The 72,089-nt window shown below is 35.8% G+C and overlaps 4 protein-coding genes and 1 long non-coding RNA gene across 7 annotated transcripts; 2 read left to right on the forward strand and 3 right to left on the reverse strand.

Moving 5' to 3' along the window:
• Positions 1–1,315: 1,315 nt before the first annotated feature.
• On the forward strand, positions 1,316–3,863 carry LOC120079110 (pollen receptor-like kinase 3). Its single transcript, XM_039033294.2, has 2 exons — positions 1,316–2,744; positions 2,827–3,863. The coding sequence occupies exons 1-2, from the start codon at positions 1,451–1,453 to the stop codon at positions 3,387–3,389; spliced, it is 1,857 nt and encodes a 618-aa protein (XP_038889222.1). The 5' UTR covers positions 1,316–1,450; the 3' UTR covers positions 3,390–3,863.
• A 16,777-nt stretch (positions 3,864–20,640) lies between these two features.
• Positions 20,641–23,498, reverse strand: LOC120079358 (uncharacterized). Of its 2 annotated transcripts, XR_016530358.1 has the most exons (6): positions 22,913–23,054; positions 22,746–22,789; positions 22,558–22,635; positions 22,197–22,248; positions 21,452–21,585; positions 20,641–20,866 (listed from the first exon to the last, which is right to left on the reverse strand). It is a non-coding gene; the product is annotated as an uncharacterized LOC120079358 (long non-coding RNA). The 2 variants fall into 2 exon arrangements; XR_016530357.1 differs by lacking the exons at positions 20,641–20,866; positions 21,452–21,585 and having other exon boundaries at positions 21,896–22,248; positions 22,913–23,498.
• A 12,300-nt stretch (positions 23,499–35,798) lies between these two features.
• LOC150035726 (uncharacterized) lies at positions 35,799–36,903 on the reverse strand. The gene is made up of 4 exons (XM_090314409.1): positions 36,603–36,903; positions 36,368–36,396; positions 36,117–36,287; positions 35,799–35,885 (listed from the first exon to the last, which is right to left on the reverse strand). Exons 1-4 carry the CDS (start codon positions 36,901–36,903, stop codon positions 35,799–35,801), a joined length of 588 nt encoding a protein of 195 aa, XP_090170535.1.
• Positions 36,904–54,663: 17,760 nt separating this feature from the next.
• LOC120079937 (organic solute transporter ostalpha protein (DUF300)) lies at positions 54,664–59,964 on the forward strand. The gene is made up of 8 exons (XM_039034402.2): positions 54,664–55,129; positions 55,249–55,305; positions 55,558–55,666; positions 57,675–57,856; positions 57,955–58,043; positions 58,403–58,652; positions 58,967–59,200; positions 59,275–59,964. Exons 1-8 carry the CDS (start codon positions 54,977–54,979, stop codon positions 59,446–59,448), a joined length of 1,248 nt encoding a protein of 415 aa, XP_038890330.2. The 5' UTR covers positions 54,664–54,976; the 3' UTR covers positions 59,449–59,964.
• Positions 59,595–69,320, reverse strand: LOC120079936 (protein trichome birefringence-like 16). Of its 2 annotated transcripts, XM_039034399.2 has the most exons (6): positions 68,859–69,320; positions 68,068–68,219; positions 67,411–67,575; positions 66,604–66,906; positions 61,097–61,292; positions 59,595–60,607 (listed from the first exon to the last, which is right to left on the reverse strand). In XM_039034399.2, the coding sequence occupies exons 2-6, from the start codon at positions 68,216–68,218 to the stop codon at positions 59,779–59,781; spliced, it is 1,644 nt and encodes a 547-aa protein (XP_038890327.2). In that variant the 5' UTR covers position 68,219; positions 68,859–69,320; the 3' UTR covers positions 59,595–59,778. The 2 variants fall into 2 exon arrangements, with proteins under 2 accessions (XP_038890327.2, XP_038890329.2); XM_039034401.2 differs by lacking the exon at positions 66,604–66,906 and having other exon boundaries at positions 68,859–69,192.
• Between the last annotated feature and the right edge of the window lie 2,769 nt (positions 69,321–72,089).

Genomic DNA, 72,089 nt, shown 5'->3' on the forward strand with positions numbered 1-72,089 from the left:
TTTAACAGTAAATGGTTCTCATAAAGAAAAGTGACTATTTCATGGTCCGGTCTTATGCAAACGTTTTTTGCATAGGATGCCCCCAGTCGCATGTCTCCACATGAACAATTTCGAGACCACATAATTTGTATCAGTATACAAAGTGAGCTGCATCCATAGTGTCCCCAGGATGAGATACTCAATCTCATCCATATACTTATAGATTTTTTAGACTATATACTATAATTTGATCATTTTTTATGTCTCTACATAAAATTAAAGTATTCATACTATAGTCATGGGTTCATTATTGAATTTTATAACAAAATGCAATTTCAATAATACTTTTATTGAAAAATAAAATATGTTTCATATATTACGAACTACGAGTTTTAGGACAATCCCAACTACGTGTGGGCTTTTTAGTCATTTACCTATATAACTATCATCGTTAGCTGCTATCAGTGATATTTGACACTAATTTTGTACCATATTCCTAATATATTTATCCTTGTTATATATTTTTTTAAATTATTTTGGTTCTGATTGTTATTTGTGCAACTAACCCAAAAATCAATTAAAAAAAAGGGCACGCTAATACAATGGGCCCTTGGGCCAATACAAAACACAAAGAATGGGCTGACTAATGAATACCACTGGTGGGCTGCCTTAACACTCAACCACATTTATTGCATTCCAACTTGAGATTAACGACTATGAAAATATATTTTTTTTTCCTCAAAAAACTTTAAAAGGGAGAAGGTTACTATCCTCAAATTGGCTCAATCTCTTTTCTCGTTGCTTTTGATGGTTCTCAAGTAGATTGTCTTTTTATTGTTTAGATATTTCTAGTGAAAGAAGAGAGAGCCATTGCTCTCAATCTTCTTTAACATACTTGTCACAATTTCTAATTTAACTAGAAATTTTGACACTTTTTCATTCGATTTCTTTCCTTTTTTAAGCATTAATTATATTTGAATCTGTATCTTTGTATGTGTTTTTTTTTTTTTTTTTTGGATTAATAAATTGTATTGAATACTTAATTTAACATTGATTTAGGATAGCTTGGAGTTATCTTTTCAAAAGAAATTTCGACAATATATCCTATATAGTTTTAGATGGATTTTAGATTTGTGCTTAAGATATCACATATTCACATCTAGATAAAAAAAGAATGATTGATTTTTAAATAATTGGAGAGAAATTAGAGGGATTGATTATTAATAAATAAAATTGTGGGAGGTGTATGGTTGGTGGGTGCACCCAAATGTGGCTGAAAATTTCAGGACAACTGTGGATCACTCCTATTGTTAGAATGTGGTGCAATTATGGAGAAGGATGCATTTTGGAATGCCAAGAATGAGACGAAAAAAAAGGTTGGCCCAACAGAGTCGCAGACAACCACACAATTCTTCGAACAGCGGCTGGTTTGTATCCAGAGGTATTTTCCATTTTCCCTTTTGGCTCTGCAATGGCCGCTGTTGGAATTGTGTTCTTGATCGTCCTTGTAGGGGTTGGTCTACCCGTGTGTTGTCCTTTGTCCGAGAACGAGGCTCTGCTGAAGCTGAAGCAATCCTTCACCCATTCTGAATCCTTGAATTCGTGGAACCCAGACTCAGTGCCCTGCTCGGCTCGATGGACTGGCATCATCTGTAACAGGGGCGTCATCACAGGCCTACATCTCTCCGGCCTCCAACTGTCGGGCAAGATCGACGTGGAAGCTCTCCTCCAGCTTCGGAGCCTTCGAACCATTAGCTTCGTGAACAACAAATTCTCAGGCCCCATTCCGGAATTCAACAAAATCGGGGTTCTCAAGGCCCTCCTCCTCACTGGGAACCACTTCTCCGGGGCTATCCCAAACGATTTCTTTTCGTCCCTGACCTCCCTAAAAAAGGTGTGGCTCTCCTCCAACAACTTCTCCGGAAACATTCCACACTCCCTGTCACAACTCTCCCATTTGATCGAACTCCACCTGGAGAGCAACCAATTCTCGGGGCCTATCCCACAGCTCAAATACGCCTCCATCATAACCTCCCTCGATCTCTCCAACAACAAGCTCGAGGGCCAAATACCCGACACTCTCTCCAAATTCGACGCAAAGGCATTCGCTGGAAACGAAGGCCTCTGCGGGAACCCACTCCCCAAATCTTGCGGCGAGAATGCAGCGCGGATTTCTGAAGAGAAGCCACCTTCTCCTCCTGGGGAATCCCAGGGCAACATTTCCAAGTTGGTAGTGGCATCCTTGATAGCCGTGGCTGTATTTCTCATGGTCTTCTTATTCCTTAGCGCGTCCAAGCGTAGAGATGATGAGTTCAGCGTGCTGGGGAGGGAACAGATGGAGGAGGTGGTGGAGGTGCACGTCCCCAGTTCTGGCCACGACAAGCAGTCCAGTAGAAGAGGAGGCGGGGACTCCAAGAGAGGCTCACAACAGGGGAAGGCCGGGATGAGCGATCTCGTGGTGGTCAATGAAGACAAGGGTACATTTGGGTTGGCGGATTTGATGAAGGCTGCGGCGGAGGTTCTAGGGAATGGTGGCTTGGGTTCCGCCTACAAGGCAGTCATGTCCAATGGGCTATCAGTGGTGGTAAAGAGAATGCGAGAGATGAACAAGCTAGGGAAGGATGGGTTCGATGCGGAGATGAGGCGCCTCGGAAGACTGAGCCATCGGAACATACTAACGCCTTTGGCCTATCATTACAGGAGAGAGGAGAAACTACTGGTGTCAGAGTACATTCCAAAGGGCAGTCTTTTGTATGTGTTGCATGGTATGTAATTAAGATAACAACTGTATAACTAAGTGGCAAGTATGTATTAAAATTAATATATATAATTAATAAATATGAACAGGTGACCGTGGAGCCTGCCATGCGGACCTTAACTGGGCCACCCGGTTAAGGATCGTGCAGGGGATCGCAAGGGGACTGGGGTTCCTCCATTCGGAATTCGCAACCTATGATCTGCCGCATGGGAATCTCAAATCCAGCAACGTTCTTCTAAGCGACAACTATGAACCACTTCTGAGCGACTACGCGTTCCATCCCCTTATCAATCCCAACAATGCGATCCAGGCAATGTTCGCCTATAGATCTCCCGAGTATGCCCAGAGCCAGGAAGTCTCTCCCAAGTCTGATGTTTATTGTCTTGGCATTATCATTCTCGAAATCATGACCAGCAAATTTCCTTCTCAATATCTTACCAATGGCAAGGGTGGCACCGATGTGGTGCAGTGGGTCTCCTCCGCCGTTTCTGAGAAGAGGGAGGCTGAACTCATCGACCCTGAGATTGCAAACGACGCCGATGCACTCGATCGCATGGTCAACCTCCTCACAATCGGCGCGGATTGCACCCACAACAATCCTCAGCAACGGCCCGAAATGAGGGAAGCCATTAGGAGAATAGAAGAGATATGAGTCAGATACAGGAATATTCATTAATTTTAAGCTGCAAATACCTCTTCTTTTTTTTTCTTCTCCTCTTTTTTTTTTCAAGTCCAAACAAAAAAAAAAAAAAAACAAAAAAAAAACAAAAAAAAAACCAACAACAACAAAACACTAAAGAAGCAAAGGAAAAAAACAAAACAAAAAAAACTAATGTGGTAGTAGATACTGGACAGTTTGATTGAAATTTGTGTGTAAGTAAAAATTAATTAAAGTAGAGAAGCGATGGAGCAGGAGGGTAGGAAGAGAGGTTTGTGAGCGTCTCAATCCCCTGCCGGCCGCCGAAAACACGCCACCAGATCATATCTCGGATCGGATCCGCCAGAGACTGCACTGCATGGCTCCGCCTGTTACTGTGAAGATCATTAATGTAAATGCATCACTTCACTTCTGTATTTTTTCGCATGTAAATGAATTTACAACACCTGGGGGGTTGGGATTTGTTAATTAGTTTTTTTTAATCTCTCTCTTTATTCGTTTCTTCAACCGTCATAGAAATCATTCACCGTGTGATTTTGCAGTTCCTCACAATTTCATCATTTTTTTTCTTGAAGTTTCCCCCATAATCATCACCTTCTTATTAAATTAAAGAAAACAATTTAGGTGTTCTAGAAAAAAAAATATTAAAGTAATTTTGAAAGAATCTTAATCATTTTTTTGGTAAAATAGGTTAGAATTGTATCCATCTATATATATATATATACGGTCTAAATCTAATCTAAAATTTAAAATTTAAAAGGTTATGAAAATAAATAAAATAATTTTCTCCCTATTACTCTCACGAGTTTATTAGAATAATAGGGTAGTTTAAAAACGAGAAAATTAAAAGGATATTGTTCTTTTTAGAAACTATTTAGGAAAATATTGTTGTTTTCAAACTATTTGTAAAAATATTGTTTTTTTTTTTTAAAAAATAAGTCGAGGGTTGAAAATTCGACCTATCGACCTTTCTTTCATTTGTATGTCGAACTTTGAACCATCGACCTTGCTGTTCCTAACATTTAATTATCATTCCGGAGACCTTCCTCTATCAAAACATCGTATTTCTAAATTTTCATAAGGTCTCTTGGAATTCCTTCCAAAACTTGTAGAATAATTTTTACGGATTTTATCATCTCAGTAAGTCTGACTAAATAACGAGCTAATGAATCTCCTTCTTTTTGCCATTGAACTTCCCAATCAAATTCGAAAGTGAGATTATGAGAGAGAGCGAGATTTTGAGCAAGAGCGAGAGCGAAATAGCTAGATTTTGATAGGGAGAGAATACCGTACAAATTTCTCTCTTTTTTTTTTTTTTCCTTTTTAATTATTACACATTCCACCTTCTTCTTTCTAATCTTTTTTTTTTCTTTTTTTCTTTTTTCTTTTTCATTTTATAAAAACAAAATTTAAAAATATTTTATTATTATTGAAACACTAAAAAGAATAAATTAAAAAAATAATAACTCATAAAAATAAAAAAATGTTAATTAAATATCTCATTTATATAAAAATAATTACAAAAATCAATGTGTCCCACAAGGTGGACGTCGTCGATTTCGAGCTGGTTGTCGTCGTCAACTTCGAACTTGAGGTTGCTCGGGTTCTTCTTGATGTTGCTCTGGTACCTCTGCAAGCGCTTCATAATATAAATATTCATTATGCTCTCCACGGCCCCGACCATGTCCATGCACGTATGAAGACGAAGGATTAGTCTTTGAGTTATAATGTCCTGAACCAAATGCTAGCATCATCATCATCAGACTAATATAATCAGTTTGACTCTACGTCTGCGTCATAGGGGGCAACTCTTCCACATTATGTGCAACCTCATCAAACTCATTCTCTTCCCGAACAGGTCCTCTACGTCTAAGAGCTGGTGGAGGAACAATAGGTATATCGTACATATAATGAATTTCCTCCATATAGCTTTGGTTGTCATTACATATAGCAAGAACCTGGTTCGGATTATTCGCAACTTCACAGAGTCTACTGTTGTTCGATCTCTGTGAATTATAAAACAATTAGACAATATTCATTCATTTACCAGATGACCCACAGCTGCTCCTGGACGAGTGACGTAGCGCCTTGGGATAATATTATACCAATGAATATATTCTGAAGTGACATCTATGTCAAACGGTTCAAGAGAAACCCCCACTGCAATAAACCTTGCACGTAGTGCCATCGTACTATCAAATGTGCAACTTTTTCGGACCAATCTCCAGTCCTTAGGTCAATATCATGTAGTACGGGTTCAGTACTACAAGGCGATGGGACATCCTGCTAAAAATCGAATTGTCTCATCACTCAGGAAGATGCCACTCACCAATGTGAAAACATATGAGAGGACTCATCGTCCGCCATATGTTTTGACCATTTGTACAAAAATTAGGCAAAGTATGCACAATAATTTTATACGGCTCCCAAATAACTTGAAACACAAAATATTATATTAGAGAATATTAAAGACAAATACAATAAAAATGTGGATCAAATAATTAATTAGGTTTAGTGTAATGTACTTGTTCAGGTTGAAGCAGATCAAACATGTATCTATATTGGTTGACTACATGTGTGGCTATCTTAGTCACACAAAATTTGTCTCTCCACCTAAAATTTTAAATTGATAATTTAGAATTTAAATTAACTAGATCAGTGATATAAAAATTAAATTGAATTAAAACAACATACCGAGAACCGTAGGCTCGTCCAACTAACTGAGCTCTGATAGATTTGTCGTCATCCACCTATATCTGAATCCTCCATCACGTGCTTGAGTCCATTGCTCTAAACTAACGTTGTCAAAAAAACTTAGACAACTCCGATTTATTCCTTTAATATCTTTAATTGCTTTGTTGAACTTTTGAATTTGAAACTGACACCCGATACGATAAACATAATTTTTCAATGAATTAAATTTATACTTTTTATTGAAGTTGCTGATGATATGTCATAAGCAGAAACGATGGTGACATTTCGATCCCGTCCAACCATTTGCTGGATTGTTCACTACTGCAATTATATCAGCATGTCGATCTGAAATTAAACACACCTCTTCGTGTGTTACAATATCTCTCAGGTGTTTCATACTTAGTGATCTCGAACAAGCCATCATACCGAGCGGTACTGTTCATGTAACAAGTGGCAAGCATTCGCATTACATGCTTTCATTTTATGACCGTTTGCTCATATTTTAACATGAACTACGAAGATTTTATTAAGGACTACTACAAATTGTCAACGTATGCTGAATGTTACTCTCCTCAATTTCAACCTATACTGCATGAAGATTACTGGATCACGTACCCTAATATGCCCGTCTTACATCCTGATCCATCGTTATTGAGAAGACTTGGTAGACCGAAAAGTTCACGTTATCACAACGAGATGGATTGGACTAAACCAGCCACTCGATAACGATGTGGATTTTGTAACTAGTTAGGACATAATCGAAGGAAGTGTCCTTGGTTACTAAGATAGGCTCCAGATAGTTAGGGATTGAATAATAAATAATTTTTTTTATTATATATTCATTTTATTGTATATTCAATTTTTTTTATAATAATCTACTATATATATATATATATATATATTTGTAATCCATAAAGTTTTACATTATAATAATCTAATATATTCAATTTTTTGTCTAATGATTATTCAATTATAATATAATAATCTAATATATTCAATTTGTTATCTAATGATTATTTAATTAAAGTATAATAATCTAATATATTCAATTTATTGTTTAATGATTATTCAATTATAGTATAATAACTAATATATTCAATTATAGTCTATTGATTATTCAATTATAGTATGATTATTAGCTTTTTTTTTTCTTTTTTAAATATATTTCTATGGAAAGTTCAAATAAAGTGAAGAGTCTCGCTCTCTCCTAAGATCTCGCTCTCTCCTAAAATCTCACTCTCTCATTCTCGCTCTCACTCAATATCTCGCTCTCTCTGTTATTGTTGTTATTTTTCCATTAATGATTACTAGCTTTCATTTTTTCTGAAGCAATCACAAACACTTTTTTTATTATGGATCTACTACCAGAAACTCAATGCGTAATCTTAGCATTCAATGTGTTTCCTGAATAATCTCATTTTCAATTATTCAACCATTTCATTTTACCAAGTTCAATGTTAGTCAAATTAACCAATATAAACTAAATCTCGCTCTCTCCAACATTCTCGCTTTGAATCTCGCTCTCTCCTAAAATCTCGCTTTGAATCTCGCTCTCTCCTTAATCTGCTTCAACCAACTTATCTCCTTAATCGCTTTGAAGTTTCGACATGTGTGTAACCTTCGACAACCTAATATACAAAATTTTGTTTGTAGACAAAGCTAATTCGGAATTGTCTTTCATTCCAAGGCATAACTTGTATCCATGCGCTTCATATTTGCTTGGAGTTCGCTCTTAGAAATATAGCCATCCCCACCCTCTCACGTCAATCCCACAAGCCTCCGTCTAATTCGAAATGATAAAAAATGCATAGGTTGTTAGAAGCAGCTCGAGTACACAGATACATATAGTATACCATGTCCTTACTTTATTTCCTCTATGAGGGAAAAAAAATAATAAACCTGTAATCTCGAGGGTGGATGTGTGTCGAAACTTCAACCTTCGACAACCTAAGCGAGATTCGCGAGATTTTCGAGGGTTGAAGTTTCAGCCTATGTATTGTTTCCAAGTTTTTCTTTGTTCATCGAGTTCTCAACGTTCGACCTCCACATTAGTTGAGTTCTCAACGTTCGACCTCTAGCTTTGAATTTCCAAAACAACAATATTTCTTTAATAAGTTTCAAAACAACAATATTTCTTTAATAAGTTTTGAAAACAACAATATTAATATTAAAGGTCTATTTAAAAACTATTTAGAAAAAATAAGTATTTTTGAAATAAATTAGGAAAAATGTGTAGTTTTTTTTAATCTCTTATGAGACGCATTCCCTTCAAAATTTGTGCCCATTAAGAAAAACTACGGAAGTTTGCGTAGAAGTGAACTTAATCATTTTATATATTTTTTGCATATATAAATAACTGTAGCTGATTCAAAACACTAGTATCTTAGCTTGGAATGGTGGTAGCATCACGTTTTTCTTCCTACCCTACCTGAGTACAAGACCAACACCTTGTGGTTCTTTTTTTTTTTCCAATTCTTTTTAAATGATCAATCTTATATATATGAATTTTTTATTTAATTTTATACTAATTCAATTATAATAATTTAGTAGGATAGGTAGTTAAATTATAATAAGAAGTTATAATTAATACTACTAAAAAAAAGTTATAATTAATGTATCAAGTTTTAGAATTTTTATTAAAAAAAACAATGGTTAAAGTGAATTTACTCAACAATAATTGATAGATCTTTTATCCTAAGAGATTCAGTTGTCCATCATCTTTTTTTAGTATGTCCGATAACTATCTTTATACATTGAATAACTATATCTTAATATGTTAGAGTGATTGCATTTTCAATATTCACTAGATTAAAACTACAATGTTCTTACTCATAACTTGAAGATTAAAAACTATTCAAATTCAAAATGTTTTCTTTTTTTTTTTTTAAAAAAAAAACATTAATTCCAAATCCAATTTTAAAATTTTAACAGAAATAAATTTAGTTTGAACATAAAAAACAAATAAAGAAACATAAATAAATAAATAAAAAGAGAAGAAATAAAGATAGGTTGGGAATTATTTTTAAGAAAAAGATAGGTTGGGAATTATTTTTAAGAAAAAGATAGGTTGGGAATTAATTTATAGAAAGATAAGTTGGGAATTAAAAATAATAATAAATAATAAATAATAAATTAAAAAAAAAAAAGTGCCGACCCTTAACCGCAGCACTTATAAGTTGAAAAAAAAAAAAAAAAAAAAATCCTATTCACCTACAATTTTTTAAAATGAGCTGTTTTTTTTTTCCTCTCTCTCTCGAAAACGCTATTTATCCTATTAACCCCTAAATCATGTTTAAAAGAAAAAAAATCATATCTAAAATCTAAAACGACTATGAAAATAAATAAATAAAACTTCTCTATTACTCTAAATCATGTAAAAAAAATCGCATAAATCACATTAAAAAAATAGAAAAATCTATTAACTATATAAATCTAATCTAAAATCTAAAGAAAAATATTTAGATGTATTTCGTACTGGACTCATATTTGTACATTCCACTAAATTGTCCAATCATTATTTGTCACATAACAAAAATTTTTAAAATTTTTTTAATTCCTTTTATTTGTGTGTGATGAGAGTGGGATGTATGACCAAGTATATTGTTCTAAAATCTAAATCGGGTTGCTGAAATAAAATATAATCATGATTTAAATTCTAATTTTTTCTATAAATGGTTAAATTAACCCTATTTTCAAGTAACTCTTCTCACTCTCTTTTTTCTTTTCTTTTCAATTTTAATTAAATTTTATTAATTTGCACTCTCTAATATTTTTCTTTTCATTTTTTTTAGAAATTTTGTTTGTAATATATATATATATATATTGTTGGGAATGTCCTAAAACTCACGGTTCGTAATCATGGAAACATATTCTATTTATCAATAAAAGTATTATTGAAATTGCATTTTGTTATAAAATCCAATAAACGAATCCATGACTATAGTATGAATACTTTAACTTTATGTAGAGACAAAAAAGAAGATCAAGTTATAGTACATAGCCAAAAAAGTCTATAAGTATATGGATGAGATTGGGTACATCATCTTGGGGATATATGGATGCGACTTCCTTTGTATATTGATACAAACGACGTGATCCCGAAATTATTCATGTGGAGCCATGCGTGTGGGGGCATCCTATGCAAAAGATGTTTGCATAAAATCGAACCACGAAATAGTCACTTTTCTTCACAACGACCGTTTACTGTTAAAACTAACGGTTTTAATTCGATGATTTAGGGTAACTCGATCTCAATATTGAGCTAACTATGAACTCCTGCTTATTCAGAATTATCCTTTGATCTATATAGGTGAGAGTAGTTCAACAACACATCTCAACAAGCCTCCCATTTGGGGATAAGACCGGATAAATAGCTGAAGACATAGTCCTGCAAGATGAAATTCTCTCCTACCCGTTTTAGGGTTAGCATATAGGTTGTTCCTTGATTCCTAGTCTTGAACAAATGGGTCACTCCCTCTCATGATCGAGAGGGACATGGTTTATTAGTTGGACTAGAAACCAATTGTTCAATAAAGGATCAATGGTTATTTAAGAGCAAAATGTATTTACAGGGGTAAAACGATAATTTTGATCTAAATGTAAATACAAACGATCTGTGAAGGATCAACTTACTGATCATGGTTAAATCAAGTTGACAGAAATATATCTACAGAGAGAAGAGTACAACCATCGAGCTGTAGTGATATGTCTCGGTGGTTAATGAATATTGATTAATTCGGGTTAAAGAGTTTAACTGATTAATCTCAAATCATTGGAGCTTGTGATCTATAGGTCTGTGAAATTCCTCTACTAGCTCGTAAAAGATTAAACATTAGATTAGAAAATTGAATGAATTTGAAATGTTCCAATTCGAAATTAGGGTTTGAATTTGAAATATTCAAGTTCAATTTAGAGTTTGGATAATTATATTCGATATAATTAAATGTTTAAATTTATCGAAATTAAACGTAATTAGAGATTTTAAAATATTTAAATATTGATTACATAAATAAGATTCATGTTTGAATTAGGTGTTTTATTAATTTAATATATGATATTAAATTATTATTTAATTAAATAATTAAATTTATTTAATTAACTAATTAAAATTAAATCAAATTTTTTATATTCAATTTATAGAAATTAAATTAAGATTAAATTTTTTCTTAAATTAAATCATTTTAAATTGAAAAATGGACATATTAGTGGAATTGTCCAAGATTTCAATTTAATAGTGGATTAATCTATATTTCAACACCTAGGTCACTCACTTAGTGCTAATTGAAGTGTCAATTAGCTTAATGAATGAATGTTTGCATGCTTGAGCTTATTATACTTCATTTTTCAGAAATTTGAAGTTTATGTATTCTGAATTTTTGAGATTTTTTCAGCCAAACTATTTTACTCCCAAGCTCTCCAAAATCCACCTAAATTCCTCTCAATTCTGAGTTTCCACCACTCAATCCAATGCCGAGAATAGTAGAGAAGATTTTCTTGGTGGTCTACTGAAGAAATTGAAGGTTAATTTTGTGGATTAAGCAAGGGGCAAGTGGAAATATTCAAAGGTATACACAATGAAACCCTCTTTCTGTTAAAAAAAAAAATTGTTTCAGCATGCTTTTGACTCAAATTAAGTGTAATTAGAGTTTAATGATTCTGTTAACTTCTATTTTATGCATCTTTACTTATATATCTATATATATAGGATTTTTTGTCCTAAAACTCGTGGTTTGTAAAGAATAAACTCATTCTGTAAATCAATAAAGTTGTTATTAAAGTTTGATTCAATAAAGTTGTATTGAATATATGAATTGCTTATTTCGTTTTAGAAATAAATCCAATAAACTAAAAGATCCATGACTATTACATGAGTACTTGAACTTTATGTGGATACATAAGAGTGGATAAGGTTCGAGTAAATAGTCTAAATGATCTACAGTATATGAATAAGGTTGGGTGCTTATTCTGGTAACACTATCGAATGCGGCCCACTCTGTAGTTGTTACAATTTGTTGTAAGGTGCTATAAACGAAGTGATCCTGGTTTGTTCATGTATTGACATGAGGAGTGAGGGCGTCTTATGTAATGAGTTTGCATAAGATTGGATCAAAAAATAGGTCACTCTTACTTTATAACGTTGTTTACGGTTTAAGATTGACTATTTCGTTTAGATGACCTAGGTAACTCGATCGTAATCCTGAGCTAACTATGAACTCCTATTTATTTGGGATTATCCTTAGATTTACATAGGTGAGAGTTGACTCAACAACGCCGACTCAATAAGCCTCCTATTTAAGGGGTAAGACTGGCTAGATAGCTGGGGACATAGGGTGTAAGACGGAATTCACGCCTACCCAGTTGAGGGGTAGAAGAAAGGTTGTTCTCTTAAGTGCTGAATCCAAGTCTTGAACAATGGGCCCCACATTCTCATTGGCTCGAGAGGGATCCGGTTTAGTGATTGGATCACAAACCAATTGTTCATTAGAGGATCAATGGAACTTAAGGAGCAAAACATAATTTCGGGGGTAAAATAGCATTTAACCCAACCGTTATTACGAACAACCTGTGAATGGTTGACTTACTGATTATGGTTAAATCAAGTGGACATAAATATATCTACAAAGAGTGCAACTATCAAGCTAAAGTGGTTTGACTCGATAGTTAACGAATATTGGTGAATTCGGTCTAAAGAGTTTTGGCCAATTAATCTCAAATCGGTGGAGCTCATGATTTGTAGGTTTATAAGGTCCCTCTACTAACTCATAAAACATGAACATATTGAATTAGTAAATTGAATGAATTTGGAATGATATCAATTTGAAGTGTTCAAATTGAATTTCAATATGAAATGTTCAAATTAAATTTAGGGTTTGACTTTGAATAGTTCATATTCAAATTAGGATTTGTATAATTATATTCGATATAATTAATTAACGTTTAATTTATCGAAATTGAATGAAATTGGAGAGTTTATAATATTTTAAATATTGATTTAAATATCAATTACATGTATAGGATTCATGTTTAAAATTAGGTGTGTGATTAATTTAATATTTGATATTAAATTGTTATTTAATTAATTAAATATGTTTAATTAATTAAAATCAAATTAATTTTCAATTTAATTCAATTTGAAAAATTGGATTTTTGAATTTGATTAATTTAGAATTAATTAAATCATATTTTAGTCTGCTCGCCCGTGCACCCGCCCCATGCCCACCAAGCCATGCAACACCCCAGCCAAGCCATGCGGCACCCCAGCAAGCCACCGCGTTTTTTCGTGACGGAATGCTCGCGCACGAAAAATAATTAAAATTAGAAATTGAAAATGAAAATGAAAATTAATTTAACTTAATTGAGTTAGTGGAATTATCCACAATTTGGTGAATTAATTCATAATTCAACACCTAGCCATAACTTGCAAGTGAAAATTGAAGTGACATTGATCAATGCCTCAGTACTTCCATGAAGATGATACATAAAACTCTCAAAATTGCTGTTGAAGAAAATGAGGGTTTGCTGAAAAATCAGTTTTTTTAAGCAAAGAATGTTCTTCACCTGAAACCGGTTCTCTTCAATCTTGAGTTCCAACACTCAAATTCAAGGCTGAGAATAGTAGAGAAGATCTCTTGGTGTTCACAGAAGATTTAGAATTGAGAATCGTGAGAAGCAGCTTAGATCGGAGAGGAATTCTTCAAAGGTATGTGTTTCTTGAAACCATCTTATTACCTTATGAATATGCTTATTTTGATGTCAAAATTAAGAAATTAGAATGTTTAATGATCCTATTTTCTTCTGCTGCGTGTTTCTGTATTCCAACAAAATTTCACATTATTATTTTTCTTCTTTAAGCTTTATTTTAGTAGTAGGCATTACCACACAAAAGTTTTATTAAAGTATCTCTCATCTAGGTCTTGAAGGATATATCACATTTGTCTCTATTTTTTGTTTAACATATGTTTTTTTTAAACATATGTCCTCTTTTTATATATATATATATATATATATATATATTAATTTCACATTATTATTTTTCTTCTTTAAGCTTTATTTTAGTAGTAGGCATTACCTCACAAAATTTTTATTAAAGTATCTCTCATCTAGGTCTTGAAGGATATATCACATTTGTCTCTATTTTTTGTTTAACATATGTTTTTTTTTAAACATATGTCCTCTTTTTCAAAAAAAAGTATACGCTTTTGTACTTTTTTTCTATACAGACAAACTCACTTATTGATCCTCATTTGAAAAGGTGGAGAAAAAGATCTTGTTTGTTAGGTTCAAGAAATTTGTCAAGGTTCAAAGATTGACAGAGTGACACATTTGTCTCTATTTTTTGTTTAACATATGCTTTTTTTTAAACATATGTCCTCTTTTTTTAAAAAAAGTATATGCTTTTGTACCTTTTTTCTATACAGACAAACTCACTTATTGATCCTCACTTGAAGAGGTGGAGAAGATCTTATTTTTTAGGTTCAAGAAATTTGTCAAGGTTCAAAGATTGACAGAGTGACAAAGAAGAAAATGATTGAATTTTTTATGATTTTTTTTTTCGTTTTATAATTTTTGTAAATGTTCACTAATGGGTGAGTTTATGATACTCTACTATTTTTTACATGCTTTTGTTATTTTTTCTCTTTTCAAATTTATTGTAATATACATCAATTCATCTATGTATAATTTTGAAATAATTTATAAAATCAAAATTAAGTTTAAAATCAAGAGCAAGATTGTAAATCTACAAAAAAAAAAAAAAAAAGTTTAAGGGTTATGGATGCATAAATAATAATAATAATTTTTGGTTTAAATTAAATTTAAAAAATAAAAGGAAAAATTGCACAAAATAAAACTATGGAGTTTGTTACCATCACAAACACAAACTTTGAAATTGATCAATTAACCCCCAAAGTTTATTAAGTGTTGTAGTCATGTCCTTGTGTTGGTTGATCTTCAATTAGAAAAGGGCAAAATTGCCATTCACCAAATTTCCCCCCCTTCCTAAAAACCTTCTCCAACACTATGCCCTAAAAAACCTTTCCATATTCGCTGCAAATCAAGTCGTCTAAGCTTCCGTCACTCCCTCTGTCGCACCTATATAGTGAATCCTCCCTTTGTTCAGTTAAAGAAGAAGACGGGAGGACTACTCGATGAATTCTTCACACACTAACACTATTACCAATTATCCAAAGAATATTTACAGGAAAATCCCTAATTTGAAATGAGCAAGAAAAACTAAAAACAATGATTAGACATATACAAATGACATACAGAGAGTGGAGCATTTCTAACCATCAGGATTCCTTCTTAACAAAATTTGTTGCGCCAATTATTTGAGTATCAACTAACATGGACTTAGTGATTGTATTAGATTTTTCTGACTTGGCAGTCTTGCCATTGTTGACTGAGCAGTCTTCATTGCTATCCTTAATATCCCCCCTCAAACGAGAGAGGAGAGCAACAACCTGGAGTTTGGTCCGAAGATTGAAGAATTGTGAATGTGTGAGAGTTTTGGTGAGGTAATCGGCAATCTGATCTGAAGAGGGGACATACCTCACATCTAAGCTGCCTTTGAGGACTTGATCTTGTATAAAGTGAACATTGATTTTGATATACTTCGTACGAGCGTGAAAGATGGGGTTGACAACAAAAGCACCAGTATTTAAGTTGTCACAACATAGGATTGACTTAGTTTTCCTCATAATGCCTATTTCGTTCAAAAGTTGTTGGAGCTAGATTATTTCAATTGAAGCATGAGCCAAGGCTCGATATTCAAACTCGGTGCTCAATTGAGCGACCACAAATTGCTTTTTGGAGGACCAGGACACAAGGCTACTGCTAAGGAACACATAGTAGGCAACTATGGACTTTCGGTCATCTATGTTGGTGGCCCAATCAACATCTAAAAATGTTGAGATTGAGAGATTAGAGCTGGACGAAGTGTACAAACCAAATTGTTTTGTGTCGTTGAGATAATGAAGTACTTTTTTTACAGCTTGCCAGTAGACATCAGTGTGACATTTGAGGAATCGACTTAACTAATTTATAATATACATAATATTAGGTCTTGTGTTTGTCAAGTATTGGAGTGCCTCAACTGTACTTCGATATATAAACATATAAGTGAGTGGAGGTGCCATAAGTCAAAGATAAGTGTTTGTTCATAACACTTGGTGAGGGAGCAGCCTTGTGTTGGGATTGGTGTCCTTAATCTCTTGTATTCTCGTAGTGTGTAAACATTGTATAAATAAATTGTTATTAACAAAATAATTTTTATTTTATGAGCATACACTCAATCCAATAAACTAAGATCTTAGGTTATTTTATATAATTTAAACAAGTATGTAGATATGTATGGATGAATCTTGTTTAAATAATAACTTAAACAGTCTGTAGTAGATAGATAAGGCTGGATACCTTATCTTGGTGACACTACGAATACGACCCGTTTTGTAGATGTTACAAGTATTGTAAAGTGCTACAAATGATCTGATCCTGATCATTCATATGGAGAAATGTGAGTGGGGGTATCCTATACAAAGAGTTTGTATAAGACCGGACAATGAAATAGTTAGTCTCATTATATAACACCGTTATGTAGAGACTTATATTTCACCAGGATGATCATGGGTAACATGACCTGAATCCTGAGTAGTTGTGAACTCTTGCTCAAAGACAGTCCTTTGATTTATATGGGTGAGGGTGGCCAGATTGCTAACTCAATAAGCTTACAATTTTGGAGATTCGTCTAATTGAGGAGCTGGGAACACAGCTACATAAACTCCTTCCCTGATGTCGGAATAAATAGATAAAATCTCCCTTAAGGACTGATTCCGGGGCTTGAACAATGTGGCCACACCCTCTTCTAGCATGAGAGAGACTTGATCATAGTTGGACTATGATTTATTGTCCATTAGAGGAATCAATGGTACTTAAGGAGTTAGATGTAACTATTGGGGAAAAACGGTAATTTTGGCCTAGTTGTACTTACGAGCAATTTGTGAAGGGTCATCCCGCTGTTAGTTGGTTATATCCAATGGACACAGAAATATATTTGTAGTGCAAAGAGTGTAACTGTCGGTCTTTAGTGGAATGACCAATAATTAATGGAAGTTTGGTAATTTAATTAGACAGTTTAATTAAATATCTAAGTACCATTGGAGCTTCAATCTACAGGTCTATAAGGTTTCCTCTGTAGCTCAACATGGATTTATTTAAGAATTAATTTTGAATTAATTTGAATTGTTCAAATTAATTGAGAGAATTAATTATATGTGATATAATTAATATAATGTATTTGCTACATTATATTATAAAGTATTTTGAGAGGCATTTGAATATGATTCAAATACTAATTATATGAATGAGATTCATATAATTAAATTTAATGTAAATATGATTTATATTCAATACCATAATCAGTTTAGAGGAATTAAATATTTGAATATGATTTGAATATTAATTATATGAATGAGATTCACATAATTGAATTTAATATAAATATGATTTATATTAAATATCATGTAATGTTGAGAGAAAATAAACTATAGGACATATTGTATTTGATACAATATAAAACTATAGGTTATATGTTGTATTTGATATAACATATAGTATATATGTATATAATAAGGTGGTTATTATATATATATATATATATTGACGGAAATCGGAAGCAAGATTTCCATGAGATATGGAACAAGACTATTCCAAATTACAATCATGAATGAACATATATTTATAGTCGACTTCAAACCAGCGGTTATATAATTCATACAGAGAAATTACAGCATGAAAAACTATAATGAATAGAAAGCAACTTACGTACATATGAAGATGCGTCTCCATGCTCTATTGTGCGATCGAACAATCAGCAACCTCGAACGCTCAATCTACACGACCGCAACATAGCACGAACTCTTCGCACTCGTCCTCAATGATCTCCTTGACTCCTCCGCAACACGAACGATCTCCACAACACCACGAATAGCCTCTAGAAAACCTCGATGGTGTCGAGTTGAGTTTGACACTACCAATAAGGTTACCTTGGTATTCTCGGTGTGAAAATTCAGAGGGTGGGCTTTGTTCGGATTTGGTATGAGGAAGAAGAAGGAGAAAACACCGATCGCGTACACGATTGGGTAAGTGAGAGATGGCGGAGGCCTATAGTATAGGTTGATGCCCAATCGTTTAGATAAAGCTAAGCGATCGTCTAGCAAAAGCTATGCGATTGTTTAGCTCATCGTTTAGCTCGTTCTGTCGCCTACGAACTTTACATGATCGTTTATCTTGGGCCAGCGATCATATAGCAAAACTATGTGATCGTTTAGTAAATACTGCACAATCGTTTAGCTTACCATTGCACGATCATTTAGCTCGCCCAGCCGTCGTTTAGTAAATCTGAATTTACTTGACGATTTCGTGAGTTTCTTTTGCGCGGAGAGAACACTCAAAACTTTTTCTATCGTTTGTTATACTTCTCTTGAAAAAATAGGAAAACCATTTTCCTTTTAAACTCACGGTTACCATGATTCAATAACTACCCACTACTTTGGTTATTTAAAAGAAAAAGAACTAATTATCCAATAATTAATATTATTATAAATATAAATGATAACCGACTTATCATACTGTATTTATAACCTATAGTTTTAATATTTCATCTCATGAAACATATAAACCATAGTTCTTTTTCTATTCCATGGTACTTAATGTAAATCTCATTTACATCAATCCTCCACTAGATGTATCTCATACATCAAACCGATTATATCATATATAATTAAAATACCTCTTGTCAATTTGAACATTTCAAATCAACACCAAGAACTGATCCTCAACTGAATCCATTGAGCTACCATGGACCTGTAGCTCGAAGCTCCAACGGTACGTGAATAACTGACTAAACTCTTTAGTCATGGGATCCACCATCCGTTAACTGCTAGGCACCTCACTCAAAACCGACAGGTGAACTCTCCTTACCACATATATATCATGTGTCCATCTTAACCAATTAGCAGTGCGACAACCCTTCACAGATCACTTGTAAGTATAGCTGGGTCAATAACCGTTATGCTCCTGTAGTTACATCTGTCTCCTTAAGTACCACTGATCCCTCTAATGAACATAAGTCATAGTCCCACTATCACTGAGTCTACTCTTCCAAAGAGAAGTTGTGACCACTATGTTCAAGCCTCGGAATCAGCCCTTAAGGGAGCAATCTCTCTACTTATCCCTGCTTCGGGAAAGGAGTGAATTCCATCTTGTGGATTGAGTTCCCAGTTCCAAGATTAGACAAGTCCCCAAAAATGTAGGCATGTTGAGTTGGTAATCTGGCCACTCTCACCCATACTAATCAAAGGACCGCCCTCAAAGGCAAGAGTTCCCAAAACACTGAGGATTGAGGTCGTGTCACCTATGATCGTTTAGGTGAGATGCAAGTCTCTAGTATCAACGGTGTTATATACAGAGTCTAGTCATCTCGTGGTCCAGGTCTTATACAAACTCTTTGTATAGGACACTCCCGCTCTACGTCTCCACATGAATGGTCAGGTTCTATCATCTGTAGTAGTTTACAATACTTGTAAACTTCTACAAAACGGGCCGTATCCGTAGTGTCACTAGGATTAGGTATCCTACCTTAATCCTTATACTACAGACCTATTAGGTTATCACTTAAGGCATAATCCACCTGTATATTACATATACATGCTTAAGTTCACATAAGATAACCAATGAGCTTTTTTTTTATTGGATATGAGTAAATGCCATAATTTACTTATTTTATTCATTGAACAATGTGTATCTTTACAAAATAACAAGACTCCGGAAGAATTAGGATACCATATATATATGTGTGTGTGTGTGTGTATATTAATTAATTTAATTAAAGACCCTAGTTTCTCTCAGTTTTTTTTAACGTGCAGTGAGGTTGAGAAAAGAAGTCTGCAAAAAATTTTACAGAGAAGAAATTCTTCTTATCTTCCCCTTTAATCTCATTCCTTCTCTCTTCCAAAGAATTGAGCAGAGCTCACCCCTCCTGCTTAATACGAATCCCTAGAGAATACTAGAGGGTACTACAAGAATTTTGGGTTTTAATATCGGTTTAAAACTGACATTAAAAGGATTTAATGTCGGTTGACAACTGACATTGAAGATTGTGTTATAAAAAGTCTTTAATGTTGGTTGTCTTTAATGTCGATTTTAAACTGATATTATTGCTGATCAAAAATTCAGTACCAATTATCTTCAATGTCGATTTAAAATCGACATTGTACATCATCTTCAATGTCGGTTTAAAACCTACTTTCTGCCAATAATTTTTCGATATTAAATGTCTATTATTGTTTTGTCATTAAAAAAGGCGTACACACACACATATATTTTGCTTACACACGTTCAAATGAGTAATATTTCTCTTTTACTTGAACGTGCACAAAATAAAATCTTAATTGCTTTCACAAATTCCCAATAAGTTACAAAAGAGGATTTGGATAGTAATTTAATTCCAAAACCAAAATAAAATATATTTTTTATCCAAATCAATTTCATATGGTTTAGATAGCAAATTCCAACTTATCAACAATTAAGTATACTTATATATTCTACATTGAACAAGTAGAGTATACATGTTAAGTTGCACACAAGAATAACATTCAAATAAATGAATTACAAAATAGTTAAAATGATTAAAAATAAGCTGAAGATAAATGAATAGTGTTAAATGATGTCGTCCTAAGTTTTCTGATGTCAATTTCTGGAGCTAGGGACTATTCTCTCACCTACGAAGTAAATAAAACAAAATTTGAACAAATAAGTAAAAAAAAAATAAAAAAAATTGAACAAATAAGTAAATCAAAGATCATGTTATCATACAAGAAAATAGACCCTAATAGGTTAATTTCTACTTAAATTTTCGGCAGCATAACAACGCTACCACAACAAAACCAAAAATTTACCTTGAACTTGTTCAAAGAAATACACTCCCAATAATATTCCACAACTACTTCTCAATAAAACTACCAAAATTCTCAAAAAACAAATATCAACACTTCATAAAATAAATCCAACAAAGCTTAAAAACTAACTAACTGGATTCAATGACAACTCAAGTAAACTAAACAAAGACCTATTATAAGTTCTCAACTCAAACATCTAATTAAGAACCACCTAAAGAGTAAACAAACTCCTACTAATTATGTCTTTTTAATAAATAACAAAATTTTATTGGCTTCTACGGATGTGATATCTTTTTAACAAGGGGGAGACAATGGCCAACTCAATTGTCTTTGAAGTTCCATATGTGTCAAGACTTTATCCCATAAGTTTCATAAAAGACTTGAGCTTCATAAAAGATTTGCACTTACAAGTAAATGATTCTTGAATTAGTTGCATTACTACAATTCAAACCACTCCAAGGGAATTCCACTGGCACACATGGATCTTCTTGTCAATCCCTCTTTATCCCATAAGTTAGACTTAATATTGGTAATTGCATTCACTAATGATCCAAAGCAAAATCACAATAGTATTCTTTAAAATAAACTCATAAAAGATTTGCACTTACAAGTATTTCACATAATATAACGTCTGTCCTACAAGATTTTCTTTATGGAAAAAGTCTCCCCATTTTTCAAGCACTTCGCCTAAGAGTGTTAAGAAAATTCCAAATAGAAGAACAAAACAAAGGAAAGGAAAGGAAAGAAGTTGTATGTTGGTCACAACTTCTATAGATATAATATATAGCAATGAACTTTAAAACAAATTAAATAAATCCTTATTTCTAAGTTTCATATTGAACGTTGTTGCTATTATAGGAAAATATTTGCTTGGGGACACATAAGATATACTGCAAATTACATACCAGTGTCGAAGATAGATACGACAAGATTATATATCATTTCTCTATATCTTATCAATATTTTGACAACCATGATAATGAAAATAAACGTCCTTATTCTTTGATATTAGCGAAAATAAGCTAGCACTTAGTAGGAATTCTCATTGTGAAGTAGCATTTTTTTTTGTCTCAATTTCTAAGCTTTTCTACTTGACTTCCATAATTATTCATGAATATTTTAGTATAACTAAGCAGAATATTTTAAAGAGTACATTTGCATCTCATTTGGAAAAACTCCTCATTAGTGAATCGAGAACAAAGCACCTGCAATGTAACTTTAAAACATCAATCGATCACTATAAAATGTGTGCAATATTATCAAGTAGTTAACAGTAACTTAAGAGTTCATCAAATAAATATATCTCAAATAGTACTGTTATAATTGATTTTAAAGAGTTCATCAAAGATAAAATAATAAAATAGATAGGAAGCAAACACTTATAGCTAGAAATCAAAATTCAATCTCTCTCTGTATAAACGTTGGAATCTGAAAACGTAAGGCAAATACACAACATTAATAAATTATTCATCTTCAAAAGGTTGAATTATTCTACATGAAGTTATGTTAATTACCCCAAACTTCTTAATGACAAAAACCATAGTGAAGATATCTTCTCATTCACAAGGCTTCGCACACAAACTGGAAATCTCCTGATATTCAGATAAATAACACATCGTTGAACAATAAAACCAAATTCCTTCAATTAGAAAAGAAATTAAACTCACAAATTGAAAGAAAAATGGAAGAGAAATAAGTGTACCCTTACAAGATGAAATCAACAACTTGAATGGAACCCCAACAGGTCTAAGAAGGAAAAAAAATCAGTAAAAAGAAGGAAAAAAAAAATACTATGTTATCACAAAACAAGATGAGATCAAGAACTTTATTATATTATGAACAAATAAGGAAAAATCAGTAAAAAGAAACCTAAAAAAACAGATCTGATCCAAGGCTAGCGACCACCTCCACGACTCGGACGACCCGAATGACCCGAATGTCGGCGACCCACCTCTACAGATCGGAAAAGCCCACGACTCAGACGACCGAACGCCGACAACCCACCTTCATGACCCACGACTAAATCTTTAGATCCAATGCCGGCAACCCAACTCCACGACCCGAATAAGCTGGACGGCGAGCTGAACTACCAGATCCGACGACCGGCGACCCACCTCCACTGAACCCCACGATGGATCGACACACGAACAACTAGATCTGGATGAAAAATAGACAACCGGACGGCGAGTTGGACGTCACACGACCCACCTCCACTGAACCCACGATGGACCGTTACACGAATAACCAGATATGGACGACAAATAGATGACCGGACGGTGAGTTGGACAACACGTGACCCACTTCCACTGAACCCCACGACGGACTGGCACGCGAACAACCAGATCTGGACGAAAAATAGACGATCGGATGGCGAGCGACTTCTTGGTACGGTCAAGGGTAAGAGAGGGTTTGTAAGAGAGAAGTGAGAAATGAGAGAGAAGAAAGGCAGTGAAATGAAAGAGAGTTTTTTTTACTAAAGTTAAAAAAATACCTGGGGACCTCTAAGTTAGTTTTAAATCAACATTGTAGCCTATCTTTAATGTCGGTTTAAAACCAACATTAAAGATCCATTTTTTTATAAACCGATTATACATCCGATTTCAATTTTTCCAACCAAGCCTAAAATTCTTGTAGTAGCGTTCTCAAGTGGTGGTGTCCAATTGAAAATTTTGGATTTGGAGATCGGTTCATGATTTAGATCGAGGGAATTCTTGAAGAAAGTGTTTTTCAAAGGTAATATTCTTCTTCCCTAATTCTTTACAAAAGCATGCTATTCAATAAGGTTTTGATTAATGCATAATTCTATTAATTCTGTAATGTTATAATTCTGTAAAACTAAAATTGGAATCGATCTTCACTTTTGCATCGAAACCTTCGTCGGTTTCCTTCAATTGGTATCAGAGCGCAGTTTCAATGGAAATTTTATTAAATTTGAATTTAATTGCAGTTTTTGGTGGGTACATTCTGTAAATTTTCATGGTCGATGAATGTTTTATGAATGATTTGCAATTTGGATGGTTTTGGGATTAGGGCTTTTAGATTTACAGCTTTTCTTTAACAAATTTGTTATGTAAAGGCCCTTTATTTTTGGGGCATAAATTGTTTTGTTCTCAAGAATTTCTGGTGAAATGAGGCTAAAAAATCGGATGTAGATTTGAGGAAAATCGAATCTGTACAGTAGCGTCGTGACGCTGTGCCCTAACATTACGATGCTGCACGCAGCGAACTGAGTTTTTCTCTATAGTGTCGCGACACTCCAAGATGGAGAAGAACGGCTGATTCATGCATGGTTTGATTCGGTTTGGAGTTGGTTCAAGTCTGGTTCACTTCGTTCGAGTGGTTCGAGGACGGTTCGGTTGTTAGATGGTCCGGTTCGAGTTGTTTCAAGACTCGGTTCACTTGTTTCAAACCGGTTGAACGATTTATTATTGTAATAGGTAGTTTTTGGTTAACTAAATTAATATAAACATTATATTAATTTAATTAATGCTTTTAGGAGTCCAACCTCGATCCATAATTTCTATTTAAATTATGCATATGATGTATGGTTTAATTCTTTTATATATGTCATAATCTATGTCATATAGTAAAATCCCAACATAGGTTATGCATTATTCATGCATCATTCATATTACAAATGTTATAGTATATGTTTGCATGATTTATTTTTATAGCATGCACATGCATCATATAATATAAGTGTTATACTATATGTTTGCATGCATAAATAACATAGCCATGCATCATTTATATTATAATAGTTATAATATATGGTTTGAATGTATGGATGCAATGCATATTATTTATTTCATTACTTTAATATATAAGTGTTATATGTATACAGTAATGAAATGGGAATTGCATGATGCATGACATTACTTTAGATAATTTTATAAACATTAAAATTTTATAAAGTATGTCATTTGAAGCAATTGTATGATTTTAATTTGTTTCAAATTTTGTTTATAATCATTATAATAAAATGAAATTAGAAATTAAAACCAATAATTCAGAATTGCATGCAAACTTAAGTAAATCATTTTTAAAAATAGTTTTTAAATTTGATTCACATAGACCCAAGGTCACAAATTTCTAATAAAATTAGAAATTAAATTAATCTTTTTAATCAGTTTTGTAGGATTAAATTTGTTTTAATAAAAGATTAAATTTGTGGCAAACATATCTATAAGGGACATTTTTTCTAAGACTAGTCTTGTCTAGGCTGGGGTATTTAAGTTGACGGAAATAGGACACCCCTACCTGGGAATTAACTTGGAAAGGTGAATTAGATAGGTTTACTACAAGCATGCAATTGTTGATTAATGTTTGTTAAAGTGTTTAACAAACATTAATCAAAATTGTTTAACTAACAAAAGTAAGTGTTACTTTTGGGCAAACTTAAACAACAACTTAATAAAAATAATTAGTCGTATTTTTCCTAAGTAAAATAAAGCCTAAGTTATTAAAATACTCAATGAGAGGAAAAAGATGTATATGATACGTCAAAATTTTCCACTCACGTTTCTCCCTTAATGTTCACAATGTGAGACTCATGCTTGATCTTGATGCGCCCTGGGAGCGTTTCCCTTCGAATGGTATTTGCATGGGTCGATATCAAGGTGAATAGAGAGAGTATTTATAGTAAGTGGGAGAGGGATGTGTGTCAACATGTCCTACGGTCTTCTTTATTGGTTTGCACCGTGAGATCTTCTTACACGACCTCCAGATGCCCTAGGAGTGCCCCCTTCGGATGGTTTGTGCAGTAGGTCAATATCAAGGCGAACTCCAGAAATGGATAGGATCGCTTTAGTTTTTGCTCCAATCAGTTTTTCCCTTCGGTTGGCTCAATGGGGGCAGAACTCTAGGGTCTAAAATGAAGGGTCACACTTACGAAAAAAATGTTAAGCTAGTTAATGATTTCTTGACCAAATAAATGATGAATGATTGTTATTAGGAATAAGAGTTATTCTGGTGTAATGATTGGTTGAGAGTGTCTCAATTCAGTAATGGGACAACTGACTACCCTTTGATGACTTTTTTCCTAAATTACTGAAGCATCATTGCGAAATTAGATGTTATATGAGGTTCATTTAGATTTTGCTAAACTTGATTGGATGTTTAAGAGTTATGCTAAAATCTAATGTAGATCAATTTGTTTTTTTCAGCAAAAATGTCAAATAGTATTTTTCCATTAGTTGCCCCTAGTTGTTTGACCGCCTTTAATTATACAACGTGGAAAGAGTCACTTAAAATCCCTTTCGTGGTTAACGACTTAAAAATTGTCATGACTGAGGATTGTCCTCAAGCCCCAACCCCTTATGCAACACGAAATGTTCATGACGCATATGAGATGTGGACAAAGGTTAATTCTAAGGCTTGAGTTCCCATTTTGGTAAGCATACCTGATGCATTAGCCAAAATGTTTGAGAACATGGTTACTGCACATAAGATCATGCAATCAATATAAGAATTGCTTGAGCAAAGTTCTCAAAATTCAAGAAAAATGGGGTTGATGACTATGGAACCAGTAATGCCAGCTCCATAACTAAATTTCAGTCCATATTGAATGTCAAGGGACAAATAGAAAAAGCAATAGTTGCTAACTCGAGTAAAGGTAATCAACGAGGATTGTTCTCAGAGATGAAACTTGGAGTTTATGATATGGGTTGTGGAGATGATTCCACTACTCTCCAGAAAAGGAAGAACTCCAAAGAAAATAAATCTGATTTATTTGTCTTGGAGACGTGCTTAGTAGAGAATGACGATTCTGCCTAGATAGTTGATTCAGGAACTACTAATCATGTATGTACTTCCTGCCAAGGATTTAATTCGTAGAAAAATTAGTAGCTGGAGAGATTACTCTCAGAGTCGGTACTGGTGAGACCGTTTTAGCTGTTACTGTAGGTAAGCTTAAGTTATTTTTAGACAAGAAATGATATATGTTATTAGATGATGTATATGTAACTCCTCATATGAAAAGGAACTTAATTTTAGTTTCCTGTCTAATTGAACAAAAGTATTCCTTATCCTTCTCTAAGAATAAAGTGTTTATTTTAAAAAATGGAATGGAACTATGCTTTGGTTCAATGGAAAATAACTTATATGTACTAAGGTCGTTAGTTACGAAAGTCGTGCTAAATACTGAAATGTTCAATACGGAAACAATTGTTAAAAGACCGAGAATTTCTCCTAAAGAAAATTTCCATCTTTGGCATCTAAGATTAAATCACATCAATCTCAATAAGATTGAGAGATTGATAAAAAGTGAACTTCTAAATGGTTTAGAAGAAAACTATTTACCTGTATGTGAGTCATACCTTGAAGGCAAAATGACAAAACGACTTTTTGCTGAAAAAGTTTATAGAGCCAAAGAAACCTTGGAGTTTATATATTCAGTCCTCTATGATCCGATAAATGTAAGAGCACGAGGAGCGTATGAATATTTCATCTCTTTCATAGATGTTATCACACCCTACCCCGAGCTCGCCTCCTGAGCCCGAGGAGAGGCGTGAAGGACTGCAGATACCACCCTTTTGTGGCACCTACTGCCCATCTGAACCTCTTTATTCTCATAAACTTTAAGCCAAAGATATAAACAACAATGGTTTGATTAAGCTCATTTTATTACAAATAGTACAACGTTTATACAACTCTCCGACTTACTACAAAGTTTACATCAACAACTCTAAAACCCTAGAAGTGTAACTGTGACTGTGGCAGACCTTGACCTTAGCAGCACCCTGGAACTCCTCACCTTTCACTACCTAGGAAGAAGAACATGAAAGAAAAGAATGAGCTTCACAAAGATCAGTGGGTGGTAAGCAACTTCTGAGTCTATTTCAACTCATAAAAAATACAAGCATATCACAAATACGAGGTTGATACTCAAACCTCAGCCTTGAATGAATCTGATCTCAAACTCTACCTACACACACGGTAGATAGTTAACTGATACTAATCATAAACGCTTACTCTCTTGCGTTCCCTTTGTTTCCTATGTTCCCTATGTTTCCTATGTGCATATAGCCCCCCGCTTATGGGCTCAGAAGTTAGGTCTGCCGGCCCTCTGACATCCCATAGAGGTTCCTCCCACAGGCTCAGGAACTAGATCTCTCAGTCCCTTGACCATCCCGTGAGGTTCCACTCGGGGTTCAGGAACTAGGTCTATTGACCCCCTAACCATCCCGATCACATAATCTCATACTCATTCTATTTACTCATTCACAACATAAACATATACATATAATCTAAAAGATATGCTTAAGACTTTAAAGGAAAGTACCACTCATCTTGGTAAGGTAGGAATCTTCCTCTCCAGAAGTTCCTTGATTTCCTCGAGCTCCTTTTTGAACCCTAAATTCCAGATTCAATTTAAAGCTTAGATTATTCATAGTTACAAGTATTATCTCGAGATACTTTCTTCTACAAACATGATCTAAAATGTCTCAGGAAGAAACCTTAAAGTCTCAGCTCATAATTTATCGTGGTTTGGCCAGAATCCTCAAATCATCAAGACTGACCCAAGCTTACCCGACAGCTCGACCCTTCCGTCTTTCCTCACTTTCTAGCCAGATTCCTTGAAGTTTCTTCTCCAGAAGCCCTACCTTGAAAAATAGACTCTCTGAGCTTTCAGGTGGATTTAGAATTACTCAAAACGCACGAGTATTCTGGGAGAACTCCTTGTCCCAAGTTGATGTTACTTCTAGACCTCACAGTCCAACAACATCTCATTCTCTTTGATCAACGCATGGTCTTGTTACCAACACATGCCCTTCATGATCAACACATGGTCTCCTTCAAATCTACCTCTAACACTCTTCTTAACATTCTTTGAAGAGGATTTGGGTTATGAATTGAAGAAACGCCTTGTGGTGGTATTTATAGGCCAAAGGAACTGATCCTTCTCATCTTACCAAACCTTCAACGCAAGACACCTCCTACTTTGGAGTGTTTGCACCATGATTTGCCACCACCTTCTTCCTTGCCATTCACCTACTTCCCTGCCACTCACCTTCTTGCATGAAGTTTAAGTTGTCTTCCTCATGCATAAATCTTCCTTGCATGAAACTCTATTTGTCCAACTCCTACTAACCCAAGCTCAAGCTTCTCTCGGTTCAGCCACTTATCTGGGTGAACTCATCAGCCTTGCATAATGCAAGCCTTAGTACCGCTTAAACACATGGGCCATCGTCTAGTCCATCGTGTAGCTCTTGCACTTTATCACACATGTCCATTGTTTAGCTAATCTCTCGCTGTCACTTAACATTCAGCCCTCTCGCTGTTGCCAATCGTGTAGTGCCTGCATCCCATTTAGCACTTATGCCCCATCGCATAGCTCAATCGTTTAGTGATCTCTCGCTCTCAACGATCTTACTCTCAACTATCTCACTATCGCGTATCTCTCGCTAATAACGATCTCGCCGACGCTTATCGTTCAGTGCATAACCTATCGCATAGCTCTTACGCTTATCGTTTAGCTCCATCATGTAGCACTGACGCCTTATTGTCTAACGCCTCACGTCCATCGTCTAGCGCGTCCATTTATCGTATAACGCCATTTCCCAACATATGCATCTATCATGCAATGCCCATCGTCTAGCGCTCACGTTCATGGTGTAGCACCATTGTGTAACGCTTGCTTCTATCGCCCAGCGCCCGTGCCTAAAGCATCGTCTAGCGTCTACACTTATCGTCTAGCGCCCGAGTTTATCGTTTAGCACTACGTTTAGTTCTATTGTCTAGCTATCGTCTAGTCCTTACACTGATCGTATAGTGCCATCACCTATTGTGTAGCTCTTTCATCTAGCGCATCACTTCACATCGTTTATCACTTCTTGTAGCTACACAATCATCTAACACATCGCTTAGCACCGCACATAAATATAGGATCGTCCACCCAGCACCTTACGCTCTAGCTTCTCTCGCTCTCGCTCACACAGCCTCAACGCATGAGCAACTTTTGGGCAATGCCTCTTGCCAACGCTTCAGCCAACATGCATCCAGCCTTACAAGATCAACGCATGGTTGCCCTCGGCTTCAATGCTCAATTTCTTTTAACCTCTACACTTAGCCTCACCTCATGTGTTAATGCTTCCTAACACCAAACATATGGTTCCTTTTTGACTTTACACTTAGCCAAATTCCACTAGTTAAGGCTTAACTCAAAAATACTCAAAGAAAATCTCTTCAACACTTAGAAATTTTCCTTCTCTTCAACATAGGATTTAACTTACACTTAGCTAATTCCCTTAATTACCTACTTAAGTAGGGAAATTGAGATCCGGGTTTTACAGATGATTATTCTAGATATGGGTATCTATACCTAATACCACATAAGTCTGAAGCACTTGAAAAGTTGAAGGAGTACAAGACTGAGGTTGAAAACTTGTTAGGTAAAAAGATAAAAACACTACGATCTGATCGTGGTGGAGAGTATATGCACTTTAGATTCCAAAACTATATGATAGAACATAGAATTAAGTCCTAACTTCTAGTCCTTGGTACACTTCAACAGAATGGTGTATCGGAAAGAGAAACGTAACCCTGTTGGACATGGTTTGGTCGATGATGAGCTATTTTCAACTTCCTGACTCGTTTTGGGGATATGCAATAGAGACTGTAGTTTATGTTTTGAACAACGTTCCCTTAAAAAGTATTTCTAAAACACCTTTTTAGTTATGGAGAGGTCGTAAAGGTGGTTTATGCCACTTCAGAATTTGGGGATGTCCAGCCCATGTGCTAATGGCAAACCTCAAAAAGTTGGAACCTCGTTCAAAAGTATGCCTATTTGTAGGATACCCTAAGGAAACGAGAGGTGGATACTTCTTTGATCCAAGTTAGGATAAAGTGTTTGTGTCGACAAACGCTATCTTCTTGGAAGAAGGCTGTTTGGACTCCTAGACTAGCGTTGTCGTAACCGCTATCTTCTCGAGCAAAGATAATTTATTCTCACTGATCCAAGACTTATACCACAACGTAGTAAAGTGGTAAGATTGAGGTTGAATCCATAGAGAGACTGTTGAATCAACTTAGGCCAATTTATGAATTCCACTTAAAAAGGTTTTGATGGTTTTTGTTTTTGTATTATAAAATAAATTAAGAATAAAAAAAAAAAACATGAGTTAGCATAGAAAAGGAATGAGTCAAATTGAGGAAAAATCTTGGGATTAGTTTGTATGCTTTTTATTTTCTATCATTAGGTACTAGTTAATTTCTCTAATTACGTGAACCTCTCAACCTATTAGAAATTCTAATAGTCCAATTCGCCAATTGTGATAAGAATCAAAATCAACACTAATTCAATTTAAAACTTTTCCTTCTTAGCGACATACAAGTTAAAATTGAACAGAATTAAGAAAGGGTTCAATTGTCGAGACATACTACAAGCCAGACCGCTACATCTTATAGCACGATTTATTTTAGAAGGATTATACTAGGGCATACATGAGTTTGGCCATAAGCAGTCTAGACCCTAAACATGCGATCCTAATATGTGCAACTTAATCAATCACTAATGCACAGGCTAGAATGATTTTGCATACAAGAAATTCAACAAATTATTTTGTCAAAAAAATTCATTGAATTCTATTAATAATAAAACAAATCCATCCAAACGTCTGTGCATTAGTGATTAAGGCGACTATGGCGACAATTGCTTGACAATTTGGCTTCAATGGCTCCCAAAACTGGATTAAACTCTCAAAATTTACTCTATTCCGAGGTATATTGCAGTAGGAATGAGTTGATGAATCAGATCACGGAAGGCTAACCCCGAACACCTTATTTATAGGTTGCGAAGCGTCACAATGCTTGAAAATAGCATTGCAATGCTGCAGCGCGCATTGGAAAGCGTAAAGCAGGCGTTGCAATGATGCGTCCAATGCTTGGTTATGCCGTGGGTTGCACAAATTTCTACTAAGGTTAAAATTGCTTAAGTATGGTATGTTGGGGATGTTAGAACCATTAAAAAAACGTATGACAACCAAAAATGATTTATCATTATTGGTATAAATTATCTTTAAATGTAATTTTAGGTCATAGGATCGAACTCTTACTCTCTAATTTACGGTGTATTACCTTTTTTTTAAAAAAAATGTACAAGCACTTTGTTAGTTGAACTACGCTCTTGTTGGCATTTACGACGTATTACTCAAAGAAAAAAAATGAACTTTTATAATTATGTTTATTTGATTAAGAAAACAATAGATAAACAGAATCACTATCTTTAATAGTGTTTATAGTGACATAATTGGATTTTATTTTGTTAGGGAAATATCTCTAACTTTCTATATTAATTATAATAATTGAAAAGTATAATTTATTCTAGTAATTCAACTGATAGAAACTTATATGTTGTAATTAAACATAGAAATGAAATTATGAAATTCGATTTAACTGGTTTCCTTATATGTCAATCGTTGCAGCGTTGCAATGATTGGTAGAAGCATTGCAACACTGAGTGTTCTATCTTTCAAAATTGAAGTGCAAGCGTTGAGATGCATTGGAACACTGGCGATGACCCAACTTCCTCATGACGCTTGGGGCAGCGTTGCAACGCTGCCCTATACTTGATGCTACTGCCTTACATCATCGAATGAGCGTTAGACTTAGGCTTATGAAGAGCATTGCAACGCTGAGCATTTTTCCAGAAACTTACTACTCGATGCTCGATGACTCGATACTCGATGCTCAACGCTTGTTTACTTGGTAGAATTTTACTCGATAATACTCGATAGCCTTTTACTCAATGGTACTGGATGAGGCTCGATGGCTAATTATACTCGATGGTAATTTGGTAATTTCAAGTCCTTTGAAGGCTAGATGCTTATATCAACTCCAAATTGCTTCAAATGAACCCGTTCGACTCTAAATCGCCAAATTTACCTCTTGATTGCTCGGTAGGGAAATAACATGTAAAATAGGATAACGAGCTCGAATTAAGCGAGGAGTAATAGCTCTTTTTGAGAGTTAACGAACACCCCCAACTTAAGACTTGATCGTCCCGAGTAAGATTATAACACTCAGTCATGGAAATTGATAAGAATATTGTTCACTCCATTCATCAAATCCTTTTTCTAATCTCAACAGTCTTAAGGGTCACATCACATATCAAAATCAAACAATCACTCAATTGAGTCTTATTATAAAAGGTTATTTTTCAATCAAAGCTATGTATGAATGAAACACTAAGACATGTAACTTTTTCGTAAATCGAAAAGAACCCGAAAAAGTTTTATCCTACTCTCATTTCATCTTCCCTCTACTCTGGCTCGATCATCAGCTTGAGACATACTGTTATTGCATATCAAAGAGTAACACTATCTAGGAATACCTAAAACTCATGCACACAAAACGTAGAAGGCATCGGTTTTACCTAGAGGGCTAGCTTTCACACCCAACCATTGAGAACTTATCATTCTTTTCTCACAGGCCCTAACTGGACACGACGGAGGTAGCTCTTTTCACCTCTATCCATGCACACACGTACCTATATATATATATATATATATATATTGCAGGCATACTGATTATCCCTCATATATGCATTTTTTTTAGAAGAGAAAAGCAACTAGTATAATTCTCTTTTATTTTTTTGTCTCACACGCAGGGTTATCATTTTCTCACTATCTAGTTTTACTCTTCGACACTAAAAGTTTCTCCCGAGCCAATAGGGGGCCTTTCAAGGTGACAATGAAAATCCAAGATGGACAATCCTTTTCTAAGATTTTAAGGGATTTAAAACAGAAAAATTTTCAACCTAGGTTCATTTTACATGGTTCTCATGAAATTTGTTTTTATAAAAAGCTCAAAATTGTGAAAATTACTCTTTTTTTTTTCTTTTTTCTTTTTTTTTAAGAAAAAGCAACCCATTTAGTGCGTCATCAAATTGTCATTGAAAGGAAACGACAAACAGAGCAAAAAATAAAAAATAAAAAATAAAAAATCAAGCATTCAACATGACAGAAATTTCAGATTTTCAATCAAATTATCAAATCACACGAATCATGCTTCGCCCACCCCCAACTTAAAAACTATGCATTGTCCTCAATGTATATTCAGGTTTTAACTCATGCTAAGGACAAAAAGAAAAAGGGCAAGAGGGAACAGAAAAACTCCCCTGAATTTTTGGGCACAAGCATGGACATTTGAAAACATTCATTCAAGAGCCAGAATTGTGATTCTCCTAAGAAGAAAAGTAAATGAAATCAACCTCTCTTTCATTAAAAGGAAAATGAAAGAAACAAAACAAAACAAAGAAAGAAAACAAAAGAAATTCAAAGTCTTGGTTGCCTTCAGGTAGTGCAACATTTAACGTCTTTTGCTCGACGCCTAGTGATGCGGGCTCAAGTGATAGAAGGTGGAGTCAACATGAAGCTTGAGCAAACAACGTTGAATTCTCCTACATTGAAAATTTTAAGGTGGTGCCTGTTCACTTTGAACTCCTTCCCCATCTCAGATTCCTAATCTCCACTGCACCATAAGGAAACAAGTTAATAATCTCAAAGGGACCAAGCCATTTAGATTTCAGTTTACCGGGCATAAGTGATAGCTTTGGATTGTAGAGCAACACTTTTTTTCCAACTCGAAATTCCTTCCTCAAGAGACCTTTATCATGTATTAATTTTGACTTTTTGTTGTACATTCTTGAGTTCTCATAGGCTTCCAAGCGTAGTTCCTCCAATTCTTAAAGTTCCAATAGTCTCTCCTCACCGGCTTGGGCTAGGCTCATATTACATTGCTTAACAGCCAATATGCTCTACGCTCAATTTCGATTGGTAGATGGCATGCCTTACCATAGACAAGCTTAAAGGGCATTGTTCCAATAGGAGTTTTCAATGCAGTTCTGTAGGCCCAAAGGGAATCGTCAAGGCACGTGTTTCAATCTTTTCTGGTTGGGTTGACATTTTTTTACAGGATACTTTTGACCTCACGATTTGATATTTCAGCTTGTCCGTTTGTTTGAGGGTGGTATGGAGTGGCAACTTGATGATGAACTCTATACTTCCTCATGAGTGCCTCAATGGTTTAATTGCAAAAATGAGTACCCTAAACACTAATTATAGCTCGAGGTATGCTAAACCTAGAAAAGATGTTAGCTCTTAAGAAACCTAAAACCACGACAACATTGTTAGTCCTAGTGTGGATTGCCTCAACCCACTTCGAAACATAATCAACTGTCAAAAGAATATATAAGAAACCATATGAAGAGGGAAAGGGGTCCATGAAATTCGTGCCCCGTACATCAAAAATTTCACACATCAAGATAGAATTTAATGGCAACTCATTCCTCATAGACAAAGATCCTAATCTTTGACACCTCTCACAAGACTTATAGAATGCAAAATAGTCAGCGAACAGTGAATTTCAAATCAACGCACTATCCAAAACTTTCATAGCAGTTCTCCTAGGACTAAAATGCTCACCATAGGCCATCTCACGGCATAATGTAAGCACATATTCAAACTTCTCATCTGGGACACATCACCTAATGATTTGGTCAGAATAAATCTTCCAAAGGTATGGTGGATCCCAAACAAAATACTTTAAGTCACTCCTTAATTTGGCCTTCCTAGAACTAGGCAAGTCGTAAGGGAACTTACCAGTAACCAGGAAACTCACCATGTCAACAGACCATGGGGTGGGTGTGGCAATCTGGAAGAAGAACTCATCTGGAAAATCCTCTCGTATAGGCACAGGGTCCTCTTCTTATACTATCCTGCTCAAATGGTCACCAACCAAGTTTTTTACTCCCTTTCTATCCTTGATAGTCAAATTGAATTCTTGAAGGAGGAGCATCCAACGCACAAGTTGGGGCTTTGACTCCTTCATGGTCATCAGGTACCTGAGAGCAAAGTGATCAGTAAAGATCGTAACAGGAAAACCAAGAATGTAAGAATGAAATTTATCAAGAGTAAAACGATAGACAGAAATTCTTTCTCAGTCATGGTGTAATTAATCTGGGTAGGATTTAGGGTTCTTGATGCAAAGCATATGACGTGACTCTTCTTATCGATCCTTTGTCCTAATACCGCTCCCATAATTTGCTAGCATCGCACATGACCTCGAACAGTACATTCCATCTTGGAGGATGAAAAATTAGGGTGGTGGTCAGCTTCTCCTTTAAAGTGTCAAAGGCCTCCTGAAACTTCTTGTAAAAATCAAATGGAACATTCTTCTGAAGCAATGTCGATAGCGGTATACTAACTTCGAAAAATCCTTGATGAAACGCCTGTAGAAACTTGCGCTACCAAGAAAAGAATGAATCTCCCTAACACATGTAAGATAGGAGAGGTTAGCAATAATATCTATCTTAGTCTTGTCTACCATAATTCCCTTTGCAGAAACTAGATATCCTAAAACAATCCCATGAGAAGCCACAAAATGACATTTTTCATAATTCAATACAAGGTTAGCCTCAATTCATTGTCTCAATACTAAACTAAGATTATGCAATCAATCCTCAAAAGACTCTTCGTAAATCGTAAAATCATCCATCAACACCTCTATGCACTTTTCTATAAAATCGAAAATCTACTCATCATACGACTTTAGAACATACCTGGGGCATTATAAAGCCCAAATGATATCCTTCTAAAGGCATACATGCCATAAGTGTAGGTGAACGTGGTCTTTTCCTGGCCTTCTTGGGCGATGGGGATTTGGTAGAATCCAGAGAAGCCATCAAGAAAACAGAAAAATGGTTTCTCGACGAGCCATTCCACCATTTGATCCAGAAAAGGTATAGGAAAGTGATCTTTTTTGGTTACCTCGTTGAGCTTTCGAAAATTGATGCACATTCTCCACCCGTTTTGTACACGCATTGGCACCATCTCAACCTTATCGTTCTCCACAATTGTCATATCGGACTTTTTGGGGACAACATGGATAGGACTTACCCATTTGCTGTCAGGATCCGGATAAATAATTCTGGCTTTATTGACCTTGATAATTTATTTGAGAACGACATCTTTCAAGTTGGGATTGAGCCTTCTGAGGGCTGGATTGTGGGCATGGATTCTTCCTCTAGAGTTATCCTATGCACGCAAAGAGAAAGGCTTACTCCCTTGAGATCTTTTAGAGTCCACCATTGGCCTCCTTATAAGTTTTTAGAGTTTCAACTAGGGATTCCTCTTGGGCAGGCATCAACTCCCTAGAGATTATGACTGGAAGGGTGTTCCCTTCTCCTAGGTACAAATATTACAGATGGCTAAGGAGAGCCTTCAGCTCAATCCTTTGTACCTACAAATCAAGAATATTGAAGTCAGAAGAAGGTTCTTCTAATTTTCTAACATTAACAACAAAAAAAGATAAATCATGTGAATCATGCGAATCCAGATCAATGCATGGAGCAATCAACATGTCAGAATTATCATCATCATACAACACAATATCATCTATAACATAATGTGCCTTAATCAAACACAAGGACAAATATTCCTCAAGGAATTTCATGGCATCATATATGTTAAAAGAAACAACTTCCCCATGAAATTTTACAATAGACACCCCTTGTCTACATCTATTTTTGTCTTTGCAGTTTTCATGAAAGGCCTACCTAACAAAATTGTAGAAGATGAAGGCATAGAAATTTCATCCATTTTTAATATATAGAAATCGACTGGGAAAATCAAGTCCTTAACTTACAACAGTATATCCTCAACAATCCCTAAAGGTTGGATATAAGATCTATCAGCTAGTTGGATGCGTACAACAGTTTTTTGTAGACCATTCAATTTTAAATCCTTATAAACATGATAGGGCATGACATTAATAGAGGCTCCTAGATCTAGCATGGCATGACAAATGACTCTATTACCAATAGTGCAGGACAAAGTGGACATACCTAGATCTCGACATTTTTCAGGTAAATTATGTTTCAAGAGAGCCGATACATTCTTACTTACCACTAGCTTTTCTTTATCTTTACCTGTCCTCTTTTTGGTGCACAACTTCTTAAGGAATTTAGCATACCTGGGGATCTGTTGGATTGTATTCAAGAGAGGAATGTTTATCTGAACCTTTTTGAACATCTTGATCAACTCCTCATCCCTATGTTCTTGTTTTGGTCTTGCTAGCCTACTAGGAAATGGAGCTTTAGGAATATAAGGTTCAACAGAAGGTGAAGGATGAGTACTTACCTTGGGGGTAGATGGTTGTGCTTCAAATTTGTCCTCATTGTTCTCAACTTCTTTGTTGGACTTACCAGGTGGAGATGTGTTGTTTGATGGAAGCTCCTTACCACTTCTTAGCATGATGGCACTAACGTTGGCGTGGTCTAGTTGTACAGGTAACTTCTTTGTACCCTTGTTCTCTATTCGACTCACTACAGTAGCTAAATGTGTGACCTGAGTCCCTAGTTTTGAACTGGGAAAAATGCCACTTTATGGTGGAAGAAGGTATAGTTCTAGGTCACAAAATCTCTAAAGCAGGATTCGAAGTTGATCAAGAAAAGATCGACACAATTTTCAAGTTACCCCCACCAGTGAACGTAAAAACACTTAGGAGCTTCCTGGGACACATTGGGTTTTATAGAAGATTTATTCGCAAATTCTTCCAGATTGCAAGGCCCCTAAGTGCACTCCTTGAAGCTGACTGAGAATATAACTTTGATGGCGCATGCACCAAAGCATTCAACACATTGAAAGATGCGCTCATCTCCGCACCCATTTTGATTGCGCCAGATTAGATGCAACCATTTGCGTTGATGTGCGATGCCAGCGGATATGCTGTGGGCGTAGTATTAAGTCAGCACAAGGACAAGGTATTGCATCCTATTTATTATGCAAGTAAAACATTGAACGGTGCGCAGGAAAACTATACAACCACAGAGAAGGAAATGCTCGCAGTTGTATTTGCACTGGAGAAATTCCGACAGTGCTTAATCGAATTCAAACAATGACATCTAAATTCTTTGATTCTTGTACAAGCACAAAATTTTGTATTGCGTTAATTTGTAATTAATTGTACACTTTGTTAATATTCAATACAATGAGTACATATTCACTCTTTTTTTGCCTGTGCCTTTTTCTTTATCATCCTTTGTCAATATTTGCGATATTCTCAATCTTTTACTTTTGTGTTCTTCATTGCGTTGCTATGATGTAATATATGTTTATACTTAGAAACATTTCCCATACTTAGAAAATTCAAACTAACACTTAGTTAATTCTTAGTTTAGCAGTATTTTACCTTTTATCTTTCAAAGTTCTGTTCAAATCTTCTTTTTCAAACTTTCTTCTAAGTGATTGTCTATTCTCTCCAAACAATGCAATGAGGACCTTGCTCATCTTTAAATTTGGGGGTGGGGAAGGTCTGAGCAGATGAGATCAAGAATATGCAGTATTTAAGAAAATGCGTTCAGATTCCAAAATATATATATATATATATTCATACAAATCTCCAATGTCAGCGGAAGGGAAACCCTTAAAATGTTCCCAACCCGATAAGAGTTTAGTTGTGAAAGGAGTCTGTTCGTAGTTGGATGTTCGTATGACACCCGTAGGAGCAAGCCAAAACGAAGGTGGGTTTCCAAGAACAACGCAATATGAAATAGAAAAAAATAAATGCAAGAGACAACTCCTCTGAAATTCATGAGTTAAAGTTGAAATTGGCATACAACCATAGTTGGATATTCACATGACACCCATAGGGACAGGCCAAAACGAAGGGTGTAACCATGACCAACAGTCTCTAAATAAATAACGCAAAGTTTTGATCACTGTGTATAGATACATCGAGTTGTTTTGACAAGAAGAGAAAAACATTATATTGTGAAAAAATTAGAAAAGCATTTTTTAGCAGAAATTTGTTATATAGAAGAATAAAGTAGGGCTTTGTTAAGAATTAGCAAGTATAGGAGGAAATTGCGATGTCAAGTAATGTGCCTATGTGTAAAATTCAGAGCAACCAATCAACGCAAAAATATAGGATAGAAATTAAGCTTTATTGCCTAAGTAGAAGATATGCTTGAGGACAAGCATATATCTAAATTGGGGGGTGTGATAACTTGTAGAAATACAAGTTATTTATACTGCCTTATCTAGATATTGCGGCCAAAAGATAGTAAATATGCGTCAATTGTATGAAAATTAGCTTCGAAATACATTAATTATGAATTATCGCAATTACACCCACTAACATCTTTAAGTTTGAAGAAAAGGAGATTTTACTTTGTTTTGCAGGAAACCGATTCACCGCTTGCGCTCAAGGCTCAAGAAGAACTGATCAACGCATCTCTATCACATTGCGCTCATCAATCAACAATGAAGAGACGATTAACGCAATGACGGTAGTCGATCCAGAGTTGACTTTCAATCGCATGCGGTAATAAAAACAACACCGCATGCGAACACTTGATCGAAGGATGCGGCTGAGAAACGCAAAAGTGGAGGATTGAGACACGTGTACGACTAACGATTATGCAGAATTGATGGTCTGATTGCATAACATAAGGAATAATATCCCTCCATCTTCGGAATTTTCATAACAACAAGTGGGACCACAAGGTCGGAGTCAAAGATCCTCACCTATAAATACCCCATAAATTTCAAAGAAAACTTATGCTACTGGATACGGGGTTAATTGCTGCTAAAGTGTTGAGAGGAAAGGTTGAGCTAAGTGCTTAACTGAAAAAATCCAGGAAGAAGACGAGACAAGGCCAAGAGGTGAGTCTCAATTCTATTCTGTCGAATACCCACTGAGAAGCTCTGTGCTGAGAACCCTGTTATCGGTTGAGCAAGCCTGAGAGGGAAGCTCATCTATCCATCTGATCCATCCAATCCGACAAGCAGATCTCCACCCAAATCTGTGCCAAGACGTTGGCACTTGTTTACATCTATTCTATCTCTTTTCATCATTGTATTTCACTTTCTTTATCCTTTCATTCACAAACCATGTATCAAACGCTTAATAGACATATTAAATGTTTTGATTGCTTTCATATTCCATTTTCTGTCTACTTCCTTTCTTCCATGAATCACTTTCTTCATGATGTCTTCTTAATCCCCTGATAGTTAATATGAATTAAATGAGTACTTAACTTGTGTTAAAGAGATAACTGCGTTTAGCTAAAGCATGCTAGACGACACCTTCACCTGTGAGAGCAGAAGTGAAGATGCCATTCTGATCTATCGAGAGAAAGTTAGAAGAATGTGTTAAGTAAAGTGAGTAGTACTTCCAGACATGGAAGCAACCTTGTGTTCATTACGTTTGTCTTTGATTTACCACAGACATGTGGGAGCGCGGTCAATCACTGAGAGGTATACACCAAGAGAAAAGCATAACCGTACTTATAACTTCGACGCAATTAAGAAACTTGCGCTGTTTATATTAGTTATCTTTCTCTTTTTGTTTGTACATAAGACTTGCCGCCACATTCCTTGTTCTTTGCATAACCTTCACAGCCAGCCTGGACGCCAACATCTTGTATCATGAAGCCTGTATCTTGTATCATCTAGCTTAAGTTTACTGTACTTATTTTATTATCGCATTTTACTGCTTTCTATCGCAACTTTTATATACTTGTACAAAACACTCTTTAAAGATTGAAAAACCTGGTCGCAGATACCACGAACATACCACAATAACCTCAAACAGTCCCTTTGTTCGACCTCAGATCACACAGAGAAACTTGAGGTGGAATTACACTTGGTTCCAACATAAGGAAACTTGTGACAACGCAAGGCATACTACAAGAATATTCATAAATAACGCATATCGAATATTCATAAATAACGCATATCTAGAAGTAGTATCACATATTTGTATCAGCACATTGTTTAAGATTATTTTTTGCGTTACAAATTCCTGTCATTGGTAAGCAAACCATTATAAAAGTATTGGATTAGTAATTGATCAGAAATTTGGTGATGGAGAAAACTAGTACATAAGCGTTTATACCGTTCTCAAATACTCAAATAAAGACTCACCCACAAACTGTTTTATACCATAAATATCCTTCCTTATAGAATGGGCTCTAGAAGCCAGAATTTTTTTTCAAGAAATTTCTTTTTAAGTTCATTCCAAGTAGTGATTGACCCTGGAGCCAAGTAGTACAACCAATCCTTGGCGTCATCTTGTAGTGAAAAAGGAAATGCCCTAAGGTTTAGTTGCTCTTCTGTGACTCCGTGGGGTCTCATACTTACACAAACCATATGGAATTTTTTGATGTGTTTGTGGGGGTTCTCCCCTGCATGCCCTTTGAATGTTGGCAATAGATTGATCAGCCTCGGTTTGAGTTCGAATGGCACTGTGTAGGTGGAAATACGATGCACAAGGGCTACTAATCCATGTCAGGTTCTGCTAACTCCCTTAAGGTCTTCTCATGAACTGCTTCTGCTATTGTTGTGTTGTCAGCAACTTCTAGATTTTCTGCCTTTGGGATTTCTTTTCTGTGTCTCCTTCAGATTCTCTTCTCTTCCTGGTCAATATCTGCAAGAAAAACAAAATTTGCACTCCCAAAGGAGTTGGTCATAAACCAAAGGGAACTAAAGATAATTTATTTTCACCGATCCCTTCCCGAGAAAAGATAATTTATTTTCACCAATCCAAGACTTATACCACAATGTAATAAAATGGTAAGATTGAGGTCGAATCCAAATAGAGGCTGTTAAATCAACTTAGGCCAATTTATATATTCCACATAAAAAGGTTTTGATGGTTTTTGTTTTTGTATTATAAAATAAATTAAGAATCAAACAGAGAAAAAATTACGAGTTAGCACAAAAAAGGGATGAGTCAAATTGAGGGAAAATCTTGGGATTAGTTTGTATGCTTGTTATTTTCTATCATTAGGTACTAGTTAATTTCTCAAATCATGTGAACCCCTCAACCTATTAGAAATTCTAATAGCCCAATTAGCCAGTTTTGATAAGAACCCAAATCAACACTAATTCAGTTTAAAACTTTTCCTTCACAGCAACATACAAAAATTAAATAAATTAAACTAGTAAACTTCAAGAATTAAGACATACAAACTATCCCAAGAAGATTACCTATCCTCTAAAAGTCATATTGGAATTAAAATGATTAAAAGAGAACCGAGGCTGACTATGGTGACAATTGACCGACAATTTGGCTTCAATGGCTCTCAAGACCAGATTAAACTCTCAAAATTTACTCTATTCGAAGGTATATTGCAGTAGGAATGAGTTGATGAGTCAGATCATGGAAGGCTGACCCAAACGCCTTATTTATAGGTTGCGCGTAGAGTCACAATGCTTGGAAACAGCGTTGTCAAGCAGACATTGCAAAGATGCGTCCAATGCTTGGTTACACCGCGCGTTGCATAAATTTCCATCAATCGTCGCAGCATTGCAACACTTGTAGGAGTGTTGTAACATTGAGTGTTTTGTCTTTCAGCATTGAAGTTCAAGCATTGAGATGTGTTGGAACGCTAGTGATTACCCAACTCTAGAGTGTCGTAACACTTAGGGCAACGTTTGATGTTACTGCCTTACAGCATCGAATGAGTGATAGACTTAGGCTTATGAAGAGCGTTAGCTACTCGATACTCTATGCTTGTTTAATCGGTGCTCAACGCTTGTTTACTCGGTAGAATTTTACTCAATAATACTCGACAACTTTTTACTCGATGGTACTCGATGATGCTCGATGGCTGATTATACTCGATGGTAATTTGGTAATTTCAACTCCTTTGAAGTTCGGATACTCAAATCGACTCCAAATTACTTCAAATTAACCTTGTTCGGCTCAAAATCGCCAATTCTACCTCTTGATTGCTTAGTACCTACAAATTAGGGAAATAAACACGTAAAATCCAATAACGAGCCCAAATTAAGTTAGGAATAATAGTTCTTTTTGAGATCTAACAAAGATCACATGCAAGATCATAAACCAGGAAGTAAATTTGTTTTAAGTGAAATTTCTAATGAATCTACTGAGACTTTAACAAGGATGAGGCTGATACATCAACAAGAGTTGTTGATGTGGGTTCGTCTAGTCATACACATCCATTTCAATATTTGAGATTGTCTCGACGTAGTGAGAGGGTTATAAACCCACCTGTACGCTACATGGGTTTAACAGAAGCCCAATACATCATAGCTGATGATGGGGGTTGAGGATCCATTGTCTTATAAACAAGCAATGAAAGATGTTGACAATGATGAATGGGTTAAAGCTATGAATCAAGAAATGGAGTCCTTGTACTTTAATTCTATCTAGGAGCTTATAGATAAACCTGATGAGGTAAAACCTGTAGGTTGTAAATGGATCTACAAGAGAAAAAAAGGTGTAGATGGAAAGATACATACATTTAAAACTAGACTTGTGGTAAAGTGTTATACCCAGGTTGAGGGAGTGGACTATGAAGAAAATTTCTCACATGTTGTCATGTTAAAACCTATCAGAATTCTCTTGTCCATAGCCACATATTATGACTATGAAATATGGCAAATGGATGTCAAGACTTCCTTTTTTAATGGTAATCCTGAAGATGATGGAATATAAAGAACACATGCACAACGGAAAAAGGATTGATAACGTTCTAATTACATAAAAACAAGAATAAACATGCAAAAGGGATAGAAAATACAACCTTTGAAGACTCCACCGCTAACTTCCTCTCTCGAGCTCGATCGACACCATCAACGAAAAATCCTCGCTATTCTCCGGTTGAAGAATATAGTGGTGGGACTGTTATGCTAGTGAAAATAAGGGAATTTCATTATAGAAAGACTGAGAGTAGAGGAGAGTTGAGGTAGAAGAGTTTAGGTCAAAAGTTGTGGAAGCACTAGTCTTGTAAATTTAAAAAACAAAGCCATTTATAGAGAAAACACATGCAAAATACCATTTTGCAGGGATTTTGCATGTCTTTCACCTCAAACTCCATTAGCATGTAAAGTCTAGATGTCAAGCTTGGAAAATGTCACTTCAAAGTCCATTTAGTTAGTGAGAAAATTCAACAATTGGATTTTTTCATTAACTAATTCTTATTAAAAAAAAATGAAAGATAATTTTTTTCAAATTTAGAAAGTATTTAATTAAAACAATTTAAATAAAATAAAATAAAATAATTTAATATAACATATTAAATTGTTTATGACACTTAGCTTTGATTAATCACATTAATCAAGTTTAAAAAACACTTTCATGCTAATGATCAAGTATACTCTAAAAAATAATTAATTAATAAATTAATTATTTAATTGTAAATTATATTTCATATAAAATACATTTTTTTCATAAAACCCGAATTTGAACATTTCAAATTCTTACTTCACCTTGTTCTTCAATTTTGTCCGTATTGAACTAGCAAGGAGATCCGATGGACCTACAGATTATGGGCTCCAATGACCAGAGACTAACCGGTCAAACTCTTTAACCTAGTTAATCAACATTCGTTAACTAACAGGACTGTCCACTATAGTCTATAGTTGCACTCCTCTCACTGCAGATATATTATGTGTCCATTTGATATAACCATGATTAGTAAGTCAACTCTTCACAGGTTGTTCGTAATAATGTCTGGTTCAAAAGTTGTTTTACCCCTGAGATTACATCTTGCTCCTTAAGTCCCACTAATCTTTTAATGAACAATTGGTTTGTGATCCAATCACTAAATCGAGTCTCTCTTGGGCCAATGAAAGAATGGGGCCCCTTGTTCAAGACCCAGAGTCAGTACTTAAGGGAATAACCTCTCTACTATCCCTAAAAGCGGGTAGGAGTGAATTTCATCGTGCATTCTATGTCTCCAGCTATCTACCCGGTCTTACCCCTGAAATGGGAGGCTTATTGAGTTGATGATGTTGAGCCAACCCTTATCCATGCAAATCTAAAGATAATCGCAAATAAACAGGAGTTCATAGTTAGCTTGGGATTAAGGTCAAGTTACCTAAATCATCGCTTTGAAATAACCAGTCTTAAATAGCTAACAGAAATATAAAGTAAGAGTGACTTAATTCTTGGTCTGATCTTATGCAAACTCATTGCATGACGCCTCCGCTCCTCATGTCAATACATGAACAAATTAGGATCACTTTGTTTCTAGCACTTTACAACAAATTTTAACAACTACAAAGTGGGTCGCATCCAATAGTGTTACCAGAATAAGGTACCCAACCTTATTCGTATACTATAGACCATTTTGGCTATTTATTGAACTTGATCCACTCTTATGTCTCCACATAAAGTTCATGTATTCATATAATAGCCATGGGTCTTTAGTTTATTAGATTTAGACTTTATAAATACAATTCACATATTCAATAGCAGTTTTACTGAATAAACGTCAATAACATCTTTATTGATAATAGAATATGTTTAACATTATAAACTGCAAGTTTTAGGACATACAACCCAACATAAGAGACTATTTACATAAAACAACAAGAAGAATTCATTGAACAAGATCAAGAGTAGAAGGTTTGCAAGCTTAATTGATCCATTTATGGACTGAAACAAGCATCTCGATCTTGGAATATAAGATTTGATGTTGCGATCAAATCTTATGGCTTTGATCAGAATGTTAATGAGCTTTATGTTTACAAGAAAATCATCAACAGCTCAATAGCTTTCCTCGTGCTATATGTGAATGATATAGATTTTCTAACTGATGTAAAGAAATGGCTAGCCGCCCAATTCCAAATGAAAGATTTGGGAGAGGCGTAGTTTTTTCTAGGGATCCAGATTATCAGGGATCGTAAGAACAAAAGGTTGGTCTTGTCTCAGGCATCGTATATTGGCTAGATGCTTGTCAAATATTTGATGCACAATTCTAAGAAGGGTTTATTACCTTTCAGACATGGAATTATATTGTCTAAGGAATAGTGTCATAAGACTCCTCAAGAGGTTGAGAAAATGAGATGAATTCCCTATGCATCCATTGTTGGTAGCCTTATGTCTGTAATGTTATGTACTAGACCTAACATTTTCTATGCAGTAGGGATTATCGGTTGATATCAATCCCATCCAGGATTAGATCAGTGGACAGTGGTCAAAACAATCCTCAAGTATCTTCGGAGAACGAGGGTTCACAATTAGAAGAGAGAGAAAAAAAACTCTCTCTTGCTCTCTCTCTATCCTCTGGTTCTTCTTCTCTCTGTGATTTTTACAGAGAATAATTTGTTTTCTCTAAAAAAAAATCTCTTATTCTTTCCTCACACCAAGATTGAGTGCAAGCCCACATCTCTACACGATTCTCATCCCTGAGAATAATGGGGGAGACCCCTTAGTGGTGTCTGTTCTTGTTCGTTGAGTTTGTGGATGTCGAGTTCATCAGATCGGGAGAAGACAACTCAAATTGGAAAGGAATGTGAAAATTGGTCTTCAAAGGTGAGTTATTTCTTAATCCCTCTTCTCCATTTTCACTATAGTAGCATGCTTGAATTAATCATGTTTATCAATGGTTTTCGTTACCCTATATTTTATATGTTCTGTAAAATAAATTTAGAGATTGTTGTATCCAATTGATTCCACTGCGGGGAATTACAATCCTTTCAATTGGTAGATTTTTTAGAAAAAAACAATTCTTCTCTAGAATTGAATTGTATTGTTATATATTTTGTTTGGATTGGTAGAAATTTTAGAATTTGGTTGATTTTTCCTAGTTAAACCCAATTTTTGTGAGCTTCTTATCTATATATCCATCATGGGTCCTAGGAGAGAAAGTAGGAAGAGTTGGGCATGATTCTGAACTAGTTTTCGGGCACCCTAGGTTTAGTTCACAAGAAGCCCTATATAGATATCAATATATCGTTTCCTCTAAGAACATAGTCCCCGAGAGAGCATTAGCCTTAGAAGTGGAGAGGATGGGAAACCTTAGCTACCATCCTGGCGAGGCAGTTGTATCTATAGTTAGGGAGTTTTATGCCAATATTGCAATAATAAGGATTTCTCGTTAGTTAGGGGCATTATGGTTCCCTTTTTGTCCATCTGCATCAATGAAGTCTTCGGGTTGACAAACTTCAACGATGAGTATAGTGGATTCTGCTCCCAACAGTTCCCTGAGCAAAAGGTTATTGAGACTCTGTGTGGACCTAGAGTTGAATAGGCTAGGTCATGAGGTGTTGTAGTTAGGTTTAGAGGGATGGATATGTCCGTCTCTGGCCAAATTTGACATGCCTTTGTATGTTCTAGATTGATACCAGTGTTACGCCTTACTAACGTCACCAAGGATCGAGCCAAACTCCTTTACTATTTAGTTCAGGGTATGTCCATTAACCCGGGATGGGTCATTAGGGCCTCGATCTGCCGATATGGGCATTGCTCTACCACTAGTAGCTTAGGGCACCCTAACTTGAATATTGAGCTATGTTGGAGTTCTAGAGTGGAGATCTCTAATGATGAAGAGAGGATGGGGCGTCGGGCACCCATCTGCAGGTCGTTAGTAGGCGCCTTCCATGGACGCAGAGTTGATAAAAAAGATGAAGATGAAAAGGATGACGAAGGTATTCCCGCAGTAGAGGAGCTTCCCCTGCTGATCCCCAAGATCAATACAATGTGCCAGTAGTAGAGGAGTCATTCGGGGAGCAGGCTTTGAGGATGTCCACTAAGGCCCTTCGGATGGCTACCAAGTCCCTGCGAGTGAGTCAGAAGACTACTCGTCGGGCGAGACGTATGGAAAGGACAGTAAGCTGCATTTATAAGCAGAATCATCTTTACTATGCTATCATCAATTTTTAGAGTGACCTTTAGAGGGAATCGGACTCACCCAACTTCGATTGAGGCCAGTTTTCCTTATCGTATCCTCATAGTATTTTTATTTTCCTTTCCTTATTTTCTTTATTTTCTTTATTTTCGTTGTTTTTATAATTTGTAGTTTTTTCTTTCCTTTAGTTTTTGCTAACTTCTTTTTTGTTTTTTTGGTTTCTTTTTTTTTTTCTTTTTGTTTTTGTATTGTAGGGACGACCTAGAAGTGAAGAGCATCTTTATGTGAGGTGAACCCTTCCACCACCATCATGTGCACGATTATATTTTCAGGGGAGGTTTTTTGTTCCCTTGTTCTTTTCATTTTTTAGCTATACTTGAGATACATTGGGGACAATGTATCGTTTTAAAGTTGGGGGTGAGGTACCTATTGGGTAATATATCTTAGCTTGGGGTCCTTGAGCGTTGTGTTCGGACTATGCTTTCTATGTTTTGATTGTTTCGTTACTCTATTGCTCTGTTGTTATTATGATGGTTTATGACGCATTCTTCCTATAATAAAATTTGCATGAAAGAATGTTAGGAAAGCATGATCATGAATTTTAGCCCAAATTTAAAACTTTTTCTTTTCTCTCATGCATCTTTAAGTTATTGTCTTGCGAAATTTAAGTCTTGCATGCTTAGAATTGAGTTATCTGGTTTGTATTTCTATTGTCACCTCGAAAGGTCCACCTTGAACTTAGGAGTAACCTTACTTGTTTTAGAGTGAAACTAGACAAAGTGGATAAAATAGGTCTATTATATATAAAAGAAAGAGAGAGAGAGAAAGAAAAGCAAATTAGTTGTAATTCTGAAAGAAAAAAATATAAAAAATGAGGCAATAGCTAGCTTGCTTGCCAAAAAAAAAAAAAAAAATAGTGTGTGTGTGTGCATGGATAGAGGTAGAAAGAGCTATTTCCATCATGTCTAGTTAGGGTCTCACGAGAAAAGAGTGAATAGGTTCCCAGCAGTGGGGTGCAAAAGCTAGCCCTTTAGGTAAAATAAATGCCCTTTATGTTTTGTTTGAGTGTGTTTAGGTACCATTGTCTTAGTGTTATCCTCTTTTTTATTGTAAGTTTGGTATGTCCGAGGTTGATAACCAAACCAGAGGGGGGCTAACTTTGTGCTAAATTTTAAGACCGAATTGATGATACCGAGGTTGATCTTCATTTTTCTTCTTTTCCCTTCAATTTTTAGTATCTTTAGGTTAGTTTTTCTTTTATTTTGGGTTGTAGTTAATGGATCAGATGTCTATCTTGGATTTTTCTATGAATTAAGAGGTAATTTTTATCTAATTTCTTTGAGCAAGAGCCCTGTGTTTAAATTCTTGAGAATTCTATAATTAAATTTGGTGTTCTTCAATTCTATGTTTTTCTTTGAATCTTGATGTAATTAGAACTGCATTTGTGCGTTGGACTATCGATCCTATCACAATTGCATGTCCCCACTAGTTAAATTCAAGCTCGTGTGTTTCCTTGTGTTCGTCGATGCTTGAATTTTCCCTGGTAGAAAAAAATTAGATGTGAATACTTAGATTTATAGGTTGACCTTGAATTTTGGTATAGCATGTTTAATCTAGATTTGAAGAATAAATTGGTTAATTGAAAAATGCTTTTCCTGACATTTAATCAACGCGATTGAATCCTTTTAATGCATATGATTTTTAATTCTATATGATCGCTAAGAACCCAATAGAATTAAGGGCATATAGTTTAATTAGAGTATGGTTTTTCTGACCTTAATTAATAAATAGGACGCTTGATTGATTTTGATTGATTTTGATTGAATTGATTGTCGACTTTTGTAGAGATTATTAAGTGGTCGATTTAGTAGTCGTGTATGCACAGAATGGAATGTTTGTTTGATCATGTATTTCCATAATAAAAATTGCATAGGAAACTTTCTTTTGCTTTAGAAATTAGACAGATCCCTATCCTAGATTATGTTTACCTTTTTATTTCAATTTCATGCATTTTTCTCTTCCACACCAAAACCCCTCATTTACCGCTCTTGTTAGAAAACTGGCTTAACAAAACAAATCACGCTTTCCTGCGAATCGACTCGAATTTACCATTGTTGCTACGTTTTAGTAGTTATAGGAATAGTTCGGTATTTATAATTTTCTTTTGATCGTTAAGATTTTGGGATAAAATGATGCCCCAAAAATCTACCGTTAAAATGACACCAAAAAATCTCTTAGGAGTAAGCCTAATCAATGCAAGTAGCCCTCCATCAACGCATCCCCCTCCCTGAGTTCCTCAATTCTCTCTAACTTCCTCTTAGTTTAAGTCTTCTTGATGAAATTTTGAGTTGTGAAATGAAATGGAGTCTCCTCGAGTACTTATAGGCATCCAAAAGGGATCCTTGTCATCTATTCTATGCTCCTAGCGCATGACACCATAATTGCATGGTAAGTCTTATGTGTCCAATATATCCCCCTTGACACTCCTCCTTACATGTAGAGCTTAAGTGTCTTCACCATGCATAGGCCAACGCATAGCTACTTTGGAGATGTCATTTTGACCTGTTGCATGTTCTACTATGCATCCACTAATGGTGTTGACATTCAACATACGAAAGCAATTAGGATCTTAAGCACTCTAATTACATAAATTTTAGCAAAAAAACATGCAAGATCAAATAAAAATACAAGTAGGGTTTATGAAATTCATACTTTTGTTAAACTCTTCAATTCTTGAATTTCAGCTCGAATTTCCTAACCAATAAGTTGTAGACCACCATTTGATCTTCCCTACTATCCTCTAGGACCTTAGATTGAATTGTGGGATCCAAAATGAATTGTAATTGAAGGGGATTTTGGAGAGAATTTTAGGTGTTTTGAAGAACAAGAGAAAAGTCTTCTCTCTCTCAAAAACCCAACTTGCATGTCTAAAAACTTAGCCAATTCCACTGATCCTTGTTCAACTCCTTCATGCAAAATTGATTCCATAAATACTTGACACTCAATATGTCAAGACTTAGTGGGAAATTAATGTCCAGAGTGGGAAAATCCCACTATGAAATTTATTTTACAATTTTAATCTCAATTCTTAAAATTTTGAAATTCAAAATTCAATTTAATTGATTTTTAAAGAAAAATCAATTTGAAATTGGAAAATTTTATAAAATTAATTTTAATTCAAAAATTAATTCCAATAATTAATTTTTAATAATATCAATTTCAATTAATTAAACTATTTTAATTAATTAAAATTGATATCTAATATCAATTTATTAAACCACCAATATCACAATCATGAATCCCTATTCATGTAATTACTATTTAAATCTAATTTAAATATTATCAAATTTTTCAATTTCATTTAATTCGATAATTAAACGTATAATTATATTGTATATAATTACCAATTCCCTTAATTCGAATTTGAACATTTCAAATTCTCTTATCACGCTATTCTAAGGTTTAGTCCGTTTGTGAGCTAGTAGGGAACCTAATGGACCTATAAATCATGGGCTCCAACGATCCGAGATTAATTGGCTAAACACTTTAAACCGAATTAATCGAAATTCGTTAACTACCGGGCCAGTCTACTAAAGCCCAGTAGTTGCACTCCCCTCACTGTATTCAAAAACAGTTTTATTAAATAAACCTCAATAATATTTTCATTGCAAATAGAATATCTTTGATTTTACAAACTGCAAGTTTTAGGACATACAACTCAACACTCACTTCATCCTTGGCTCCGCCAAGACTTCACTTAGTTGAGTCATGTACCCGAATTTGCTGTCAATATAACCTTACTCCCCAAACTTAAATCAACACATGCTAGCTATGTTAGGCATATGGCTTCACCAACCACCCCATATGCGTCCAACAAGCTCCTCCTATGCGCCCATGAGATGATCAATGCATGGTTCCCTAGCTATGCTCCCAACTTGCCTCTCATCTCATACCATAGCTTCTTCCTTTGACTCTTAACTAGGGTATGCGCCCAACCTCCTAAGTATGCACCCACTAAGGTTCTTGAGCTTCCTTAGTGTAACTCTTTCCTAAGGGTTTATCTTGTGCTTCCATCTTGCTCCTCATAGACTCAAAAATGGAACCCATAAAGCCCCTTATGCGCCAACCCTAAACCCATGCGTCCAACTTTTCTCTTCTTCCTTCTTCCTTGGTTTCTATCTTTTTTTCAAAGCATAGCTTCCTTTCACACTCAAAGACATAGCCATGTGTCCTCATTGCCTTACTTTCCTCCAAACACGCACCCATCTATGCGCCCACATGGCCTTCTATGCATCCAACACTACATCTATGCATCGAACACCACATCCTTTAGGGTTTCGTCCTCTTGTAGTGTCCTAAGATGTCCCATGCTTAGCCAACGTCTCTCCCCTAAATTCCCTATATACCCACCAATCTTTCCTTATGCATTTAACCCTAACTTCCTCTCTTGATGGTGCATAGTTCAATGTATGGTCTTCCAATACTAAACTAATTCTTTCCTCATGTTTCTACTTAATCCTAAACATCTCCCATTAACACTTCCCATGCGTCCAAAGCCCCCTGGTATGCATCCGTCATGTCCAATCCTACCCTAATATGCATCTAAGTCTTCCTTCTTTTCCCAAAATATGTTCCACTTGAAATGTCTTATCCAAGGTTAAGCCCCCACTCCTCATATCCTTGGTACTTAGTCAATTTTCACTTTCCTAGACCAATTTGGAGTTCCTCTAAGTTCACATTATAGTTTGAACACTTAGCTACATTTCCTACTATGCTACGAGTTCATAGCATAGTCTACATACTTAGTCAAAATCCTACCTCATACTACAATGCCTCCAATACTTAGAAATTTTCTTAAGTACTTTTACTTCTTCCAAGGCATAGTTTTAGGTACTTAGGTATCTTTTCCTTCCAAGGCTTGAATTTTGAATTCCTCTCTTTGCCTAAAGAATCCTATGAAATTTTGGGTGTTACACGTATTCTATAGTTACAATTCTATCATATATGTATTTTTCATTCCGTCAAAAATTGATTTTATGGTATAGACGCTTATAACCTCCCGCTCTATAACCTGCGGTAATGATTCCTTTGGCATTACGAACTTTACCACAACAATGTTGTCCCTAGGTCAAATTATTTCATGGATTGGATTTTACTTGACTATCTATGGCTCCATTGCATGTGCTCGGGGTAGAAGTTTTGTATAAATGTATCACCATGCTATTAAGTATTTTGATTTAAGTTCTTTTCTTTCTAAGAGATGAAATAGAATAACCTGGTTGAAGCATCCTTGTAACAAACTCCTAAATTACTCCTAATGGAACACCCACCGAAATCGAGCACTTCAAACCCTGAAAGGCGAGGGCTACCTCTCCTCTGGTTCACCTCCCTTGAGGAGATAACTCCATTAAAAAATATTTTCCCTTGTCAGAAGTCCTTATTTGAGTGAGAGCATCTCACCTCCGAAGGACTCTGACATTTAGGGTATAGAGCTACCATCGTCGAGTATAGTGTGCGAAGCGTGTGCTAAGCGTATATGGGTCACCAATCCCCGTCTTAACACACCTCCATGTAGGTCTGACCCTTCTGGTTTTACGGAAGCCGCTCCATGCCACTGCTCCTTTTTCGAAGGGAGTGAGTGATCACGCATGTGATGACCCCTCACTTGATGAGTCATGAAGCCATCTATTGATCGAAATATAGCCTATTATTGATGTCGTCTTATCTTGAATCCGAGCTTCTCTAAAAGTGTTGTTGCGGACGTGGGTCAGCGATAAGAAATGATTAGTCTATTCGAGATTCATCAATCATCTAAGTAATTTTATCAAGTTACTCTCATATAGAGAGTGAAGCACTCCCAAAGTATATGAAATAGATAAATAATAAATTAGTAAATCATTTAACAACGTATCAATTAATAAATGGGGAGAGTTAATATTACGGTACTAGTAGATTTTTTCCCATATAAACTTAGAGGTAAGGTGAAAAACTGTTGGTGTGTGTGTGTAAAGAATCAATAAGGATGGGGCTTGGGCACACGGCCAAACCAGAATCGTGCGTGTCAAGATTGCAAACAAAGAGTTTGTATTTCGCACACGCGTAACGGAACATCACAACTTTGAGTTGGCCGTAGTGCAGCCTAAACGCCAGACTGCTGCAGTGGCAGTTATCGATATTCTCTCTCCCAGTGATTGTAGACTTGTAGTTGCAGAATTTGAAGTGCGATAACCGAAAACCAGAACAGAGAGTTGTTGCAGAGTCTGGCCGAAACTTCCTTGTTAGTCCTTTTCTCTTCTCCTTTACGTGAATAAATTACGACGTGCAACATGAAGACATCAATTTCTATCACACCGCAGCAAGACATATATGAAGATCTCTATCAACCAGCACTTATTATCGCAGCATGCTTTGCGGTTGTCGCTCTGGTGCTCTCCCTTTTCCTCATTCTACAGCATCTCAAATCTTACTCCAATCCATCGGTAACCACTTTTATCATCACTTTGTTCGCCTTTAATAGAAATGTGACGACCTAGCTAGGATCTTCATTTACACACGATGAGATCATACGAGATGCATGTTGATTGCTTTCAAGTTTCAGGAACAAAAGTGGATTGTTGCGGTTCTTTTTATGGTTCCTGTTTATGCCACCGAGTCGGTGAGTCCACTCTCTTTCGCGCTGGTTCGTTCAATCCATTTGTCTAATGTGTTTGTTCGTTAGCCTCGTGGCCGCACATATATTTTCTTACTTACTATGCTCTTTCATGGTCGTCTTCCATGTGAACTTTTCTCCAACTTAATTGACCTTTTCTTTCCCGTGTAGTCTAAACAAAAATTATTCCTCGAGTTTGATATCAATATATATTTTGCTATAACCACACGCTAATGGTCGAGTTGTTCTGCTTTCCAGATTATATCATTATGGAATCCCAGATTTTCCCTTGCATGTGACATCTTAAGGAACTGCTACGAAGCCTTCGCCTTGTATTCTTTTGGAAGTTATTTGATTGCTTGTCTTGGTAAGCTTCAGGCCTACCCATGTTATTGTGATACATTCATAGTTAATATAATCATGGAATTCGGGCTTGCTTATTTATCTTCTTCCTGTTTTTCGTTTAGAGTGGATTGTTTTCTCCAATCTAACTGTTATATTTTTCCACAAGGTTTTCCTAGGTAGTTGGGAAAGTAAGGAGAAAAAATAATACCAGAACGACAAATAATATATACTAAAACCTCTACGGAGAAAGCAATCAAATAGCTAGGACAACGGTAGTATAGACCAGTATTAAGCAATCAAGTTAGTATAGAGTGGAGAGAAAACGCAATACCATAAAACTACATCCTGTCTTTTGCAAAATAGGTTCTACTATATATGTGGACATTACAACGGTGCCCCCACCTCACACTACAAATCACATTTCAAGATGCCACAACAATGGGCACCTTGACTCTGAAGTACCACACAAATGCATACTTGGGTTAATTACTCGAGAAAATACCCTCAAAGACTCGCCCACACACTAAACAGCCAAACGATGCATTTAAGAAAACGTGGCAGCATCACAGTGCTACAAACTTCAGCATCAAGTGTTGCATTTTGCATTGAGTTAGTGCACGCATTTTTCTTCGAGGCTTTGGGTATTATATTGTTCAGACACTCTCCGACCCCACAATGTCTTGGCATTGTCCTCATGATTTGACAAGCTGGTTTAGCTCTGCAAACCCAACAATGAACACATATAAAAACTAAAGAGAATGTGACTAACATACGATGGTTCCGAAATGAAAAAAATGTACCAATGGCATGTACAATGATAGGAGTGGACACATGCGTACATGTATGTAAGGGAATGAGATAATATCAACCCTACACTTGAGGGATACATTTCAAACGCATAAACTACGACACAGAAGGTTAAAACTTGCCAATGCATGCTACTGCCAAATATTCTCCTCAGGTGGAGCTGCCCTGGACTGGACAGTTAACACAGTTCTTAATAGTAGGAATCTTGGTTTCAAGTTCCTCGTTGGTAAATTATTCTTGTATGAAATGAACATTGATTTCTAGTGTTTCCTATGAGAATGGAGGATGATAAAGCTTGCTACAAGAACAAGCACCAGGATGTGGGATAAAAATGAAAGGTCTACATGCCAGAGGCTGATGCACCTCTCGTAGTAAAGAATGAAACAACAAATTGTTTTGTAATAATTTGGCTTCCATGTGTGAAGAGGGGAATATATTTTTGTTTCTTTGAAGATCAGGAGACAGGATGGTCATCAAGAAAAATGCAGTAATTTGTAGAAGATATTTGTCTTGTTTACCAGAAACCCAGTTGCATCCACATAATAATAAGGATCTGTTGAAGAAATCAAGGGTCAGTGTATATTGAAGGTTTTTTTTTTTAAATGGTAAGTCAATGTTCTTTGGTTGAAGCAGACGTATATTATCTTTGTTTGTTTGTTGCACAGGGCTTATTGTAGGTCGGGTTGTGGTGAGACAATTGTGAACACTAGGTAAGACCTGATAGAAGTTAGGATCAAGCAAATACATGTTACTCCCCGAGGAGATGTTTGGCTTACAGGTTTCAGTTTTATTTGAGCCTAAAATCAAATACAGGTTGCACAATCCTAAATTTCTACAAACCATTCTAGATAAATTCAAGCTTAACAAACTAAGGGTTTGTTTGGATTGACTTGAGAAAAAAATGTTTTCCAAAAAACTCAATTTTATTTAAATACTTTTGACAAAATGGTTGAAAATTTACTCCAAAAACTATTTTGAATAATTGTCAAACACTCTAATTTTTTCCAAAATGACTTATTTTGTAAATTAAACCCTTTGCATTCCAAACACACTCGTGAGTTGCCCCCTAATAGGACTACACTTGGTATACGCCACATTGCCTAGTAAGCAATAATTTGTTGTACTTACTTCGTTGTATGTACAGGCGATAGTGCCACCAAATATTCATTCATTAATATATTCTGAGTTCTTTATAGCATGTAATTTCTCTTTAATGATGCAAGGTGGTGAGAGAAGAGTGGTTGAACTACTTGAAAGTGAATCAACAATACAACTGGATGAACCTCTAATAGAAGGTGAAGAAAAGAGGTCAAGGCCTCAAAGAACATTGTGGAACTTTCTCCTGAAACCGCGTGCTCTCGGAAAAGATTTACTCACCATAGAGAAGTTCGGTCTCGTTCAATATGTAGGGGATTGATCTGGGATTTTTCATCAGCTTGTTCTCGATAATGAGTTTTCTTTTCTTTTTTTTTTTTAATTCTTTTTAATTTGTTTGTGACTTAGATGATTCTGAAGACGGCATCCGCATTCCTAGCATTTATATTGGAGCTTTTTGGAGTGTATGGTGATGGAAAGTTCAAGTGGTTCTACGGGTATGTATTTAAATTTGCACTTTTGACCAATGATGATGGGGAATTGAATAGTTTGATTATGCAGCTCTCTACTTCTAAAGATTAAATTTCTATATGTGATTAAGCAAGAAGTGCACACGTTTTATGTTCTACAAAATTTGTAGTGGAATCTATCCCTTCTGGAGCAAAATATTATCATTCTTACATCTAAATCCTCTTTTTTTAGTTCATTCTTAGAGAAACAGCATAGTTTAACTCCATGAATAACATTTCGACTACCACTGTGTTCATCACCTTTAACGTTTCTACCCTAGTCTTGAAGATGTACATTTGTTTTGTTTCACTTCTGCTTATGCCTTGCTGTATTATCTTTCTTGTAGGTATCCATACATAGCGGTGGTACTTAACTTCAGTCAGATGTGGGCACTCTATTGTCTTGTCCAGTTTTATAATGTAACTCACGAGCAACTGAAACCAATAAAGCCACTAGCAAAATTCATTAGCTTCAAAGCCATAGTGTTTGCAACATGGTGGCAAGGTGTAGGTATTGCTCTATTACGTGAACTTGGAGTTCTGCCAAAGGAGGGGAAACTAGAAACTGGACTGCAGGATTTCTTAATTTGCATAGAAGTAATCTGCCTTACTTTTTGCATTTGGCAGCCAAATTTTCTTCTCCAACATGTTAGACTTTGTACTCAATACATAAGTAATTCTTCCAAGTAAACTACTGTACGTATGGCACTGATTAATGTTTTATTCATGGTTTCTATAGACTTTTCTGGGTTCTTCCTAATTGTTGAAACTTGATAAACGGAGAATCCAGGACTTCACTGTTAGTGATTTGTCTAGCAGGAGGACCGAACTAGAAAACAAGTGCTTTATTTTGAAGGATATGTGTTCATCTTTTCGGTCCTTACCTTTGCTTAATTTTCTATGAATTGCAGATGGCCATTGCAACTGTAGCTCATATATTTGTTTTCTCTGCTGAGCCTTATCGTTACATACCAGTTTCTGCGAGCGGAGTAACCATAGAAACAGTCGAAGGGGCAGTTGAGGTGAAAGAAGGCAAAGATGATAAAAAACCGGCTCTGGTAGAAAGGACAGAAACCCATGTGGAGGCCCCTGGGACAAGTGTCACCGAGAGTGTCCAGGACATAGTTCTCGAAGGTGGTCAACGAGTAAGTAGTGTCAGTAGACATACACATTTGCGATCAAAAGCTTTTAGCATTTCATGCTAACGCTCTCTTAGCAGGTTGTTAAGGATGTCGTATTGACCATAAACCAAGCAATAGGACCGGTGGAGAAAGGTGTAGCCATGATACAAGAGACCCTTCACCAACGAACGATAGGTTCAGATGAAGAAGAGTCGGATGTAGAGGTTGAAGAATACGTGGAAAAAACCCTTGCTGGAACTGAAGCCGTCTGAAACCTTTTTCCTTTTTAATTTTTTAATAGTTGATAAGGATCAATGCGATTTTGAAATGTTACCACCGTCAATTTTTTTTTTCCGAGCTGAATAAAAATGTTCACATTTGGTAATTGCCATTATGTTGCAATTTGAGTTGCAGCCAGTTACTATAAACCATCTGTGTCTAATTATAATTATGTGTAATATAGGAATTCATATGGTGTATAAAGTACGAAGAGAAATACGAGCCTTCCACCATATTAAACCATGGATAGTAATCAGAAACTCGCTCATTCAAGAACACTGCAGCCAGTTTCTCATTTGACTTCGCATCCCGTAACCATGTGACTAGATTTGCGCAAACAAAATCTCATTCCATGTATCAGGGACGCCTGGTAGACACCAGTGGAGGCAATCCTGAACCCCGGCTTTAGCTGTTATGCTGTATTTAGATATATGAGCCTCGTCTCTAAGCTGGGAGAGGGCTGTTATGTCCAAAATCTTAACCCCCGTCCCTTTCACTGCGCCTGCAGCACTCTCATCACTTGATTCATCTTGTAATACTTCCTTTCCAATTGACATTGGTCTCGTGTTGTCACAACTTCCTCCTGTATTCCAATCTCCACCCACAAAGTGTCTTGGTGAAATTGATCGATAAAAAGCTTTCAAGCCTGGATACTTTGGCAGCTGAGAGTTCACCCAGTTGACGATACTGTAGATGGTGAAATTCTTGGCACTCCAAATCATAGCGAGTTTCCTGTCATTGTTTGGCTTGCCATCCACATGCATCACCCAGCGATTAGCCTTGAGCTTTCCACGATTCCAATGGTGCCCTGTGTTTAGAACCAACACATCAAATTTATTAATATATTGCTGTAGGAATGCAGGTGGTCGATCAAGATGCATGGCATAATCGGTGTTTTGATCTTTTTCATCCAAGGGCTCCACATCGCAGAGGCTAGCTGACCAGTAGTAGAGAATTGTAGTATTGGTGCTTGGGAATCGATATGCCCACCCATTAGGGCGTGTATCGCCAGGAGCTAAGACCAAGCCGTATTCTTCACCCACATCCACGAAATGCTGCTCCTCCTTACCACCTGTGATCATACACATCATAGACTGGAATTGCTGGCGGCCTAAAGAGTCTCCAACAAAAGCTAGAGTTTTGTCTTGCATCCTGAATGAATCAGAATAATAAATATTATAATACGGTCACAACTATCTACCTTACCATGACACAAGAAGAAACAAAAAGGGGATCGCACAAGGGAATAGAAAAAAGTGGAATAGAATATGCTCGACAATATCCTGACCTTTGTGATTATTAGCTTTTTTGTTTTGTATAACTTATTATAATAGACCAGGACTTGGAAATCCAAAGTGCATCATGCAAAATACAAATAAACTATTAGGACCTACTTAAGGTGGAACAGAGATAAATCGGTCATTAGTACGCTTTGGAGTTATTGGTTAATATACAAGGTTACATTTTATGTGATCTATCATCCCTTTTCTTGAAGGAGTACTTAAGATACAAGTTAACCTCCAAAGAGGTTTCCAGCCTGCAGAATACGTGTCAGCTGGGTTAAAAATGGGGTTGAATTGGAAAAAGGTTAACCTCAATCTGAAAGGTGCGAGAAATATTCGAAGTTTCTCAAAAGGATACCTTTTCAAAAACTCGGAACCTTTGAATCTTTCCATTTCACAATTATTTGGCTGCCATCTAAGCTTTTCATAGGAAAAATCTGTGCGTTGGGTCAAACGACAAGCCCACATGCCAGAGAGCCATTGCTTGCAGCCAAATCCAGAATACGAAGGCTGCTCCTCATCTACAACCCATTTTCCTTTTGCATAATTGCAGGCTGAATTGGGCAGATAAATTAAAAAAACTGTTAGAACATAAAATCTATAAAAATCTTAAATAAATGCGAGTGGAACTTAAAATGTATACTCTTATCAATAACGTAATCAAAGGCTCGAAGACTATGGTAGCATCATACCATTTTTATAAGAATGACATAGCAGAGGAGAAAATTGACAAAAATAGTTTATGGTAGTGATAATGTAGCTTGCTTATTAAACAAAGGTAGAAGAAACTCTCCGGTGTGCATTCACTATTTCCCTCAAAAAATTTTGTTAGCGTATAAGCCTCATTACTGGATTGCAGGTGTCCATAATTCTACATTGTATCATGATAGAAATCTCTTTTGGAGGGAATCTGAAGACTTTGGTTTATGGCAAAACAAATGGTGTACGTGTATTGTCACATCCCCTCCTGAGCTCACCTCTCGAATCCGAAAGGAGGCGTGAAGATGGCAGATACCACCCTTTTGTGATATCTAGGGCCCATCTCACCTTAACTCGTTTTAACTCAATTTAATCAAAGACAAATAGAATTAACTTATTGTTTCTATTTAACAGGAATTATAGATTTAGGGGTTTTACAACATTTACCCAACCCCAACTTTGCAATTACTATATAAACATTTAAATCATGGCAGACCTCGTTCTCTTGCAGCAACCTGGACTCTTCTGCTATCTACGAACGAAAATATAAAAGAAAAGAGTAAGCTGGAAGCCCAATGAGTGGTAAACAACTTACAGGGTCTCTTTCAACCCTTTAGAGACAAATAGCTCAATAGCATATCCACATAGAGAGGTTACTTCTCAAACCTCAAGCACAAACAAGTCCGCTACCTGCTCTGCCTACACACATGGTAGATAGTTAAACATATCTCTTTTAATACTACTATGTATACATAAATTCCCTTCTTATGGGCTTAGAAGCTAGACCCATCGGTCCTCTAACCATCCCATATGAGGTTCCTCTCACAGGCTCATGAGAGCCCTCATGACCCTCTGACCATCCCGTGAGGTTCCGCCACAGGCTCAGGAACTAGGTCTTCTGACCCCTGACCATCTCAGGCCTCATATTCTCATCGTTGTTCAAGCTACTCATACATCTAAATATGCATAGAATTTTATATAGATATGCATAAGTCCTTTAAAGAATACCACTCACAATTTGTCAGTAGGGATCGCCCTTCTCCAAGTTCCCTGGTTTCCCCTAATTCCTCCTGGAATCCTGAGCCTGCACTAGCTCAATAATTAGCTTAGAGTCTCATGTTTAGGGCTAAAATAACCTTAGAATACCTTCTTGGCCCTAAACTTAGCTTACCAACTCTTACTGATATGAAACCAGACCTCTAAATACTCTTAGACAGCAGTTGGACGCAAGGCAGGCTTTCCCTAAACAACTGGACACTTCTGGAACCCTGGAATTCCTCTGATCAATGCATGGACTCAACTGGATGCATGACAGCATTGATCAGTGCATGGCCCTACCCCGAAACCCTGGTTTTTCCCCAAAACTCTCATTTTAAGTCTCCTTTGAAGGGAATTAAGTTGTGAGCTGAAATGAAGTTCTCCCGGGGTATTTATAGGCCTTCAAAGGTGTCCCTGTCACCCTTCCTAGGCCACCAACGCATGACACATGTTTTGCATGAAAATCCTAAGTGGTGCTAAGTCCAACACAAGGGTCCTTGACACCTCCTACTTGCATGCAAGCTTGAGATATCTCTGTCGTGCAAAGTCCAACGAATATGCCCTCCTTGAGCTGTCATTCCGGCCTTTTACATGACCTATTATGCATCTACCTCACCTTAGGCTCGTCCGAGACTTCATTTGGTTGAGCCACGTACCCCTTTTTGCTGTCAATCCGACCTTTCTCTCCAAGTTTCTACATCAACACATACTAACCTAGGTTGGGGCGCATGGTTGCTTCACCAACAACCCTACATGCGTCCAACAAGCTCCTCTTATGCGCCTATACAGTGTTTCCAACGCATAGTCCTCTAGTTTTGGGCGTATGGTTTTTTAACTATATCAACTTGACTCCTACTCACTCCATTTCCCTCTTTGGCTTATAGCAAGGGTATGTGCCCACCTTACCTTTTCCCCTCCTAGGCATTCGTCCAACTAGGGTTCTTGGGCTTCCTTGGTGTAATTCTCCCCCAAGGGTTTATCTTATGCCTCCATCTTGTTCCTTGTAGATCCAAAAGGGAATCCATAAGATCTCCTATGTGCCAAACCCTAGTCCTATGCGCCCAACTTCAACCTCATGCGCCAATCCATCCTCCTTCCTCTTCCTTCTCCCTTGGTTTCCATCTTCTTCTCAACGCGTAGCTTACTCCTTCAGACTCGAGGCATAACCATGTGCCCTCTTTATCTCTCTTTTCCCTCAAGCATGCACCCATCTATGCACCCACATGGCCATCTATGCATCCAAGCTTCCATCTATGCATCCAACGCTTCCTTCTCCATTTGTGGTGTCTTATGTTGTCCAACACTTAGCCAATTTCTCTCCCAAAGTACCCAATGTGCCCATCATGCTTTCCATATCCACCCATTATGTTTCTCTATGCACCCATTCATTGTGCTCAACGCATGGTTCCCTAGACTCATAACATAATCTCATAGCAAAGCTTCTCACATCCCTATACATCCAAAGTTTGTCCAAAATCTCCCCTTGGGATGCACTTGCTATATGTTCAACATGCTTCCTCTACTACACCATGTGCTAACCTCATCCAAGATTCTCCATCCTCTCCTATGATATGAATCCAACTCTATTCTCATAGCATAGTTTTGATACTTAGCCAAATTTTTTACTCCAAACTACTATGCCTCCAACACTAAGAAAATTTTCTTCCTTCAAGCATAGTCCAGGTACTTAGTTAAACTCTTCCCCTTCCAAAGCTTGAACTCCAAGCTCTTTTCTCCCTCAAAGGAAAACCTGTGAGGGCTTAGGTGTTACATGTATGGGAGGATTAGATATAACCAAATGGGCCGTCGTAAAGCTGTCAGGAGGAAAAAATATGAGGCACTTGAACAACCTAATGCTTAGCCTTTCAGAAATCCAACTCATCAATGAAGCTGTTAGTTGGTTCTTCCGTAAATCCTATCATGTGCCTGCTGGACAGAGTATTGGTTTCAGAGGATTAGGTGGCTTCCTCCACAAATTCCAAAATAATGAGAACACGTTGGAGCAGGCAGCTCTTACATGTGAGCTGAAATATCAGAATTCTTCCTTTATTGTTGAACGTGGTTCCAGAAGAGATATGAGAATCCCTCCTTTTTTTATCCAATTAGATACACAGTACAGCTAGGAGGAAAAATCTGGTTGACGTATTGATTAATTAACAAGGAAACAATTCTTGGGCAGGAAAATGGAGGCTGAAATTACAGAAATTTTCCAGCAACTTTACTACTGAAAAAAAGAAAAGAAAAAGGTAGAAGAATGATGGTTGAAGGTTTGAACTGGGCTCCTATCTTGGCAATGGAATCAGAATTTAGTAAGACCCTTTTGAAGAGGAAGAAATATGGTATGAAATGAAGCATCTAGGAGCAAACAAACACCAAGACTTGATAGTTTTTCATTTTATTTTATTTTTTTATGCAATACATTGACCATCACGATCTGATGTTTCATTTTCTCCTTGATGCTTCATTTCTTTCCATATTTCCTCCTCTCCAAAGGGGCCTCATTAATAATAAAATGTATTATATAAAAGTGGGTTCTTAAGGGTTCCCCGCCTCATGATCTCTCATAACTGTTTGTCTTTGTTGAATGAGTGAGAATAGAGTAAAACCAAGGAAATAGTTGATGAACTGATAAAATGTGAGAACCGAAGGATGGATCATCATCAAATTAGGCTACGAAAAAATTTAGGATTTATGGATTGAAATTACCTTGCATATGGCCTTGAAAAGAAATGTTTTGATCAGACGTGGATAACGTGGATTGCCAGTAACCTTAGCTGCATTCTAATACCAAATTCTCCTTTTTTTATTTAACAGTGGACCAAAGGGTTGAGAATGAGTGTGTGCGGCCCCCAATCCTCTACAGTTATTCGCGAAGGGTATTAGAGGAAATACACAGGAGACAAAGGGAACAAAGGACGTTAATTGAGCTGAAGCCATTATTTTGGTGGGGACCGTCCGAGGGGTTTTTGTAGAGTTTTGGGTTTCAGTGTTAGAGAGAAGAATTTGGCTAGGGCTGAAGGAGAGGAGAGGATTTCCAGATCTCTTGAATGTGCTGGAGTGTTTTCGTTTGTGTTCTCTGTTTTTCTTGATTTCCCTTCCGTTATTTCAATATTGTAGCTTGTGTTGTGTTGTTTGTGAACCTGGGATCGTTATACCAATATATCATATCACATAGGTTTCTTTCCCCTTTGTTTTCCTTGTGTTCTTGTTGGATTTTACTGGGTGCAAGTGGACTGAAACCTAAGATAGGGCTTCTAAAGGCCTTTACTAAAGGGGCCCTCTTTCCCCTTTTCTCTTTGTTCTAATCATGGATGTTTTAAGCATAATGTCAGTCCAGAGCTTTGGAGACGGCTTCCTAAATGACATTGAAGTAGGCAATAATAAAGTAAAAGAGAACTCTTCCTTCTTTGCTGATGATACATTAATTTTCTACCTAAAGGTGGAAGGGACCCTTGGTTCATCTCTTAAAAGAAATGTCGAGCCAAGGTATCAATTTGTGCTGGTGTGCTATATCGAGCATAAACATTCCAATTGCACAAGTGACTGCATCGGCTGACAATCTCGGTTGTTTAGTTGGTAAACTCTCCATTACTTATTTAAGGGTGCCTTAGGAAGAAACTCCTCATTTTTTTTATTTTTCTATTTGGGATTTGCATCGAATGAAAGAGTAGAGAGGGAGAGTAAATTGGATAAATGAAATAATGCTTTTTTTTTTTATAAGTGGAAGAATGCTTTTATTTCCAAAAGAGACAAACTAACACCCAGTTTGAGCGTCCTTCCCATGATACCAAACCCACCCAACAGTATTTCACATGCCCTATCTCCAACTCCAAGAGGTAACAAAGATTTTCACTACTAGACGACCCACTTAGAGGGTTGAACTAAGGACTTTGAGCTTCACTCTTATCGGAAACCCCAAGCCCATAACACAAGGGTTGCTGCTTGAGGGCAAAGCTCAACAAACTTTTTACAAAAATCAACTTATAATCTGAAACCTTTCCTTTTCACAGTCACACGACACTCAACGTGGTCTGTGTTAATTCCCCAGATCCAAATGTCCACATGGATATAAGAAACAGAGTAGAATTTGCAGAGTGGCAAATAGTAAAGAGGAAATATATTCCGCACCTTGAGTCCTCTTCAATTTGTCATCTATCGTACTGCCATTGTATATATTCGACGACACTGAATCAACATTTTGTTCTGCTTGTCTTGAATAATTTTCTTCTACTACCTGCTTTATTTTTCCATCAACTTTTTCTGGTTTTGGTTTAAAAACCTCTTGCTTTATAGGAGCCTTTTTACCTTCTACCACAATTTGGTTATGTATTGTTTCATCTTCTATAATTTCTCCTGGACTTCCTGAGTTCCCATCATTTCTAAGTTCCACTATCTGTTTGTGTGTAGTTTCTCTGGAACCTAGAGGGTTTCCTGGATGGAAAATTAACATTAAGAGGTCTTAATTGAAGAGTTACTATGACATTTACAACATCCAGATGAAACTAGTACATTAAGAATGCTATTAATAGAGGCGAGAGCTCAAATATAGATAAAGAAAACAAGGCTTCAAGATCAAAGAACAAAGTTTAAAATGGCAACACCATAATAGAGAAATGTCTGCTTGAAAAGGTCGGCCAGAATTTTTTTTTTTTTTTTTTAAATGAAAATAGGTCTATTAATATAATAAAGTGAGACAAATGCTCAAAGTACAAGAGAGATATACCAAGAGCATGAAAGCTCAACCAGAATTATAGGTACTGATTGTATCATTCAACCATACAATTGCCACATATGAGAAATGAAACAAATCTATACTACCAAATTGGCTAAAAAGAAAATCACAACTAATCTAGAAAGACCTCCCCCTAGGTACTAATAATAAACTGAATATGCTGGAAACAAAAATGTTAGCAACATTGAGTTAAAAATATATACCTTTATTCTGAGAAGATACTGTGTCCTCTTCATTTGAATAACCATGAGAAAAAGGCCCACGAGCTTCTTGGTTATTTACAATGTTTCTATCTTCAAAAACGGGAACATGTTCGCCAGTATGTCCTTGTTGCTCCAAAGGAGAAATACTAACCAGTCTACCGCGATCTATGCTACAAAAGAAAATCAAGAAGCACAATTATGAATATGTACCTAAAGTTCAAAAGCACTAACTGTGAACAAAGTCGTCATGGTTCAAACCATGCCCAGCCATTTAGGATATTAAAATTCTCATGAATTTCCACGTACAGATCATGTTGTTCTACAAAGGTGTGCATAGATAACCTAACACCCATGGTTATCAAACATATTCATATGCTGAAAACATGATTAGTTTTCTAAGAATTTTCAGGTACAGAGAAATGGCCAATGTTTCTCGTATTAAACATGTGAAATGATTCATCATCCATTTAGATGAAAAGCGATTCTTCAAAATTTCATAAATCATGCAAGAATTCATCTTGCTTGAGATATAATATTGTACAATGGCTGAATTTGCTGTGTTATAATTATCTGAAATTTCAGCTCCATAGAGGACTCGTTGACTTTTTGGCACCACGAATAAGTCTAATGGAAAGGAAAATATTAGCAAACCATTACCTGGAGACAGCTGCAATCGAGTCTGAGGTGGAGGAAAGGTATTAAGAAGAGGAGTCTTCTCCCATGTCAACATAATAATAACCATGCACATCAAGGCAATGGTTACAAGAGATAACTCTTTACCCCGCAGTCCATAAAAACCCTTCTTCATCCTACATTCAAGTGGCAAGCGTGTTAATATTTTATCAAAATGCCGTGGGAAGAATGAGTCGCCAGGTAAAAAAAACATATAAGAGAAACAAATAATAATCGCTGCTAAAGTAGCAATAACACACACAACCGCTAACCATTATACATAGAGAATACAATATACTTGCCAGTTTGAGCATTTGCTAAGGGCATAACCATCTACGATTTTTGACACAAAAGTGACGAATAGCAGTGGAATGGCCAATAATTGAAGGATTTTGGTTGTATGTAAATGCCCATTCCCACCAATAAAACGATACACGGTTTAAATAAAAACTCAATGTGCTTCTCTCGAATCTTAATAGAGAATAAGAAAAATACTAGGCATTAAATTAACAGTATGATTTAGGTAATCAATCCTATGGAAAATTATTTTAGTAACAAATAGTAGAGTAGTTAGCTCGGAAACGAAATTAACATCCTCGTATAACAACATTGGAAGTATCGTAGAGATTTCAGGCCCGAACCGGAAGATCCTCGCTAGAACAGATAGAAATAATGAAATTTCGCGCGAGTGGCCAAGAGAGAACTGTATTACGAAACAGAAAAATAATGGGAAGGTCGCCTTCCAGTGCCAAGATACACAAGTGAGAAGATAATACCTTACAGATTAGATATCAAGGCTGCAGTAGAGACGATCTGCAGAAAACAAATGCAGTTGAGAAGAACCTGTGAGTGAGAATCGACCAGCTCAGACAAGAACAGGATCAGGGAGCGAGAATGACAAACGTCGAATTACAATTAATCGGTGGAGCACATGACAAAAACTAAGCAGAGAACAAGGATGAACAGGGAGAAGAATATGGAAGAGCAGAGAAGAGCCTCGAACAAGAAGAAAGGAATGGAAAGCTATAATTAGAACTAGAAGTTTGAAGGGAAAAACAAAACAAAATAGAAAGTAAAGAACAAAGAGGAGAGGGATTAAGTGCAAAAATAGAGTTATTTAAAGAAAAAGAAAAAGAAAAAACACAATCCATTAGTAAAAATAGATTTGATTTTGTAAAAAGTCAAAATCTCTCTCTCTCTCTCTCTTTTTCATTTTCCTCTTTCTAATTTATTTCTTCTCCTTTTCTTCGTTTCTGTTTTTCTCATCCTTTATTATTTTTTTGCCTTTTTCATTTTCATATCTTTTAAGGTTGTTTGTTTTTTCTCTCGTTTTTAATTTTTTTATTTTCATTTAAGATGATGATTTATTTTTTTTTTGAGATTTAAATAAAAATAAGAGAAAAAAGGCTCATTAGTTACACAAGATCTAATATTCTTATTCATCGTTAGAATATTTTAGATTTCTAAAATTTAGGATTTAGGGCTATCATTGTATATTAATTATATCATGTAGTATATATGTGTGTTAATTATTTTGTATAATTACTTATTTCACTTGATGGTATATATATCAAATAAATGGTACAATTTTTAACTTAAATATATGTTATAATTTAAATTTTGAAATTTGATTTGTTAAGATTTTCAAATTAATTTTGAAGTTATTTCCACAACAATTTTGGATTGATTTACTAACTCTGGTGTTATATTTAGATGTTTTTAGATTGCATTTTTTCAATTTTTTAAGCTAAAAAATAAGGGAAATTCTTATAAATAAAAATTCCAAAGATATTTACACTTTATACTAAAAAGTTTCAAATGTGCTTGTATTTTTGGAACATTTTACTAAAAAGTGTAAATATTTTTAAATATCTTTTTATATTAAAACCCCCAAAAATAATTACGAAAACCTCTTTTCAAATTCATTTTTCTCTATTTCCGAATAACATACATGTATGAATTCTCATTTTAAAAAAAAAACATGTAGGCAGCTTTTTCTACAAGTTTCAAAGTAATTTTTATATTTCTTAATTATATTATAAATTGTAAAAGTTATCTTATATACCATTAAGTAAAATCATTATATAGAATAGGTAAACATTTGAACTTGTTTTACTAATTAATTAAGTTTAAGTTCTCTTAATTATGTGTTAAATATGTGTGTTAACATTAATGTAAAAATAAGCTAAGTATATTTTAATGAATGATGTGTTTGTAATGTTTAAGAGGAGGAAAATCTTCTAAGTGTTAGGAATATATGGTCTCGGGTAACAAAGGGTAACCAACACTTAGACAAATTTTGGAAAGCTAAGACAAGTGAGGAACGCATGGGTGTTTGTGCGCTTAAGAACCTAAGGGTGGAAAATTGACTGTGTAACTGAAAGTGTGCGTCAAGAGCCTTTAGAGGTAAGTGAAGACCTAGGATGAATAGTATGCGGGTACTTGGGTTTTCCTAAGTGAACGCATGGTAAACGAGGAGTGCTGAGACGTGTTGGGGGTAAGGACACGTTTATGAGCAGCTTAAGCATAAGTGTCTAAGCGTAAAACCAACGTATGTGTTGAATAGTGATGCATGAGCAAATGGGGATGCGGTGTTAGCCGTGGTATGCGTTGGTCGAGGTTGAAGGCTAGCAAGAACATAAGCTTAGGCATTGGTAGGAGACTTAAGCCTTCAACTTAAACACTTAATTAGTGAGCTACGTGGCGTGCTTAGAGGTCTTAAAAACAAGTTAAGTATGTCAGATGTCAATGTGAGGAACTCCATGAGCATGCAACCTTAGTATAAAAGGGAGTTTGAAGTTAAAGAGCTCGGTTTGGGCATTTTGAGCTTGCTAAGGGAGGAGAGTTGCCACTGATTTGAAGTTTGAGTTATGAAGAAGCTAATTCAAGGTTGCTAGACACAGATTTCCATGGAGTTGAACTGAAGGTTGAAGAATTTCTTCAAGTGTTCGAGAATCTAAGGCCACACGAACGAGTTGTTAGAATTGGTCAATTCCAAACTTGAAGGAAAAGAATCAGAAGTTGAAATTCTAAGGTAAGATAGTTGAGATGTTTAGGAATAAGTTGAAAGAAGTTTCATGAGATTGTACTTGGAATTTAAGTTATTGAAGCTGGAACTGAAAATAAAAAAAAAAAATTGATTGGATGAACAAGCAGGCAACTGCAATTCACGCATAAGCAAGCAGCTGACCAGTAAACATTAAGTGTGGACAATAAAGGGATAGAATCCCAAGCAAAACCGTAAAATTGCCTTGCAATTTTGTTTTCGATTTTACATAAACAAAATACGGTATAAAAATAATAACATAATAGATAAACAATCAAGATTAACATGCATGTAAGAGAAGAAAAAAGCGAAAAGCTAAAACTTATCTTTGTAAATTCCCAAATTCTTCACGATTCCCTCCGCATCTTCTCCGGAACATCTCTTTAATGATCAAAGGACACCAGCGTAAGTGAAACCTTGTTTATTCTCTAGGATCCTAAGAATTGGATGTGTGGCCTCAAAGACTTGAAGAGGAAGGAGAAGTAGTAGAGAAGAAAAGAGAGATTTTGAGAGAAGTAGTAGGAGACTAGGATTCAGAATTTCCATTTCATCTGTGTCATAAACATGGGCCATGAAGACCTATTTATAGAGAGAAGGGTGACCCCCTTCTCCTAGTCTTTCCTATTCCTACTCTAGTTCTAATTTAATTAAATAAATTCTATTTAATTAATTAGTTCAATAATTAAATAACCATATATATTAAATCTTATTTAATATTTATAATAACTAAATAAATAAATGAACATCACATGTTTATTTACCTCTACTTCTTAAAAATTAATTAATTAATTAATTAACTATTAATTAATCAATTAAATAACTATATTAAATCATATTTAGTATATAATCAATCAACACATATTTATCACATATTTATATATATACATCTCTTTAATATTTGAATCTTATTCAAATATTTTTCTCTCTTCATTATAGATCACATCTGTAATTAACCATATTA

This window comes from Benincasa hispida, chromosome 6, assembly GCF_027475165.1.
Source record: "Benincasa hispida cultivar pf3 chromosome 6, pf3_genome.v1.1, whole genome shotgun sequence".
NCBI lineage: Eukaryota > Viridiplantae > Streptophyta > Magnoliopsida > Cucurbitales > Cucurbitaceae > Benincasa > Benincasa hispida.

Coding starts and splice junctions, on each gene's coding strand:
- LOC120079110 (XM_039033294.2), top strand. CDS start 1,451: ATGGCCGCTGTTGGAATTGTGTTCTTGATCGTCCTTGTAGGGGTTGGT. Junction 2,745..2,826: donor TCTTTTGTATGTGTTGCATG/GTATGTAATTAA, acceptor AAATATGAACAG/GTGACCGTGGAGCCTGCCAT.
- LOC150035726 (XM_090314409.1), bottom strand. CDS start 36,903: ATGACAATTGTGGAGAACGATAAGGTTGAGATGGTGCCAATGCGTGTA. Junction 36,397..36,602: donor TGGGCTTTATAATGCCCCAG/GTATGTTCTAAA, acceptor GGATTGTTTTAG/GATATCTAGTTTCTGCAAAG. Junction 36,288..36,367: donor TTTCTGCAAAGGGAATTATG/GTAGACAAGACT, acceptor TTTTCTTGGTAG/CGCAAGTTTCTACAGGCGTT.
- LOC120079937 (XM_039034402.2), top strand. CDS start 54,977: ATGAAGACATCAATTTCTATCACACCGCAGCAAGACATATATGAAGAT. Junction 55,667..57,674: donor TTATTTGATTGCTTGTCTTG/GTAAGCTTCAGG, acceptor TAATGATGCAAG/GTGGTGAGAGAAGAGTGGTT. Junction 59,201..59,274: donor TTCTCGAAGGTGGTCAACGA/GTAAGTAGTGTC, acceptor CTCTCTTAGCAG/GTTGTTAAGGATGTCGTATT.
- LOC120079936 (XM_039034399.2), bottom strand. CDS start 68,218: ATGAAGAAGGGTTTTTATGGACTGCGGGGTAAAGAGTTATCTCTTGTA. Junction 66,907..67,410: donor AGTATCTTCTCAGAATAAAG/GTATATATTTTT, acceptor TTTTCCATCCAG/GAAACCCTCTAGGTTCCAGA. Junction 61,293..66,603: donor CAAATTGAAGAGGACTCAAG/GTGCGGAATATA, acceptor TGCCCAATTCAG/CCTGCAATTATGCAAAAGGA.